The sequence below is a fragment of the Thamnophis elegans genome, chromosome 6, assembly GCF_009769535.1.
Source record: "Thamnophis elegans isolate rThaEle1 chromosome 6, rThaEle1.pri, whole genome shotgun sequence".
In the NCBI taxonomy this organism is placed as follows: Eukaryota; Metazoa; Chordata; class Lepidosauria; order Squamata; family Colubridae; genus Thamnophis; species Thamnophis elegans.
The window spans coordinates 60193625-60245024 of NC_045546.1; the positions used below are offsets into that span (position 1 = coordinate 60193625).

The window sequence follows — 51400 nt, forward strand, 5'->3', positions numbered from 1 at the left end:
AAATAATATCTATCTATCTATTAAGCATTTGGTGCCTTCCCCATCAAAGAAGCGCCTGTCAAGCGCTTTGTTAAGTTGCGGGACTATCAGGGGAACTATATTCCAGTAGTAGATAGTGGCCGGTTCCAAGTGGTCACTATGAGGTTTGAGGGCAGGCTTCCCCTCATCATCATCCAGGGCAACCTCCCAGTCTACTGGCCCTGGACTGGTTTGATGCCCTGGGCCTCAGTGTTGCTGGGGTGCATGCAACTACGGGTCTTGACGATTTTGAAGGCTTGACTAAGGAGTTTGTTGCCATTTTTAATGGGTCATTAGGTGATTATAAGGGGACCCCCTTTAGTTTTAATTTGGACCCTCAGATCACTCCCATCCATCTCAAGCCCAGGAGGGTTCCCCTGGCCCTACGTCCAAAGGTGGACGCTGAACTAGACAAGTTGATTGCCCAAGGGGTGTTAGAGCCCATGGATTACTCCAAATGGGAGACCCCCCATTGTGATTCCTTTGAAATCCAATGGCTCCATTAGATTGTGTGGGGATTTTAAATGTACAATAAACACGGGTCTCCAAACCAACCCCTACCCTGTTCCTGTAGTATAAGAACTGCTTCATACATTGGGACGTGGCTCCATTTTCGCCAAACTGGACCTCGCTCAGGCATATCAGCAGCTTCCTGTGGATGCTGCTGCTGCAGAAGCACAGACTATCATCACCAACAGGGGAGCTTTTAAATGCTGGCAGCTCCAGTTTGGTGTCAGTGTAGCCCTGGGCATATTCCAGAGCCTCATGGAGAGATTGCTCCACGGAATCTCAGGAGTTGTCCTGTACTTTGACGGTGTGCTTATTTCTGTCAGAAACAGCACTGAACTCATGGTAAAGTTGTGTGCCGTTTTGTCGAAGTTCCAGGAGGGGGGGTTAAAGCTTAAGCCTTCTACGTGTTAGATAGGGGTAACTGAAGTGGAATTTTTGAGGTATCTGATTGATGCCAAAGGCATCCATCCTACCACCTCAAAGATAGCAGCCATTAAGCAGGCTCCTGTACCAACCAATAAGGCCCAATTGCAAGCTTTTCTTGGGCTCCTAAATTTCTACTCCGTGTTTTTGCCCCATAAAGCCTCTGTAGCGGAGCCTTTGCATCGGCTCCTCGATAGCGGGGCCACTTGGAGGTGGGGTCATAGGGAGGCGGCCGCTTTTGTGGCTGTAAAGGAGGTTTTAACATCCAATGCTGTCCTTGTCCAGTATTGCGACCACCTTCTTCTGACGCTCACATGTGACACAACACCATTTGGGGTGGGTGCCGTCCTGAGCCAGGAGCTTCCAAATGGGTCTGAGACACCTCTGGCGTACTTTTCAAGAACTTTGTCCCCTCCGGAATGAAATTATAGTTAATTAGACAAGGAGGCATTGGCAGCGGTAGCTGGAATTAAACAATTCCACAAATACCTTTATGGACGTTTTGTTGAGTTAGTGACAGACCATAAGCCTTTATTGGGTTTATTGGCAGGCAATAGACAAACTCCTTCTATCTTATCATCCCGCATGTCTCGTTGGGCCGTATTCCTCGCTGCTTACAATTATAAGCTGATCTATAGGCCCAGGAAACCGGCAGATGCCCTAAGCCGTTGCCCCCTCCCAGTCACCGAGGCTGACCCAGATCCTGAACCTATGGTTTTACTGATAGAGGACCTCCCAGTTCCATTAACAGCCACAGATGTTGCCACCCATTCAGCTAGGGATGCTACTCTAGCTCAGGTTTTAGATTAGGTAAGGAGGGGTTGGCTGCAGACACAGTTTACCTCGCAGTTCCTGCCATTCAAGCACAGGCAGCATGAACTGTTGGTACAAGGAGGATGCCTATTGTGGGGCCATAGAGTGGTCGTTCCTCCTCAACTTCGGGAACCTATCCTCCACTGTCTGCATGAGGGGCACCCTGGAATAGTCAGGATGAAGGCTCTGGGCTGGAGCTATGTTTGGTGGCCTGGCCTGGATCAGGATATTGCGCATTAGGTGGCTAGGTGTCAGGACTGTCAACAGTCCAGGCCAACTCCCCCTGCGGCACACCTTAGGAAGTGGGAGGACCCCAAGACTCCCTGGGCTAGGATCCATTTGGATTTTGCAGAGCCTTTCCACGAACAGATGTTCCTGGTAGTGGTTGATGCATATTCAAAGTGGGTGGAAGTCGTCCTAATGCCATCAACCACTACCGGGGCTCTGATTAGGGCGTTGTGAAAGATGTTTGCAATTCATGGGTGCCTGGACGTATTGGTATCTGATAACGAGGCCCAGATGACATCTGCATCTTTCCAGATGTTCTTAGTGGGACACGGCATCCACCACGTTTTGGTGGCCCCTTACCATCCCTCGAGCAATGCCATGGCAGAGCGAACAGTGCAATCTGTTAAGCAGTCTCTAGCTAGGCTTGGACCAAGGGACTGGCAGGCCCGAATTGACAGATACCTGTTAGTCCAGCACACAGTTCCATGTCCCCTAACTAACCGCAGCCCTGCAGAGTTGTTAATGGCCGCCTCCTCCTGAGCAACCTTGATCGACTTCATCCCAGGTACTTCAATGACAAACCTATTAACAACAATGACCACGCCAGGGGTTTTGAAATGGGGGACCTGGTTTTTGCACAGAACTATGGGGGTGAGCAAAGGTGGTTACCAGGGTGCATTCTGCAATTAACGGGTCCCTGCTCTTACAGGATTGGCTTAGGTGATGGGTGCATTTGGCACTGCCACATTTATCAGCTGCAATCGCAGATGGCCTTGACGCAGATGCCAGCTGATCTCTTCCCAGTTGGTCCTATAGACCCCCTGTTTGTTCTGGACACCTCCACGGAAATGCCGCATTGCCCAACCAGGCAGTCCACCATTCCGGTACCAGACTTACCTGGGCCATCAGGGTTGCATCCAAAGTTTCCGGGTGGAGAGTTAGCGCAGTCGCGGGCAGTTCCCCTGGAGAAATCTCCTCCTCCTTCTCCTGCATCAGTTCCAGCCTAGCCAAGAAGATCGGACCGCACATGCAGGTGGCCTGCATATTTGCAGGATTACACATGCGCCAGACTGGTGGGGAGGGGTTTTATGTCTTAGCCTCAGAGACATGACTCCGTCTCCTAGTCTCGCCATTGGCCGAGGCGTGCAAGTGGCAAGAGTGGGAAAGTTACTGTGCAGTGATTGGCTACCCATGGGACAGCCTGTATATAAATTGCTATCAAGCGGGAACTGTTCAAGCTTGTTGGTTCTGGAGTTGCTGTTCTGTTAGCTGTTGTAATAAAGCCTTGTTATCTGAGTCACTGCCTTGCCTCAGTCATTGCCACCCCTTCAAATATAATATTCCCCATTCCAGGGGATGGTTACTGCAAAATCCCCATTTCCTCCTGATCAGCTGGGCCTTGGAAGCAGAGACTAGATGGAGGCAGGGCCAGTCAGAGGTGGTATTTACCAGTTCTTCGAACTACTCAAAACTTCTGTTACCAGTTTTTCAGAACTGGTCAGAACCTGCCGAATACCACCTCTGATTTAAACCATGGCAAAAGGACATTTCTAAGTAAATATGTCAAAGAATATTAAATATAAACTTTTGTAATATGCTGAAGAAAGAGAAGGTTTGCCTTTACCAAGTTTGAAATTGTACTTTGATGCCTGCTGTTTGGTTTGGATAAATGAGTGTGTGACTCTCTAAAATAAGAGATTACTTGAATTAGAGGGCCACAAACTAAGATTTGAATGATACACCTATTTATTGTATAGGTTAAAATAAATGTTTAATTTAAGTATCACTTAGTTAGATGTGCCATTCTAAGGGTTTGGAACAAATATAAAAAAGGTCTCCTTGTACTTTGTACTGTATGTTACCTCAGGAAATATTTTATGGAAAAGAAATGATGGCTAGACCAGACTGGTGGACCTATGGTCAAATAGTATTTTTTTAATCTACTCCTCCCCCCCCCCCCCAACCTCACTCCCTTTTAGCACTGATGATGTTACCTAGTTTGGTAATGAAATGTCTGTAATCAATATGCTGATGATACTCAACTTTTCTCTACCCCAAACCACCCAAATGATGCCCTCGACGTGATGTCCCGATACCTGGAGGCTGTGCGGATCTGGATGGGGAGGAACAGACTCAAGCTCAATCCCTCCAAGACGGAGTGGCTGTGGTTTCCGTCATCCTGATTTGTGCATCTTGTTCCATCTTTGATGATAGGAGGAGAAATTTTAGCCCCCTCAGAGAGGGCCCGCAATCTGGGCGTCCTCCTGGATACGCGGCTTAGTTTAGAAGAATACCTGACGGCCATGACCAGGGGGGCCTTTTACCAGGTTCACCTGGTACGTCAGTTGTGCCCCTTTCTGGATCGGGATGCTCTGTGCACAGTCACTCATGCCCTCATCCTTTCTCACCTGGAGTACTGTAATGCTCTCTACATGGGGATGCCCTTGAAGAGCACCCGGAAGCTTCAACTGGTCCAGAATGCGGCTGCGTGGGTTGTCATGGGGGCACCCAGATACTCCCATGTTACACCCCTTTTAGGCGGCCTGCACTGGTTACCGGTTGTCTTCCAGGTGTAATTCAAGGTACTAATTATGACCTTTAAAGCGCTCCATGGCTTAGGCCCAGGGTACCTGCGAGACCACCTACTGCCACCGGTAGCCTCCCATCGTCCAGTGTGATTCCACAGAGTTGGCCTCCTCAGGGTGCCGTCGGCCAGACAGTGTCAGGTAGTGACCCCCAGGGGGAGAGCCTTCTCTGGAATGAGGGCCTTCCCTCTGGAATGAGCTGCCCCCGGAGCTTCGTATAATCCCCGACCTCCGGTCCTTCCGATGCGCCCTAAAAAGTTGGCTTTTCCAGCAAGCCAGCCTGGCCTGAACAAAACAAATCAAATTATTGATTACTGTTAATTTTAATTTGAATTCTTTAAAAAAATGTGTCATTGTCAATTTTAATTGGGTTTGGGATATCCTATTTATTTTCTTTTTAACTTTTGTATTATGTGTTTCTTTTAATGTTGTACGCCGCCCTGAGTCCTTGGGAGAAGGGCGGCATATAAATCGAATAAACCTAAACCTAAACCTGTAAGAAAACCACCAAGCTCAGAAAGCAGCAAGGATCCCACTATTCTCCACCTCCTCTTTCTCCTTCTCTTTCTCCTTTTTGTCCTTCTATCTTTCTCCTCCTTCCCCCCCAACCCCACTCCTTTCTAGCACTGATGATGTTACCTAGTTTGGTAATGAAATGTCTGTGTCAGCACTCCTCCATTGAATAATTAGGAAAGAAAACCACGAGACTCCATTGATAGAAATCAAGTGTACTTTTACTAATTATAAATGATTAGAAGCACAGCAAAGCGAAAGACTGATTATTTAGGCGCGAAACCAAATAATATATAGAATAACCCATTCCCCTCCCCTTGGCATCCCAGTTACAGTCCAATCATAATTCTCCCAAGTGTCAGGTGTGAGATAACTTCGAAAGGCATCACCCAGATGGAATGTCGGTGCCGTTGGCCTTGGCGGGAAACCTCCTCCGCATGCGCAGCAAACTCCAGGATCTTCCTCCAGCACAATTAGTAGTCCCCTCCCAAATACCATGCCCCCCTCCCCGTTTCAATGGCAGCCAAAGCAGCAGCAAAGCAGAGGGTGACAGTCTGTAAGAAAACCACCAAATTCAGAAAGCAGCAAGGATCCCGCTATCTTCCACCTCCTCTTTCTCCTTCTCTTTCTCCTTTTTCTCCTTCTATCTTTCTCCTCCTTCCCCCCCAACCCCACTCCTTTCTAGCACTGATGATGTTACCTAGTTTGGTAATGAAATGTCTGTAAGAAAACCACCAAGCTCAGAGAGCACCCAGGACCCCTCATTACAACCTCATTACAAACTACCATCTATCTCCCCATGCTCAGAAAAGGAAGCTCGTGCAAGTCCTTTGCTAGCAGGCAGGTTCTAGGATGCCTGCTGCCACCAAAGGAGCTTCCCAGAGTTGCTTTTCTGAGCACAGGGAGACGGACGGTAGTTTGCGTGGTGCTAACACCTAGGAGGTCCTAGGAGACCGGCCACACCGCGTAAGCTCCTGCCTGCATCCCCACCCCCACGCCCATGCTTTCTGGTGGCCAGGCATCTTAGGCAACTCTGGGGACCTTGCAAAGGCCTTGCAAGGTCCCCAAACTTTTCAAAGATGCTGGCCGTGCCGCATAAGCTCCCACCGTTGTCCCCACCCCCACACCTGTGCTTTCTGGCTGCCAGGCATCTTAGGCAAGTCCGGGGACCTTGCAAAGGCCTTGTGAGGTTCCCGAACTTGTCAGAGATGCTGGCCATGCTGCATAAGCTCCCGCTGCCATCCCCACCTCCGTGCCCGTGCTTTCTGGTGGTCAGGCATCTTAGGCAAGTCCAGGGACCTTGCAAAGGCCTTGCGAGGTCCCCAAACTTTTCAAAGATGCCGGCTGCACTGCGTAAGCTCCCACCGCCGTCCCCACCTCCACCCCTGTGCTTTCTGGTGGCCATGTGGCCCTGCGCTATAAGGGATCCTGGGATCCTTGCAAGGCCACAAAAGGTCACCGGACTCGCTTATAGTGCAGGGCCGTGGCAGGCTGCTCCAGATGGCTTGCCACTGCCCCCTCCCCACCCCACACTTAGTTGCAGCTTACTTACCTCCTCGGAGTTGGCAGGCAGCAATAGAGAGCCAAGCAGGAAAAAAGTTGTGGTTTTAAATAGGGTTTTTAGAGGTGGGTGGGGCGATTGGTGAGCCAGCCAATCAGTGAACAGTGGGCGGGGCTAGGATAGTGCAGAGGGGTGGGGGGAGCGAGCGATGGAGTGGCTTCCTGCAGGCGGGGGTGAGCGAGCGAGTGACAGGGCTGGGGCAGGCGTTCCGGAACTTACTTCCAGGTCCACCAGTGGGACCACTTCTAACCAGTTTGGTAGATTTGGCAAACCAGTTCTACTGAACCGGTATGAACCAGTAGGAACCCACCTCTGGTTTGGGCAAGCACTATTGCCGATTTACTCGTGTGTGGTGTGCGCGCACGTGCAGTGCAATTAAAATTGAAAAACAAGATGGCGCCACCACTGGTGCCACCTGGGGAACCAGTTCAGGGGTGTGGGTCACTGCCATTTTCAGAGACACAGGCCGCCAAACCACTATCGGTTCAGCCGAACCTGTCCAAACCAGTAGGAACCCAGTAGGAAGTTAATGCTTTTATTTTTTTTTTCCACTTTACCCTACATTTCTTTCTTTCTCTTTTCCCCTCCCCCATTTTCCACTATTTTGATTTTCATTTGTATTTTATACTTTGATAAGTGTAATAAAATTATTCTAAAAATGAAAAGATTTCTAAAAGTAATTCTCACTGCATATTTTTCAGGGTTGTAAATACTTCCCATATATTATAATTTTCCTTCATATAAAAATAATTAAAAACAAAAGAAAATTAGTCAGCAGTGATGGCCTAGAAACCGAGAGAAAATACCGTATTTTTCAGACTATAAGACACACCAGACTATAAGACGCACCTAGATTTCTACAAGAAAAAAATAGTTTTTGGCCTCCGTGCATTACGTTTTTGTCCTCCCTGGTCCCCAGGAGCACTCTGCAGGCCTCCCAAACCCTCTGTGCAACCCATTTTTACTCTCCCCAGCTACCAAGAGCACTCTGCAGACCTCCCAAACCCTTCACGCACCCCATTTTCACCAAAAATTGGGGAAAAACAGGACATTCAGGAGATTTTGGGAGGCCAAAAACAGGGCCATATTCGGTCTATAAGACACACAGACATTTTGCACCCACTTTTTTGAGGGGGAAAAGTGCATCTTATAGTTAGAAACATACAGTAAGTTCTAGTTCTCCCTTCCCATGGAAACCAGCTGGGTGATTGTGGTAAGTCATTCTCCCTTAGCCCAATCTACCTCCACATATTGTGGGGAAGGTAAAAAGACAAAGGAGCATGTTCACCGCCTTGAGTTATTTATAAAAATAATAAAGGCGGGACATAAATAAATAAAATATGTCCACAGCATGTATGGTGCAGTGACCAGATAAAACTATCAAGTCCAATGGATTGTTACTCTTTTGCAAAATGCAGTATTTGATAAAAGTAATTGCTATGATCTAAGTTAGGTATTGTGGAGAAGTATATTATATGTATACTTCTACTTTGATTTTAAAAAATAATTAGATAAATTCATACATTTTAAACATTGAGTACTTTATAACAGTCATCCTGTCCCTGCCCCAAGAAAATCCAATCATAGAATAGAATAGAATTAGTGTCAGCATTCCAAATATCATGCAGAATTAAATCAGAGTCAAAGGCAAATCTATGCTTAAAGTTCCAATTTAATAAGGCCGGCATGTTGGCATAGTGCTGTGGGATTCCAACTCTGGAAGTTACATCAGAATCCCACCCAGTTAAAAGTTCATGATCTTGTCCCCACACCCACAGTCCATCACATGGTCCAATCTTCTTCCACGCTAGCACCTATGCCCAACTGCTTCCAATCAGGTGCAAAGGTTTGGGAGACAAAAGATGACCTTGAGCTTCTAGGAAGGTATTTTTTATTTTGAAAACAACACATTCTACCCCTTGCTAAATCCCCCCCGCACTTAATAAGAGTATGGCAGGCCAAAGATTCTTAAAGGAACCGCTGCATGCCTGACAGGCGGCCTCTCTTCAAAAGAGAAACATTTTCTGGAAAAGAAAATTAAAGAAAGGTTACTCTCTCTCTCTCTCCCTCTCTCTCCCTCTCTCTCTCTCTCCCTCTCTCTCCCTCTCTCTCCCTCTCTCTCTCTCTCTCTCTCTCTCTCTCTCTCTCTCTCTCTCTCTCTGTGTGTGTATATACCACCCCTTCCTCCCCCAGGGGGACCCTTTGGCTTATCAGGGAACTTCTCATGGAATTGTTTCACTAATTCATCTGCTTTTAAATCCCAACTTTTCACCCATGTAGCTTCAGAGAAAGGGTACCCCTTCCAATGCACCAAATATTGTAAGCAACCTCTATACATCCAGGAATCCAAGATTTTTTTCACTTCATAATGTGTTTCCCCTTCTACCACTACAGGAGGAGGGGGAGCTTGGGTAGATGGCCTTATACTAGATCCCCTTACAGGTTTTAACAAGCTACAATGGAATCTTGGGTAAATTTTCCCTAAGATTCTGTGTAGGCTGAGTCTAACTGTAACTGGGTTAATTATCTTTTCTATTGGGAAAGGTCCTAGGAATTTTGGACCCAATTTCTTGCTAGGCATCCTCAATCTTATGTATTTCATAGATAAAAAAAACTTTGTCCCCCACCCTAAAGGGGGGTTGGAGGGAACGGTTTATCAACTTGCTTTTTGTAGGCTTCTGCCGCATCGGTTAGAGCCTTCTTCGTATTTTCCCATCCCTTCTTTAGTGTGTCCATCCATTCATTCAGAGACATGGAGGAGGAAGGTTCTTTTAGCAGCTCAGGCATGGGAACGAACTCCATGCCACTGGTACTGCATGAAGACTGCGGGTGCTCCTTGTAGTCCAAAAGGCATGACTTTGTACTGGAAGCTTCCCAGGGAGTGTTAAATGCAGTTTTCCACTCATCCTCCTTTCAGATTCGTATGCGGTAATATGCCTCTCTCAAGTCCAGCTTGGTGAAGATTTTGCCTTTAGCCAAGTGGTTCAACATATACTTCATGAGGGGGAGGGGATAGGTGTTCTTCTCGCATACTGCATTCAAGGCTCTACACAGAAGCGACGTCCGCCATTTTTCTTTTCTCTAAAGAGCACTGGAGCTGCTACTTTAGACTTTGCTGGTTCAATAAAACCCCTTTTTAAATTGGTGTCGATGTACTTCCTCAATTCAGTCATCTCCTTGGGAGTCATAGAGTACATTTTTGGTTTTGGTAAGGCTACCCCTGGTTTGAAGTCTATCACACAGTCTGTGGGGCGGTGAGGTGGAAGGTAGTCTCCATCTTCCTCACTGAACACCCCCACCAAGTCCCAGTAGACCTTTGGCACTCGTTGGATCCCCAGAGGTTTGGTGTCTGCTCCTGGGGCTGCAGGTTCTGGATGGTTTGGGCTGTTGGTTCTAATTGTTCCTGGGTGGCCTTTAGGCTCTACGGTTGGTAACGGCCCAAAATCAATTATCAATTTTCTAACACCATCCTCCCACTTGATGGTAGGTGCGCACTTGTCCAACCATGCAAGTCCCAAGATAATTGACTCCTGCATTTTGGGGGCTACAATGAATCTGATGAACTCACAGTGGCGGCCTATCTTCAACTTTACTAATTCAGTGATCTTTGTGGCCGGGGCGCCCCCAATTAGGGTTCCATCTATTTGCTCGAACCAAATAGGGTGGTTTAGGGGTCTTGTGCATATACCTAGCTGCTCCACTATTGACATGCTGATTAAGCATCTGGTGCAGCTGGTGTCTATGATCATCCCAACTTCCCCTTCTACCCCCGTTCTGGGGACTTGGAGTTGGGATTTTATGGTAAAGGAGGGAATAGGTGCACTCACCATTGAGCCGTCTTCAGCATTTTCATCCTCCTCCTCCTCCGAGGCCCCAGGGGCTTCTTCAAAAGCAGGGCTCTCTACCTCCATTGGCTGCTGTAGTAAATGGCTCTTTTCGGGTGGCTTTTTGAGTTTTTTCTTCATTGCGCTGGCATGTGGTTGGCGTTCTGGAAACCAGGCTTTTGATAGGTATTAATCTCGTGGTCTAGTATGATTGCAGTGGTATACCAATCTTGGAGACATTCCGAGATCCCCCTTACGGCACAAGTTTCTTTCAGTTTGGGATCTAAGGCTTTTTTGAATGTGTAGACCAAGAGTCTTTCTGGCCAATAGCGTAGTCTCCCAGCTACTCTCCGGAACTCCCAAACTAAGTCCTTCATGGGACGACCAGCCTGTCACAATTCGTGGATCTGGGCATGTTGGCATCGTGCTGTGGGATTCCAATTCTGGAAGTTACATCAGAATCCCACCCAGTTAAAAGTTCATGATCTTATCCCCACACCCACAGTCCATCACATGGTCCAATCTTCTTCTTCCACGCTAGCACCTACGCCCAACTGCTTCCGATCAGGTGCAAAGGTTTGGGAGACAAAAGATGACCTTGAGCTTCTAGGAAGGAATTTTTTATTTTGAAAACAACACATCCTACCCCTTGCTAAATCCCCCCCCCTTAATAAGAGTGTGGCAGGCCAAAGATTCTTAAAGGAACCACTGCAGGCCTGACAATTAGCTGAAAGGGATCTTGGAGGTCTTCTAGTCCAGTGCCCTGTTCAAGCAGGAGAACCTATACTATTTCAGATAAGTGACTGTCTAGACTCTTCTTAAAAACATCCAGTGATGGAGCACCCACAATGTCTAGAGGCAAGCTGTTCTACTGGTTAATTGTCCTCATTTTTAGGAAGTTTCTCTTTAATTCCATGTTGCTTCTCTCTTTGATTAGTTTCCAACCATTGTTTCTTGTCCTCCTGTCCAATGCTTTGGAGAATAATTTGACCCAGTGTGGGATTCAAATAATTTAGAAACCTGCCCTAATGACCAACTGGGTAGCCATGGCTGGGTGGTCATGTGTCTGAGTGGATGTGGCCAACTTGATTGGTCTCAATCTTAGGAAATTTCTTCTTAGTCCAACTCACAATAAAATAGCACAATAAAATAGCACTGTTCCAATTAATGGAAGAATAGAATAGAATAGAATAGAATAGAATAGAAGAGTTGGAAGGGACCTTGGAGGTCTTCTAGTCCAACCCCCTCCTTAGTCAGGAAACCCTACACCACTTGAGACAAATGATAATCCAGTCTCTTTAAAACTTCTAGTGATGGAGCATTTACAACTTCTGGAAACAAGTTGTCCACTGATTAATTGTTCTAACTGTCAGGAAATTTGAGGGGCTCCTACAAAAATGTGGGGGTCAATCTAGTTTCCAAAGCACCAAAAGAAAACAAGATAAAACAAGAAACAATGGATGGAACCTAACCAAAGAGAGAACCAACCTAGGACTAAGGAGAAATCTCCTAAGGGTGAGACCAATTAACCACTGCAATAGCTTGCCTTCAGAAGTTGTGGGTGCTCCATCACATACAAGCAACATAGTTACCAGATAACTTGAAATCTGTACAGTTTAATACTGTGAGCTAACTCTTAAATGCTGAAAATGCAGGATCAAAATGCATAAACATAGAAACAGCATTGTAACCATATTCCAAATTAATAAAATCAATTCTGCTAATTAGAAGGTGTATTTAAAAAGACATAAGAATTCTGACAAGAAACTCCTGCTCTGTGTTAACATTTTTAAAACTTCTTCCCTGAAGTTTATTCAAGGCTGTGCTGGCTGCATTCCTACGGTTTTGTTATCACAACTAAATAGCCTGTTAAAAGGTTTTTGGCTGTCTGCCCAGAGCTATTAACTGAAGGGAGGGGGTGGGGGAAACTCTCTTGCACTTTAAGCCTGAGTTTTAAAGGAGCTAGAATTTTTCTGCTGAGAAATTGACTATGTGGTTATTTCTTCTTTTTCTTTCCCTTCCTTTGGTTAATTACAAATGAGCAGGAAGGTCTGAAGTGTGTAGGAGATACTGGAATCATTAGGCAGGCAAGCAGGCAGGTAGGCAGGCAGGCAGGCAGGCAGGCAGGCAGGCAGGCAGGCAGGCAGGCAGCCTTGACTATTCAGCCAATTCACAGAACTCCACAAAGAGTTAACAAATGGCAGCCCCTCAAGTACTGGAATACTGCTATCATGTCACCCCCTAATTTTTCTTTTCTTTAGACTAGGCAAACCCAAATCCTGCAGCAGTTCTTCACATGTTTTAGTCCCCAGGCCATTGATAATCTTAGTTGCTCTTCTCTGAACTTTTTCCAAAGTCTCAACATCTTTTTTGTAGTATGGTGACCAAAATTGGTTGCAGTATTCCAGGTGTAGTCTAACTAGGGTTTTATAAAACAGTACCAAGTTTCCCCGAAAATAAGACACAGTCTTATTTTCTTTTGACCCCTGAAATATGGCCTTGGCCTTATTATTGGGGGAGGGGCCTATTATTTTGGAGCCAGGCTCTTTGGCAGCCTGTTTGCAAGAGGGCAGCCGCCTGGCAAACCCCTCTCCTGCTGGGCACAGCACCACTCACTGACCTAGCAGTATTCCAAAGGCACCAAGCCATATGAGTGGGGGGAAGGGGGGACCAGCACTTGCGCAGCTTGGCACCTTCGGGATACTGCTGAGTCAGTGAGTGGCACTCTGCCCAGATGGAGGGGGGTTGTGTGAGCGCCTGTTCCCCCCCGCTCACGCTCCTCCCAGTCCTCCCCATGACCTGGGCCAGCTCTCCCTGCAGGGCCAAGGCCAGGGCTGTCACCACCACTGCCGCTGCTGCCGCCGCTGCCACCATCCCAACACTGAGGATGGCTTCTTCTGAGAGGCCGGTCAAGCCAGCTATCTGCTGCCAAGTCTTCCAGGAACCAGGGCAGATTCTTCTGGCAGTGGCCATTCTGGGAGTGCACTTCCTGTTCTATAGTTGAGGCCTGGCTCCTGGAAGACTCGGCAGAAGGCGGCTGGCCTGACTGGCCTCTCAGAAGAAGACATCGTCAATGTTGGGATGGCAGTGGTGGCAGTGGTGGCAGTGGTGGCAGTGGTGGCAGTGGTGGCAGTGGTGGCAGTGGTGGCAGTGGTGGCAGTGGTGGCAGTGGTGGCAGTGATGGCGGCGGCAGCAACGATGGCAGTGGCAATGGCAGCCCTGGCCCTGGTCCTGCAGGGAGACCTGGCCCAGGTTATGGTGAGGACTGGAAGGCTTGCAAGTGGGAGGGAACAGGTGCTCATGTAAGCCCCCCTCCGGCTGGGCAGAGCGCTACTCACTGATGCAGCGGTATCCTGAAGATGCTAAGCCATGCAAGTGCTTTCAGTGCAATGGGTCTATAGTCATTTGGGGTGTTTTTGGCTGCTTTCTTTGGAACTGGGATAATTGTGGCTGCTTTAAAGCATGATGGGTCTCTAGCCTATGGCCATGATGGTGAAGCTATGGCACACATGGCAGAGGTGGCACGCAGAGTCCCCTCTGCAGGCATGCGAGCCGTCATCCCAGCTGAGCTCCACCACGCATGTGTGTGCACCTCCCACCAGCCACCTGATTTTCAGTTCTCTGCCATGCATGCATTCATTCATTTCATTCATTTATTATATTTGTATGCCGCCCTATCCCGAGGGACTCAGGGCGGCTAACAAGCAGGGGGGAGAAGGGGAATACAAACAAGAGACAAACAAGCAAGTTAAAAACAACGCAACAGTCACATCAGATTAAGTGGGGCCGGGAACTCATCAGTCCCAGGCCTGCCGGAACAGCCAGGTCTTAGTGGCTTTGCGGAAAGCTGGAAGAGTAGTGAGGGTCCGGATCTCCATGGGGAGATTGTTCCAGAGGGCCGGAGCAGCCACAGAGAAGGCCCTCCCCCGAGGCGTCGACAATCAACATTGGCTAGCAGATGGAATTTGGAGGAGGCCTAATCTGTGGGATCTAATTGGTCGTAGGGAGGTGATCGGCAGGAGGCGGTCTCTCAAGTACCCAGGTCCAATGCCATGTAGGGCTTTAAAAGTAACGACTAGCACCTTGAAGCGAGTCCGGAGACCAACAGGCAGCCAGTGCAGCTCGCGGAGGATAGGTGTGACGTGGGTGTACCGAGGTGCACCCACAATCGCTTGCGTGGCTGCATTCTGGACAAGCTGAAGTCTCCAAATGCTCTTCAAGGGCAGCCCCATGTAGAGCATGTTACAGTAATCCAGTCTTGAGGTCACAAGGGCGTGAGTGACTGTTCTAAGAGCCTCCCGGTTCAGGTAGGGTCGCAATTGGTGCACCAGGCGAACCTGGGCAAATGCCCCCCTGGTCACAGCCGACAAGTGGTATTCTAAAGTCAGCTGTGGGTCCAGGAGGACTCCCAAATTGCGAACCCTGTTTGAGGGGGTAAAGTTTGACCCCCAGGCCTGGGAGATGGAATACAAGGCCAATCTTTGGGAGGGAACAGCAACAGCCATTCGGTCTTGTCGGGATTGAGTGCAAGCTTGTTCAACCCCATCCAGATCCTGACAGCCTCCAGGCACTGACACATCACTTCAACCGCTTCACTGAGTTGGCACGGGGTGGACAGATACAACTCTGTATCGTCCGCATATTGATGGTATTTTATCCCATGCCGGCGAATGATCTCACCCAGCGGCTTCATGTAGATTTTAAACAGGAGGGGTGACAGGACCGAACCCTGTGGCACCCCGTAGTTAAGGGGCCTTGGGGTCGATCTCTGCCCTCCGACCAACACCGATTGCGACCTGTCCGAGAGGTAGGAGGAGAACCACCGAAGAACGGTGCCTCCCACTCCCACCTCCCGTAACCGCCACAGAAGGATACCATGGTCGATGGTATTGAAGGCTGCTGAAAGGTCAAGGAGCACTAGGATGGAAGCATGGCCCCCATCCCTGGCTCTCCAGAGATCATCGATCAGCGCGACCAAAGCAGTTCCCGTGCTGTAGCCAGGCCTGAAATCGGACTGAAAGGAATCCAGATAATCAGTTTCATCCAAGGACCCCCGGAGCTGAAAGGCCACCACACATGGGGGGCAGGGTGCATGCGGGAGACACATGGTGGGAAGGGGGTTGAGTGTGCATGTATGAGGGTGGGGGGAGAGTGGGAGGGCCCTGCATCCCCCTGTGGCCCATTTTTGGTCCTAGAATATAGAAGGTTTCAGGGCAGAGGTGGGTTCCTACCGGTTCAGTCCGGTTCGCCAGAATAGATAGTAAAAAACTGGCATATCTTTCCGAACTGGTAGTAATAGCAGCCTGGCCATGCCCCCAAACCAGTTCCCTGGTCACCGCTCTCTTTCCCCCGCCTGCCCAGTCTTTGTTCTGCAGCTTGCCTGCCTGAAGCACTGCACTCTGAACTGGCTGCCAGGTAAGCCTGTGAGTTGCAGCTTAGCTAGCTGCCCCTGCCCCCTTCCCCACAGCCCTACCATGTTTTCCTGCCTTCCATGCCTATGGCCAGCTTGTGAAGGCAAGCAGAAGACTGTGTGGAAAGCAGGGAAGCATGGAAGGACTTTGGGGAAGGGAACAAGCAGCCTACTCCCTTCCCTGCAGCCTTGCCATGCTTCCCTGTCTTCCACGTGGCCTTACTGGTGGTCCCCCATGCCTGCTTGCCTTCTGTGGTCAGCGTCCAGCCTGGCCTGGCTAGTGGGTGGGCAGGCGACCTTTGGTGAAAACGCAGAAACTGTGCTGGGGCTGAGAGGGGTGGCGGTGGTGAAACTGCAGGAGGGCAAGTGGACATCCCAGGGCTGCTGCACATTCAACTGCACTGTTTGTGCAAAGGCAGAGCCCGCCCTCCTGGCTGCAGGGTGATCCAAAGAGGACAGTAGGATGTTGCAGAAAAGGCTGCCTTCCACTGGGGCCCACATGCCTCTCATGCAGGCTCCGCGGGGCTTCGGGCTGGAAAGTTTCCCACTGGCTTCCCAACCAGCCACCTGCCTGCTCCTTGGCCGCATCGCCACTTACCATGACGTCACTTTGGGACATGTTAGCCTGGCTAGCAGCCTACTACTCCCTTCTCCATTGTCCTGCCATGTTTGCCATCCACGTGGTTTCCCTGGCAGTTCCCCATGCCTGCTTGCCTTTGAGGTCAGGTAACACATCCAGCCTGTGAAGGGAGATGCACTGCTTCTGGGTCGGCCCAGCCAGTGAGTGGGCGGGCAGCCCTTTAGGAAGATGCAGCCACTGCGCTAGGGCCTAGAGTGGCAGCACCAGTGTTCTAGGAGGATGGCAGATGCATAATAAAGTATACTGTCTTCAAAGCTTGGATCTACTCAAAGAGAAATGGATGAAAATCCTTGTTTTATCTTGCTTAAAGAAGCACTGATTGAAGTGTATCTTGGTAGTTCATGGACCCAGAATCAGGGATCTTTTACTTTTCAAAGTATGGAAGGTACAAGAGGGACAGTGATGGCACTCCAGGAGAGTGGGCGGGTGTCACAGGGCTGCACCGGAGCAAAGCAGCAGCCTAAGCTCCAGCTCGGCATCTCCCCTTTCGTGTCTGTGCCAGTCAGCTGTTGAGAGCCCACCCTGCAGGTCCGAAGGAGAAGGAGAAGAAGACAGCCATTCAGTGTGTTCCCGTTTCTCCCTCCCCCAGGTGATGGCAAAAATTTAAGCATTGCCTCCTTGTGATAATTGTTAATTTTTAAATGATAATTTGGTAAAGTTTGCAGAGCTTTTTACATGTGACTCCAAACAATTTGGGAGGGAGGGACAAAGGAAGGAAGGGAGTTGGGAATGAGATGGAAAGATGGATGGAAGGAAAGAGATGGGAATAAGGGGGAGGGGAGGAAGGAAGGAGATGGGAATGAGAGGGAGAGAGAGGAAGGGAGGGAGGGAGGAAGGAAGGAAGGAGAGGGTAAGGAAAAGGGAGGGGAGGAAGAAATGAAGATGAGAAAGAGGGGAGGGGAGGAAGGAAGGAAGAAGATGAGAGAGGGGGAGGGGAGGAAGGAAGGGGGGAGGGAGGGAGGGAGCTGGGAATGAGATGGAAGTATGGATCGAAGGAAGGAGATGGGAATGAGAGGGGAGGGGAGGAAGGAAGGAAGGAGAGGGGAATGAGAAGGGAAGGGAGGAAGGAAAGAAGGAGAGGGGAGGGAGAGGGGAGGGGAGGGAGGAAAGAAGAAGATGAGAAAGAGGGCGGGGAGGGAGGGAGGGAGGGAGGGGGAGGGAGCTGGGAATGAGATGGAAGTAATTTATGGAAGGAAGGAGATGGCAATGAGAGGCGAATAGTGGGAGGAAGGAAGGACCTGGGAATGAGATGGAATGATGGATAGAAGGAGATGGGAATGAGAGAGGGAAGAATGGAGGGAGCTGGGAATGAGTTGGAAGGATACATGGAAGGGAAGAGTTGGGAATGAGAGGGAAGGATGGATGAAAGGAAGGAGATGGAAAGGAGGGGAAAGAGGGAGAATTGCATATGGCTCCAAATAATTCCCATGGCTGGGAATGAGATGGAAGTATGGATGGAAAAAAAGAGATGGGAATGAGAGGAGAGGAAGGGAGGGAGCTGGGAATGAGATGGAAAAATTGATGGAAGGAAGGAGATGGAATGAGAGGGGAGGGGAGGGAGGGAGGAAGGAAGGAGAGGGGAATGAGAAGGGAAGGGAGGAAGGAAAGAAGGAGAGGGGAGGGAGAGGGGAGGGGAGGGAGGAAGGAAGAAGATGAGAAAGAGGGCGGGGAGGGAGGGAGGGGGAGGGAGCTGGGAATGAGATGGAAGTAATTTATGGAAGGAAGGAGATGGCAATGAGAGGCGAATAGTGGGAGGAAGGAAGGACCTGGGAATGAGATGGATTGATGGATAGAAGGAGATGGGAATGAGAGAGGGAAGAATGGAGGGAGCTGGGAATGAGTTGGAAGGATACATGGAAGGGAAGAGATGGGAATGAGAGGGAAGGATGGATGAAAGGAAGGAGATGAAAAGGAGGGGAAAGAGGGAGAATTGCATATGGCTCCAAATAATTTTTAGAAAAGGAGGGAGGGAGAAATGAAATATTCTAATACATCATTACTACGGTAGTATGTTTATTAAGAAAATAAAGTCAAATATTTAAAACTGAACACCTTTCTTTCTTTCTTTTTCTTTCTCTCTCTCTCTCTTTTTCTCTACTATATTGTTTTGTTCATTTCCACATTCTTTAAAAAAAAAACTTAAATTCTCTAAATGAGATCATTTATAGTCAATTTAACAAATCTGAGCTAAAGCTTTCGTCATGGAGTACAATCAGTTTTGAACAAGACTTCTAGAGGTCCTTTAGATGTGATTCCTAAAACGTTTATGTGTGTGTGTGAGAGAGAGAGGAGGGGAGAGGGAGAGGGAGGGATGGAGAAAAAGAGAGAGAAAGGGAAGGAAGGACCACAAACTCTGGCACTAGATGTGGCTTCAGAAGACGGTTTGAAACAGCAGAGCAATCTAGAGCTGGAAGGGATCTCAGAGGTCATCTAGTCCAGTGGTCCCCAACCTTTTTATCGCCGCGGACCAGTCAGCCTTTGATAATTTTACCGTGGCCCGCTGAGCGCGCGCAGGGGTGGGGGGGGGGCGAAAATGGGGGAATACAAACATACTTTTTAAATCCACCTTCCCAATTCAACACCTGAATCATATCCCACCTTCCATTTTGTATGTAGATTTTAAGGAATAAACAGCTGAATTAATCAAGGTCAAAGATAAAAAGAGCAAGGGCAAAATTAAATAAGCCAGAGGATAGCAATGTAAAAAGAATACAGTATTAAGCTCATTCACTCTATCTAAGCCCCCCCACCTCACAAGGTTGTCGTGGGGGAAATAGGGGGTGGGAGTATTAGGTATCTTCACTACCATATATAAAAGGAGATACTATCTTAAATAACAAAGTGGGCCCCCACCTCCAAAATATACTAAAAGAAAAAAGATTCCATGTGCTCAACTAATTTTTTTTTAAATCATCACTATATTATGGACTACAGACATATATATATATACATACATATATATATATATATACACATACATACATACATACATGCATATATACATACCGTACGTATGTACGTACGTATATATATAATGTCCAAATAACAGGAAAAGCGCTTCAAGGACCAAAGTATATTCCTTTTTTGCAGCCTTAAGAGAACTCTCGTTTTTTGAGGCTCAGAACCAAGCATTCTCGTGGGCTGCAAAAAGGAAATGCGACCCGGGAGCGCAGCCTCCAAGAGTCCATATCGCCAATAACTACGCGTGGGGGGAAAGGAAATGTGTTTTGTGAGGAAGAGAAAGAGCGCGCTTCACCGATGCCCGTTGGCGAAATTTTGGAAGAGAGGCAAGAGACTTCAGGCACCGAGCCCCCACCCCTGGCTGCGTCAACTGGAGCGGGCGGGAGGCAGGGAAGGGGTGGGCAAGACCACCGCTTTTCCACCGTGCGCTGCAATAGCGGCAGCGGCGGCCTGAATCTGGCGCCAAAATCGCGCACCCCCCATCTCCCCTCAAAAGACCCCCCCCGCCCTCGGCTGCCCGACGTTCTCTCTCTCTCTCTCTCTCTACCTCTCCCGCCGTTCCTTCTCACAAGCTAAGGCTGGGCGGGAAAAAGAAGAGAGCGGCCTCCAAGGGCTCCGCTTCCAGCGCATGGTCCGCCCCCTCCTCGCCTCGCTTCCAGGCGAGCCGACTGAGGCGAGAAAGGAGAAAGAGGTGGAGGCGTTCACTGAGGGGATGGCTGACTCGGGGAGGGGGAGGGGGTGGTGTAGTAGCGGGGGATTCTTCCTCCTCGCCTCACTTGCTCCTGTGCTTCCGCGCAGCTCCCCCCCTCCGGCGACGGCACTGCATGAGTGAAGAGTCGGCCGTTGCATGGCCCCCGGCCGCTGCGCGGCCCGGTGCCAGGTACTCCACGGCCCGGCACCGGTCCGCGGACCGGGGGTTGGGGACCACTGATCTAGTCCAACCCCTGCCTTAGCAGCAAACCTTATATCATCTGGATTATTTCGGTGTCTCGAACAGAGAGTAAAATTGTCAGAAAGGAGAAGGAGTTGAGTAGGACAAGGCTGCCATGCAGAGGAAGGCAGAGATAGTTCTTGACTTATGACCACAATTGAGCCCAAAATTTTGGTTGCTAAGCAAGAGCGTTGTTAAGTGAGTTTCATCACATTTTCACCACATAACAGTCATGTGCAAGCTAGGGAATAACATCTGAAGGCGTGTGTAATGTTCTAATATACAGAAATTATAGTTAAATGTGTGGCAGAAAGTGAACTCTGGATGTGCTTTTTCAAATGCAGTATAGTGTGTCACCGGTGCATTGCATTATGGGTGCGAGCATGTGCATGAGCACTGTCACGTGTGTGCACATGTTTTTGGCACATGACAAAAAGGTTAGCCATCAGTGTACTATGTACAGTGTACTAAACCAAGCTTCGGAGGGCTGGGCATGGCTTTCCCGGGCTCTGTTTTCAGCTGTGACAGCCTCCTGCAGACCTCTGCCAGCAAAACCCAAGCTTGTTTTTGCTGGCAGAGGCATTGTGGGCCAGTCCTTTGTGGTTTCCTCGGCAGCCCCGCAGACCTGATCTAAGCACCCCTTGAGTTTGACACCTCTATCCTAGATCATTTAACAGAAAAAAAATATTCCACCATTCTTTAATTTGGACCAAACTGATTTTGGGAGTTCTTTAATATGAATTAGTTCTTTTTTTTTCATGTATATATATTTTTATTTTTCATTTTCATACAGTATTAAACAATAATTGCATCATTCCTCTTGTCGACAATGCCCCAGAAAATAAAAGCCCAATATACCTCTTCCATTCTCCATACACCTCTTTCTTCCACCACCCTCCAACTTTCTATCATCCCTCCATCATCCCCCTCTACCCTACTTCCCCTCCCCCTCTACCACTCCTCTCTCCAGATCCGCTCCCCCCCTTCCTTTTCACCTTCCCCCCCACCCTCTCTCCCATCCCTCTCTACCCATCCTTCTTCTTTCCTACTCCTCCTCCCCTTGGTGTATTTCCAGTATATGTTAACATACTTGGCTTATCCTATTTTTAAAGAAAAATTAAAGAAAAACAGTATACATGTGAAGTCACATTGCATTGAGATCTAACACATCGTGTCTAGCCTAATATATCCCTCCCTCCCCCCCTCCCCCCTCCCCCCACCTCCTCCCCCCCCCAACTTCCCAGAACCCGTACACGGTATAGATTTTTAACAAACACAGTCTAAAATCTATTGAGAAAAAAGAAATAAAAAAATTAATAACATCTCTACATTGATCTTAGCTTCTTCTTGCTAAGCTAACTTTAAACAATTTCAATCATTCCTGATCTTAAGCATAGGCTAACTGGAATTTCTTAGTCCTATATTTATTTTGTATATAGTCAATCCATTTTTTCCAGTCTCGTTTATAACTCTCATTTGAGTGATCTTTAAGATATGCCGATATCTTAGCCATCTCGGCTAAATTTGTAACTTTCAATGTCCATTCTTGAGTTGTAGGCAGGTCTTCCTTCTTCTAGTATTGCGCCACCAACAGTCTTGCTGCCGTTATTAAGTGCAGGATCAAGTTAGTCTCTACCGCTGTAAAGTCAGTACTTATACCTAGCAAAAATAACTGAGGAGTAAACTTTATCCTTCTTTTAAAGATATTTTGCATAATCCACCATATTTTTATCCAAAATGCCTTAATCTTTTGGCAAGTCCACCATATATGGAAATAGGTAGCATCGAGAGAACCACATCTCCAACATTTGGGTTGTAAATTCGGATACATAGAAGCCAGCTTTTTAGGATCTAAATGCCATCTATAGAACATCTTGTAAAAATTTTCTCTCAGGTTTTGAGCTTGTGTAAATTTCACATTTCTTACCCAAATTTTTTCCCATGTATCCAACATTATTGGTTCTTCAATATTTTGAGCCCACTTTATCATACAATCTTTAACTAACTCTGTTTCCGAATCTATCTGTATTAATACATTATATATCCTCTTTATATGCATTAAACTTTGATTTCTTATTTGTTTAAATAAGTTGTCCTCAATTTGGACAAAACCAATTTTTTGATCTATTTTCCACCTGGCCTGTAGTTGCCCATACTGGAACCAAGTTTGAATTGCCCTCTCCTCTTTTAATACCTCTAAGGATTTTAATTGTAGTGCCCCTCCTTCCAAAATAAGAAGCTGTCTTTAAGTAATTCTATCCTGTTTTTGTGCTATATTTATATTTTCAATTGCATGCCTAGGAATTGCCCACATAGGTATCTTATCATTTAATTTATGTTGATATTTTTTCCAAACCCGCAGTAAAGCATTTCTTAAAATATGACTTTTAAAGTTTTTGTCCAGTTTTTTGTTAAATAACAAGTAAGCATGCCAACCATATACCAGATCATATCCCTCAAGATTCAGAATCCTATCATTAGTTAAATTGATCCAATCACTAATTACGGACAACACCACTGCATCATAATATAGCATTAAATTGGGTACTTTCAAGCCTCCCCTCTTGCATATATCTTGCATTATTTTCAGCTTTACTCTCGGCTTCTTTCCTGCCCATACAAATTTATTGATACCCTTCTGCCATTCTAAAAGATTCGCATCTTTTTTAAGTATAGGTAACTGTCAGCACTTCTCCATTGAATAATTAGGAAAGAAAACCACGAGACTCCATTGATAGAAATCAAGTGTACTTTTACTAATTATAAATGATTAGAAGCGTAGCAAAGTGAAGACTGATTATTTAGGCGCGAAAGCAAATGATATATAGAATAACCCATTCCCCACCCCTTGGCCATCCCAGTTACAGTCCAATTATAATTCTTCCAAGTGTCAGGTGCGAGATAACTTCGAAAGGCATCACCAAGATGGAATGTCAGTGCCGTTGGCCTTGGTGGGAACCTCCTCCGCATGCGCAGTAAGACAGGCAGCAGAAACTCCAGAATCTTCCTCCAGCACAATTAGTAATCCCCCCCCCAAATACCATGCCCCCCCTCCCCGTTTCAATGGCAGCCGAAGCAGCAGCAAAGCAGAGGCTGACATCTGGCCCTCCTCCGGAAAAAGGCAGTCAGGCCTGGAAAACGACAAAACACAAACAAACAGACGAACAACAAAAAACAGAAAAAGAAAAATAGCGGGGGGAGAGAAAGTCAGGAAGGAGAGTCGACTAGGGCTTGTCAGGATAAGCAGAATAGAACTGGCGGAGCAGTTGGGGGGGCCCAGAGATGGGACTTGTCCACCCACTTGGCATGAGTTGGAGGAAAATGCTTCCAAGCCACCAGGTACTGAAGGCGATTCCGCTGTCTTCGAGAGTCCAATATTTCCCGAACCTCAAAATGCTGTTCACCATCAATCAATAGGGGGGCAGGTGGCAGATCCACTGGCGGACGTAAAGATGAAAAACAAACAGGTTTAATGAGATTAATGTGGAACACAGGATACACACGGTTGAGGTGCTTGGGTAGCTGTAAGTGAACTGAAACAGGATTGATGACCTTGATTATGGGAAACGGCCCACATACTTAGGTCCCAACTTCTTTGATTTCTGCATAGTTTGAAGGAACTTTGTGGATAGATAAACTTGGTCACCCACCTTGTACTGATAAGGTTGAGCACATTTCTTATCAGCCTGTTTCTTATGCGCGCGATGCGCAGCATCCAAAGTATGAAGTGCCAAAGGCCAAATATGCCGCAACCGCTCACTCCACTCGGAGATGGATGAAACCTGTGGCTGCTCAAGAGGAACTTCGGGAATAGGAGTAAAGTCCTGGCCAAACACAAGTCGAAAAGGGGTGAACCCAGTGCTGCTATGTACAGAATTATTATAAACCACTTCCGTGTGCGGCAACAAGTCCACCCAGTCATCTTGCTGGTAATTGATGAAACAACGTAAATATTGTTCCAGAACAGAATTAATCCTCTCGCAAGCCCCATTAGTCTGAGGGTGGTGGGCGGAGCTTAGACCCTGGGCGGAGCCAATAGCAATAGCAATAGCAGTAGACTTATATACCGCTTCATAGGGCTTTCAGCCCTCTCTAAGCGGTTTACAGAGAGTCAGCATATTGCCCCCAACAATCTGGGTCCTCATTTTACCCACCTCGGAAGGATGGAAGGCTGAGTCAACCCTGAGCCGGTGAGATTTGAACCGCTGAACTGCTGATCTAGCAGTAGCCTGCAGTGCTGCATTTAACCACTGCGCCACCTCGGCTCTAGCGCATTAAGCCAATGCGCTTAAGAAATTATTTCCAGAAGACGGAAGTGAATTGTATGCCTCTGTCAGAAATGATGCGATCAGGCACGCCATGCAAACGGTAAACGTGAGAAATGAAAAGTTTAGCGAGTGCCTTCGCAGAAGGAATCTTAGGGCAAGGTATAAAGTGAACTTGCTTGGAAAACAAGTCAGTAACCACCCATATGACAGTGTGCCCCTGGCTCTCAGGAAGTTCGACAATGAAGTCCATAGAAATCTCCTTCCAGGGGGCGACAGGGCAAGCTACAGTCTGGAGCAAACCCTGTTTCCCCGGCGGGCGTTTAGCGGCCGCACAAACAGGGCAGCTGGCAGCTGGCAACATAAAGTTCAAAGAGGGCCACCAAAACTGCCGTTTCACCAGATGCAGTGTCTTTGCAAATCCAAAGTGCCCCGCCAACTTGGAATCATGAGCCCGTTGGAGAACAATGAGACGAAGAGAGGCAGGGACGTAAAGTTTCGCTCCAATCCATGGCAAATCGTCCCTCATTGTGCATTCAGCTTGATGCTGCTGGAACAAATCATCCTGAGGAAGGGCCTTCTTGAGATCGGAAAGAAAATCTTGAGACACGTCTACCTTAGAGCATGTCTGTTGCCTAGTAACAACAGGAGCAGCAAGGCTGGACGTGGGAACCACGGGCTGGACGACGCTGAGCTTAGAGCAGTTGTATTGAGGGAGTCTAGACAAAGCATCATCCATGAAATTCTTCCCTCCCGGGATGTACTTAAGTGTGAAATTAAAACGATTGAAATGCTGAGCCCAGCGCATCTGCTTAGGGGAGAGCCGCCTGGGAGTTCTCAAAGCCTCCAAGTTCTTATGGTCAGTCCACACCTCAAATGGGTGCTTAGTGCCCTCCAGGAAGTGGCGCCATGTGGCCAAAGCCCAACGTACAGCAAATGCTTCTTTCTCCCAGATTGCCCAACGTCTCTCCGTGTCTGTGAGTTTACGGGAGGTGTAGGCACACGGTTGTAAATTACCTTGGTCGTTAGTCTGAAGCAAGACGGCCCCCACCGCCACGTCGCTGGCATCAGCCTGAACGACAAAGGGCTTGTCCATCTCCGGATGCTTCAGAACTGGCTCCTCGGCAAAAAGTCGTTTCAACTTTTCAAAAGCAGCTTGACACTCCATGGTCCAATTCAACGGCTTGCTAGGTTTAGGTTTCGGCCCACCTTTGGACTTCAACAGATTAGTGATGGGAAGTGCAATTTTGGCAAAAGAAGGGATTGATGATAGAAATTGGCAAAACCTAAAAATTTCTGTAATTGTCTACGTGTACGGGGTGCCTCCCATTCAGTGACCGCCTTGACCTTAGCGGGGTCCATCTCCACACCTGCAGGGGAGATACGATACCCAAGGTAGTCTATCTTCTCCTGGTGAAATTCACATTTGGATAACTTGGCATAAAGTTCCGCGGCTCAGAGTTTCTTCAGGACAGTGCGGACCAACTTGACGTGTTCTTTTTTTTTCTTCCAAATTCTTGTCTAGCCTAATGTATACCCCTCCCTCCCTCCACCCTCCCCCCCAACCCCCCTCCTCCTTCCCCCCCGACTTCCCAGAACCCGTACACGGTATGGATTTTTAACAAACACAGTCTAAAATCTATTGAGACAACAGAAATAAAGAAATTAATGACATCTCTACATTGATCTTAGCTTGACGTGTTCTTCATATGTTTGTGTGTAAATAAGGATATCATCTAAATATATGATAACGCCTTTGTAAAGGTGGTCATGCAAAATCTCATTAATTAATTGCATGAAAACTGCAGGTGCCCCCTGCACGCCAAAGGGCATTACCCGGAACTGGAAGCAACCCAGGGGGCAATTGAAAGCAGTCTTCCACTCATCCCCCTCCTTTATTCGGACCCTATAGTATGCCTCCCTTAAGTCCAGTTTAGTAAAAATGCGGCCTTTTCCCAGTTGGGCCAGCATGTCCTTCATCAGAGGCAAAGGGTAGAGATTATGAGAAGAGATTGAATTAAGGTTCTTAAAGTTCACACACAAATGAAGAGAGCCATCTTTTTTCTCCCTGAATAGTACAGGGACTGCTACCTTGGGTCTGGCTGGTTCAATGAAACCCCTTTGCAAGTTTTTGTCAATAAACTTCCTCATTTCCTCCATCTCTCTGGGCGACATAGAATATATTTGGGGTTTTGGAAGCGGCACTCCAGGCAAAATTTCGATGGAGCAATCAGTGGGTCTGTGGGGTGGAAGTTTATCTGAAGATTTTTCACTAAAAAACCCCTTTAGGTCCCAATACTCTTTCGGAATCTTTTCTTCCCCCTCAATTTTCTCCTGGCCCCTGGCGGCCAATGCAGGGCTGGAGCCAGCAGGCTCAGGGGCGTCGGCATCCCCGTCTGGGGCTGTGCTGGTCCGAATACGCAGCCACCCCTCCCTCCAGTTAATGCGAGGGTTCCATTTACGAAGCCAGGGGAGTCCAAAAATAAGGGGTCTGTCCATCCCAGGTGCCACAATAAAAGAGATCAATTCTACATGGGTGCCCATTTTCATCTCTAGAGGTTCAGTGTAGAAATGGGCTGCCCCCCCTGCAATGGATCCATCGATTGGGCAAAAAACAATAGGGGTTTTCAAAGTCCTCAATTTCAAGCCCAGTTTCTCAATCATTGCAGGATTAATCATACATCTAGAACAGCCCGAATCAAGGAGGGCGGAAAGCCACTCTGTTTCTCCAGCAGGTGGCACCCTTAACTCAATTGGGATCAACATGGGGCCTTTATTTGGACTCACCCAATGTGGTGAGGCGTCGTCATTGGAGTCATCAGAGGAGCTGGTGATCACGTCCGCTTCCTCCTCCGCCTCCTGCCGGAAACGCTGGGGGGTATTTTCAGCAGCGAAGGCAGCCTCCTTCTTTCTCCCCGGGGCCTTGCTAGTCTTCCCTTCCCTCTTGGTAGGGGGTGGGGCGGTTGGAGGAAGTTTAACGCGGCAATCCATGGCTCAATGGCCTCCTTTCCCACAACGGAAGCACGTGAAAGGCTTGGCCTTGCCGGCGGAGCTTCCCTTCCCTTCACCCCTGATGCGGAATGGGGCCCTTTCAGCTGGGGGGGGGGCGATCTCTCTGGTTTTTCCTCTTTCGCACGTTGAAGTCTAATCAAGTCTAGCTCAACATCTGCTGCATTTTCATACCAAGCAACAACTCGCTTGGGAAGGTGTCTGTTAATGCATTGTTGCCATTCTGCGTCTTCTGGGGGGGGGGCTACTCTGGCAGCAGCCCTGGCTGGGGGGGGGAGGCTGTTTCTGGGTTTGTTTGCTCCCATCCCCCCTCGGCCTCTTCACCCTCCCTAAATTTATGCATGGAGTACCTTTGTTCAAATTCTTCCGTTTGCTCTCTTTCCATCGCTCTCTCTCGGGACCTCCGCTCGGTCATGGCTTCTTCCCAGTCCGCTGGTTTTTTCTTTTGTCTCCTTCTGGTAACTCCTGCATCCAAATTCTCCGAATCCTCTTTTTGCCCCACTCCCAAAGTCCAACCGGGCCGAACCGCAGGCTCTTCTACCCTTAGGCCAGCTAGCCTTTCAGGTAAAGATGGTTCTGCAGTTTCTCTTCCAGTCTCCTCATCATCGCTCGCTTGCAATGACATTTTCTTCATTCCTTCTTGTGAGTACACCCCCCACGGTAGGTTGAAAACTCCTGGTGGGGTGTGAGTGAGTCTTCGCTGAGTCTTCAGCACTCCTCCATTGAATAATTAGGAAAGAAAACCACGAGACTCCATTGATAGAAATCAAGTGTACTTTTACTAATTATAAATGATTAGAAGCATAGCAAAGCAAAGACTGATTATTTAGGCGCAAAAGCAAATGATATATAGAATAACCCATTCCCCACCCCTTGGCATCCCAGTTACAGTCCAATCATAATTCTTCCAAGTGTCAGGTGTGAGATAACTTCGAAAGGCATCACCAAGATGGAATGTCGGTGCCGTTGGCCTTGGCGGGAACCTCCTCCGCATGCGCAGTAAGACAGGCAGCAGAAACTCCAGAATCTTCCTCCAGCACAATTAGTAATCCCCCCCCCAAAATACCATGCCCCCCTCCCCGTTTCAATGGCAGCTGAAGCAACAGCAAAGCAGAGGCTGACAGTAACATTTTGAAAAGAAATAAAAATTTTGGTAAGATATTCATTTTCACTGCCGCAATTCTTCCCAGCAAAGATAAGTGTAACTTCTCCCATTTTTTCATCTCTATCTGTATACTATGCCAGAGTGGTTCATAATTATACTTGTATAGTTTCCCATTTGAGATTGAAATATTAACTCCAAGATATTTAACATTTTTGAATATGTAAATGTATTTTATTTTCCATTTTCATTTTCGTACAGTCACACATATACTGTACAGAACCGGGGCCATATAACATTAAACAATAAACACAGCCATTCCTCTTGTCAATAATACCCCCCAAAATAGAAACCCAATGTACCTCTTCGACCCTCCATACACCCTTTCTTTCGCCCCCTCCAACTTTCCGTCTTCCCACCATCATTCCCCTCTACCCTACTTCCCCTCCCCCTCTACCACACCTCTCTCCCAATACACTCCCTCCCTTCCTTCTCACCCTCCCTCCAATCCTCTCTCCCACCCTCTCTACCCCTCTTTCTTCTATCCCTCTACTCCTCCCTTTGGTGTATTTCTACTATCTATTAATATATTCAGCTTGTCCTATTTTTACACTGGAATTAAAGAGCAACAGTATACAAGTGCAATTGCGTTACTTTAAAATCTAACACATACTATATATCCCCCCTCCCCTCCCTCCCTCCTAAGACCCCACCTCCCTTCCCCCCCCCCCGACTTCCCAGAGCCCGTACACGGTGTAGATTTTTAACAAACACAGTCTAAAATATATTAAGACAAAGGAAATAAAAAAAAGAAAGTCAATAACATCTCTGCGTTGAACTCAGCTTCTTCCTGTTGCACAAACTTTGAGCAGTTTAGATTATTCCTAATCTTAAGCATAGGCTATCTGGAATTTCTTAGTCCCGTATTTGTTTTGTGTATAGTCAATCCATTTTTTCCAGTCTCGTTTATATCTCTCATTTGAGTGGTCTTTAAGATATGCCGATATTTTAGCCATCTCGGCTAAGTTTGTAACTTTCAATGTCCATTCTTGAGTTGTAGGCAAGTCTTCCTTCTTCCAGTATTGCGCCACCAACAGTCTTGCTGCCGTTATTAGGTGCAGAACCAAGTTGATCTCTACTGCTGTAAAATCAGTACATATACCTAGTAAAAATAACTGAGGAGTAAACTTTATCCTTCTTTTAAAGATATTTTGCATGATCCACCACATTTTTATCCAAAATGCCTTAACCTTTTGACAAGTCCACCATATATGAAAATATGTAGCATCGAGAGAACCACATCTCCAACATTTAGGCTGTACATTCGGATACATAGAAGCCAGCTTTTTAGGATCTAAATGCCATCTATAAAACATCTTATAAAAATTTTCTCTCAGGTTTTGTGGTTGTGTAAATTTCACATTTCTTACCCATATTCTTTCCCACGTGTCCAACATTATTGGTTCTTCAATATTCTGAACCCACTTTATCATACAATCTTTAACCAATTCTGTTTCCGAATCCATCTGTATTAGTACATTATATATCCTCTTTATATGCATTAAGCTTTGATCTCAACTTGGATAAAACCAGTTTTTTGGTCTATTTTCCACCTGGCCTGTAATTGGCCATACTGGAACCATGTTTGAACTACCTTCTCCTCTTTCAATACCTCTAAAGATTTTAGTTGTAGAACCCCCCTTTCCAAAGTTAGAAGTTGTCTGTAAGTGGTTCTATTGTGTTTTTGTTCTATATTCATATTTTCAATTGCATGTCTAGGAATTGCCCACATGGGTAACTTATCATTTAGTTTATATTGATATTTTTTCCAGACCCGCAATAAAGCATTTCTTAAGATATGACTTTTAAAGTTCTTATCCAATTTTTTGTTGAATAACAAGTAAGCATGCCAACCATATACCAGATCGTGTCCCTCGATATTCAGTATTCTATCATTGGTTAAATGGGTCCAATCACTAATTGTGGATAGCGCCACTGCATCATAATATAATTTTAGGTTAGGTAATTTCAAGCCTCCTCTCTTGCGTACATCTTGCATTATTTTCATCTTTACCCTCGGCTTCTTTCCAGCCCATACAAATTTGTTGATACCCTTCTGCCATTCTAAAAGATTCGCATCTTTTTTAAGTATAGGTAGCATTTGAAAAAGAAATAAAAATTTTGGTAAAATGTTCATTTTCACTGCCGCTATCCTACCCAGCAAAGATAAGTGCAATTTCTCCCATTTTTTCATCTCTATCTGTATACTCCGCCAAAGTGGTTCATAATTATGCTTATATAGTTTGAGGCTAAAATATTGACCCCAAGATATTTGACTTTTTTAACTACCTCACATCCTAGCATCCCTCCTAGTTCTTCCTTTTGTTTAGTATTCATATTTATAGCTAATATTTTGGTTTTTCCTAAATTTATTTTAAAACCAGACACTTGACCATATTGATTAATCATGTTCATTAAAACCATACTAGATTCCTGCGATTGTTCCAATATTATGACCAAATCATCCGCAAAAGCGCGGACTCTGTATTCTTGCTGCCTAATCTTGATCCCTTTTAGACCATCCAAGCCCCGTATTTTATTCAACAATACTTCCAAAGTTATAATGAACAATAGTGGGGACAAAGGACAGCCCTGTCTTGTACCTTTTCCGATTTGAAAAGAGTCTGTTAAACTTCCGTTGACTATGATTTGAGCTGTTTGCTGTTGGTATATTGCTTTAATTGACCGTAAAAATCTCCTATCTGCATTTTTTGCAATATCTTCAACAGAAATTGCCAATTAACTCGATCGAAGGCCTTCTCAGCATCCAGAAATATGAACGCAGCAGGGATTTGGTTGTTCTTTTCCAAATATTCTAATGCATTAATGATTAGTCTAACATTACTCTTCATCTGTCTCCCCTGTCTAAAACCTGTTTGGTCAGTATGTATCAATTGTTGAATAACCACCATTAACCTATTTGCTAGTATTTTAGTAAAAAATTTATAATCTACATTAAGTAATGAGATAGGTCTATAATTTTTTGGTTGGGTAATATCTTGATCTTCTTTGGGTATCAAAGATATAAACGCTGTCTTCCAAGATGGGGGCACTTTACCTTCCGTTTGAATTTTATTAAATAGTTCTCTAAGAGGTTCTACCATTTCTAACTGTAAGTTTTTATAGTAAACCGCTGTCAAGCCATCTGTGCCTGGCGCTTTCCCTAACTTTAGTTGTTTGATTACCTGCAAGATTTCCCCTGAGGTTATTAGTTGGTTCAACTTTTGCCTGTACTCTTCTCTAACTAGGGGTATTTTCTCTTTATCTAAGTATTTGTCTATATCTAAACCCTTAATTTTGTCCCCTTTATACAATTCTGTAAAAAATTCCCGAAATGCCTTTTGAATCTCCTCCTGTTGAAACACCTCCTTCCCTCTATAACTCAATTTGGTTACATTTCGAATTTTCCTTTTTTTCCTAATCTGATAAGCTAACCATCTGCCCGGTTTATTTACATTACAAAAAGTGTTGTGTTTTGCATATAATAAACTAGTGGCTACCTGATCAGAGATCAACATATCAAATTGGGATTTTAATATGGTGATTGCTTCCTTAACCTTTGTATCACCTGGATTCAATGTTAACTCCAGCTCTTTCCTCTTAATTTCCTCTTCCAATTCTGTTCGTTTTAGCCCTTGTTTATGTCTATGTGTTTTATTTATATTCATCAGCACTCCTCTCATATACGCTTTGCTTGCATCCCATACAAATTCCATAGGTTTACCCTTATTCATATTCAAAACAAAGTATTCAGATAACAATTTTTTACAATCATTAATGTACTTTTCATATCTGAATAAGTTTTCATTCAGCCTCCAAGACCTTCTTGCCTGCACTACCCTTCCCAATTCCATCCAAACTGGGTTATGATCCGAAAGGACCCTCGCCGCAATCTTTGTCTTCTTCACCCTAGAAAGTAAATCATTAGTAATTAGTATAAAATCAATCCTTGAAAGGGATTGATGTCTATCAGAAAAAAAGGTGAAGTCATATTCCTCTGCGTTTCTTTCTCGCCAAACATCTCTCAATTCGAAGTTGTCCATCATGTCAAAAATAGGTTTGGGTAACTTAGCTTGGATTTTAGTATTTGGGTGAGAGGTCTTCTTATCTCTTTTTGTGTCAATCACGCCGTTCCAGTCACCCAATAGTATACAAGACTTAAAGTCCCACTGTACTAATTTAGCATGAAGATTTCTATAGAATCCGTCTTCCTGTTGATTAGGAGCATAAATTCCCAAAAGTAATGTCTTTTTCCCTTCTAAGATTAAGTCTAGCGCGATATATCTTCCAAAGGGATCTGCTTCAATTAGTTCAGCCTTAATGTCTTTTATTAAGTATACAACTATACCATTTTTCTTTTCCATAGCAGAGGTCACAAAATGTTGACCAAGTTTGAGGTTAAACAAATATTTTTGATCAGTTGATTTGATATGAGTTTCTTGCAGACAAATTATATCATTCTTGAACTGTTTGAGATAGTGAAATATTTTCTTTCTCTTCTGTGGAGAGTTCAGTCCATTGACATGTCAAAATCTTAGTTGTCATTTTTGGTTGCCTGAAGCTTTTTTAGAGCCTCCTGCATGGCCTGTTTAACCTTTGGCCTAGCTCCTCCCACGGCTTCTGAGCTTGTTGCTGTAACTCCTTGATCAATGGCCGGTGATTGTTGAGGTTGTTGCATTGTAGCTTGTTTTTCCATTCGTCTGGTAGTCATACGGCTAGGTCTTTGTTCCATGACACCTTGCCCTTCCGGGAGGAGGAAATGGTGCATTTTGTCTGGTAGTTGTGTGGTTTGCTGTCTATCTTGTCCTTCTCGTGGTCTTTCTCCAGATCCAGATGATTCAGGGTGTCCCACCATCAGAATATTGTGATAGAAATCTCGAGCTTTCCATACAGAGTTGAGACGATATCTTTGCTTGTTCGTCTTTTTATCCCCTGCCTGTACCCCCTTCCCTGACTGAATTGTGAGCCGCCCTGAGTCCCCTTCGGGGAAAAGGGCGACATATAAATGTAATAAATCCAATCCAATCCAAATGTAATTATAATACCAAATGGCACATCCCATCTATACTGTATCTGACGGTTTCTGAGTTCTTCCACTAGAAAGGCATAGTCTCTCCTGCCTCTTAGCATTTGAGGTGGTATTTCTTTCAAGACAATCAAATCCTGACCGCCAATTTGAAGCCTGGTGTTATAGGACTCTTGTAATATCATGTTTCTGAGCTCTCTTGTGGTGAAGTATATGATTACAAACTGGTGGCTACCTGATCAGAGATCAACATATCAAATTGGGATTTTAATATGGTGATTGCTTCCTTAACCTTTGTATCACCTGGATTCATTGTTAACTCCAGCTCTTTCCTCTTAATTTCCTCCTCCAACTCTGTTCGTTTTACCCCTTGTTTATGTCTACGTGATTTATTTATATTTATCAATACTCGTCTCATATACGCTTTGCTTGCATCCCATACAAATTCCATAGGTGTATCCTTATTCATGTTAAAAACAAAGTATTCAGCAATTTTTTACAATCATTGATATACTTTTCATATCTAAATAAGTTTTCATTCAATCTCCAAGACCTTCTTGCCTGTACCACCCCTCCCAATTCCATCCAGGCTGGGTTATGATCCGAAAGGACCCTAGCCACAATCTTTGTCTTCTTCACCCTAGAAAGCAAATCATTAGTAGTTAATATGAAATCAATCCTGGAGAAGGATTGATGCCTATCAGAAAAAAAGGTAAAGTTCAAAGTCGTCTATCATATCAAAAAAGGATTTGGGTAGCTTTGCTCGCATCTTGATGTTTGGACGAGAAATCTTCTTGTCTCTCTTGGTATCTATAGCACCATTCCAGTCACCCAGTAGTATACAAGACCTATAATCCCACTGTACTAATTTAGCATGAAGTTTTCTATAGAATCCATCTTGCTGTTGATTAGGAGCATAAATTCATACGGCTAGGTCTTTGTTCCATGACATCTTGCACTTCTAGGGGGGAGATATGGTCCATCTTATCTGGTAGTTGTATGGTTTGCTGTCTGTCTTGTCCTTCTTGTGGTCTTTCTCCAGGTCCAGATGGTGCATGTTGTCCAGCCTTCAAAATATTGTAATAAAAATCTCGTGCTTTCCATACGGAGTTGAGACGATATTTTTGCCTGTCAAATGTAAGTATAATACCAAATGGTGCATCCCATCTGTACTGTATCTGACGGTTTCTGAGTTCTTCCACTAAAAAGCATAGTCTCTCCTGGCTCTTAGCATTTGAGGTGGTATTTCTTTCAAAATAGTCTCTCTTGTAGTGAAATATATAACTATATCTCGAGGAAGCTGCTTCTGCTTTGCCACCCAAGAGTTAACGCGATAAACTTTATCGATTTGCCAAGTCAAACTTAGACCCCGGTCTTCCCACCAGACAATCAAAAGCTTCTGAAAGAATCTGTTTCAGGTTCTCCTGTTTATCCTCACGCAGCCCCCTTACTCTTAATGCCAGCTCCATTTGTCTGTACTGTACCATAATAATTTCTTTTTCAGCATTTTCAACTTTTTGTTCCACCACCTCTGTTTTCAATGTCAAGTTGGTATTAGCTTCATTAAGATCCTCTAGACTATCTTCAATTCCAGAAACATGTTCTGTCAGCACAGTTACAAGCCCCAGCATATCATCTTTAATTTTAGCAAACCTGGCATCAGTTTTATCATACAAGTCCTGCTTAAGTTCTTTTATCTCCTCTTTTATCTCCTCTTTAAAATCTTTAAGTTTATCTTCGACTTTGATAGTCAAGCTGTTAAAAGTTTCCAAGAAGAATTCTTTCATTAGAAAGTCTCCAGTAGGGGGCATAGAGGGTGGAGGCTGCGACTTTGTACCAGGTATTGGCAATGTGCTTCTGGGGGTTGGAGGGGGTTTCAGATTAGGATTTAGTTTTGAGGCCATTCCAAGTTTTATCTTCAAGCAATTAATCAAACTCCACTGGCCCGCTATGCAGCTATGGAAAGAGGTATTAAATCACCCCTTTATTAACTCCGTAGGACTTTGCAAAAGGTTTCAGAAAAAAAGCATTGTAACAAAACAGCTCAGCATATTCATCGCCATTTTAAGCGTCTCTGTATTAGAAATATATATTAGCAAGATTGATAAAAGAGAGTCTTGTAAAAGTGAAACTAATTAGTAAAAATCTGCTGGCCGGCTATGAGGCAAAGTGAGTCACTCCCTTCCTTTGAGGTTTTATAGCTGTTCTTTACAAGAAGATTAAGAAGGTAAACATTGTTACGGAGAATTCATCGTCGCCATTTTAAAACCTTTTTTAAATAGCCAAATTAATGAAGGAAGATCTTGTAAAAATGAAGCTAGGATTTAAATAAACAAATGAACTTCTCGCATACGAGCTCTGCTTGTATTAAAATCAAATAATTCAAATGTTGTTCTAAGTGGGAGGATTCTTACTTCGTGCTGCAAAATGCAGCTGGAGATTCTGGCACGGAGACGGTTCTGCCTTTGGCTGGCCCCCCTCTCTTCGCAGACATAAAAGCTGCAAAGATCAAAAGGGCACTTTGCCCAGCTGGACCTCTCTCCTTCCCTTCTTGCCTGAAGGATAAGGTACCTGTCAGATGTCTGATAGATGATCATCTAAACAGATAACGCAACCAGGAACTCGGGAGCAGCTATGTTAAGCTGCTTCCATCAGAAAGTCCCGCCCAGGAAGTCCAATATGAATTAGTTCTTATTAGTCTGTTTATGTTTCCTAATCTTGCTATGTTGTTTACTTCCAAAGTTTTACTGATTGAGGTTATTTACCAAAATTGTAAATAAACAGACACACACTCACCACTCATGTTATTGGAGATCAGGATATTTATACATAAAATTATGTGAGTTATGTAGCAAATCTACTTAAATTATCCATCAGGCATAACATTCTCACTAAGAGTAGTATTTTAGACAGGGGAGGGCTGCTGGGGGTTCGCAGGTGTTCAGGAGAATGTCTAGCTAAGATTCTCTGCATTTGGAGAATCCCCAAATCCCACTTCTGGCTGACCTCACCCACCCCGGCCCTCCCAGGAGTCCCCACATGGCCCGTTTTGGATACAGGTAATTGCAGGGAACGCAGGGAAGTTCAGAAGTCTGTTTCTGGCCAGAGCCTCCAGAGCCTGTGGAGGCTGTTTTTGCTGTCCTGGAGGCTCGAGAAAAGCCTCTGGAGACCAGGGTAGGCAAAAACACACACCCCCACCGTGGTGCAGGAGGCCGACTAGGCCACTGCCACCACACCCACCCCATCCAGCAACCGAGCAGAGAACCCCTTGCTAATATTTTTGAAGTCCACCCCTCATTTTAGAATGTTATAAAGCATTTGCGTCCTTGAGTGGGATAAGATCACTGTATAATTTAAACATAGGATTAATGCCATAAAGAAAAGAATTATATTGGAATAGTAATATATCTGCATTATGATATAAAAAGCAACAGTAATGTTTATGTACTTTGTTCAGTAATGATGGGAAACTGGACAAATTTTATAAATGGTGGTAAAATAATAGAATTTCAAATTAGCTCAAGAATTCAGCATGGTCCTATGGCAAGTATACCACATACAAAGCATGCATTCTTGTATAGGGATCTATAGTAGTAAGTAAGGTGTCCAATCGTCCTCATTTAGGGAGGACAGTCCTTCTTTTGTAAGTTCTGTCCTTCCTCGAAAAGTGTCCTCCTACATGTCCTCCTTTTCGATATTTGAAGACGAATCTGTTGCGCGTTATGTGACATATTTGTATTTGACATGACGAATATTCAATTATACAGAGGTAAGTACAATTCATGTTTCATTAATTCATTATCTATTTAATAATTTCCAAATATGTATAATTTTATTTACAAGTTTATACAACCCTGTTGTTAACAGGTGTAAAATAATTTAAATTTAAATTTTAATGAAGTTTATTTATTTATTTATTTAATTTATAGGTCACCCAATCCCGAAGGACTCCAGAAGTTTATTCGCTTATGTTATTAAAGTTTCAATTGTAATAATTTTATTACATCATAATGTGCTTGCATCGTTCGTGTAGCTTTATATTTTATTTTTACTTTTAAATTTCATTTAAGGGATGGAAAAATCAAAAAAGAGGAAATGCCATTTCAACAATCAATTGAAAAAGGGATTTCCATTCCTCATATCAAAGAAAGATGCCATTGTTTTCTGCAATATTTGCCGAGGAGAATTTTGTATTTCATTTGGAATTGGGGGCAGAGCAGCTATAACGAAACACTTGTCCACCAACAAACATAAGCAATCATTAGATGCATCAGCTTCCAGTCGTAAAGTAACAGGTTTTTTTAAAACTTCAAATTATTCTGAAGATGAAAAACAGTTAGCTGCAATGGAGGGAACATTTGCATTTCATACCATAATTCACAATCAAAGATTTCATAGTATGGATTGTGCAACTAAATTATTGAAAAGGTTTCACAATGCTAAATTTTCATGCGCCAGGACAAAATGCGGGGCTATTATTAAATCAGTATTTAAAAATTACTGTGATAAAATACTTACAGCAGACTTGAAAATTGCAGGATTTGTAACGGTTTTATCTGATGCATCAAATCATAATGAAACCAAATTGTATCCAATACTAGTAAGATATTTTAACTATTCAAAAGATTGAAGGTGAACACATTTCAGCTACAGAAGTTAGTTTTATTTTGAATGACTTTTTCCTTCAATATAAATCTCGATTTGAAGATAAATTTCTTCCTTTAATTATAAAAAGAAAATTGTCAGACTTAGAGGAATCAAATCCGGGCATAACGGAAAAGTTTATCAAAGAAGTGCAGAATTTTTACCAAACATGTTTTCAATATATCGAAGAATGGTCTGAAACAAACATCACGGGAAATAACAGTTTTCAATGGTGTTGTTGTTTTTTTACTTCATTGCAAGTATATTGGACAGATATTGAATCTTGTGTTGAGTTTTTATCTAAAGAAATGCCAGACATTAAAACAGACATCTCTTTGAAGAAATTAGAAGACTGAATGTATATTTAAATTCTGAAAAATTAATATAATGGGAAAACAACACATTGAAATTGATAAAAGATGGGTGGATATTTTCAGCCATTTCAAAAATGAACATATTCCATGTGAAAATTTATTTATACTTGTTCAATTTATGTTGTGCTGCCCTGGAACTAATGCAGCAGTTGAAAGAGTTTTTTCAATTGCCAATGATTTTTGGACAAGTGAGAAATCGAGATTGAATATTGATACTCTAGCTGCAGCACTTGCCGTAAAATTCAGTATGAAGGATATTTCTTGTTCAGATATTTCCAATATATTGTTAGATGATGATATATTGACAAAATTAATTGAATTAATATTAATTCAATGGAAAAGTACTCATTTAAATAATAATTAACAGACATGTAAGCATAACTACAATATAAAATGTTACAAATGTTTTTATTATGCATATATCATATTATAGTGTATTATTGTTGCAATGAATAAAATATTTCTATTATTTACATTTTCCCCCCCAATTTATTTGTCCTCCTTTTCATTGTAAAAAAGTTGATCACTTTAATCTATAGGCACTGCTTTGGAAAGAGAGATTTTAATGAAGGGACAATTGTCCAAATCAATGAAGCAATAATTGTTTTTATGCTCTCTTTCAGGACAAAAATCTTCCCAACACAAATTAATTCAGAACTAAAGGCCTAAAAAAAGAGTTTAAACAAGTCATCTAACTTTTAACATAATGTGTAGATGAAATTGATAGTTGCAAACATAGATCAGCACAGAGGTGGGTTGCTGCCGGATCGGCCCAGATCGGCCAAAACCAGTACTAGCATCAGCGGGAGGGTCCACCCATCTGCATGGACGCTTCTGCACATGCAAGAGCACACCCAAACCGGTAGTAAAGATTAGCAACCTAACTCTGGATAAGCACCTTTATTCAATTTGGAATTGCCGAAGTTTTATTACCTAATGAATATTATTTGTATTCTCTGAATCTTTTACAGCCACCTTGCTTTGAAACATTTAATAGCCATTAAGGACCTTGACTGTATCTCTGACATGACATGGCATTTAAGACCAAAAACCAACTATTTCATCTGTCTTCTCCCGAAATATTGAAATGGATGTACCCAAGAAGTCATTGAAAAGTGATGAAAGAAATGTCCTTCTGGGTTTGGCTCCAAGTGGGGATAAAGACACTGGAGACATGGAGGCTGCTTGGAAAAATGGTTTGTTGTTGGACAGGGCCACATAGCTTGAGCCCTGAACAGAAAAGGTGATCACATGCTTCAATGTTGGTGGAGAAGAAGAGAAGGGCTGAGGAAGGGGCTTGCTAAGCTTTTTATAACCTCTTCAGTCCCACCTCTCTGTTTCCTGTTCCTGTGTAAGAAATGTATTCTGATTGGTTGTCAGACTCCCATGGGGCCATGCAGGGGCAACTCTCTGGGCTGTGTTCTGAATCCAGATTTGGTTATCAGATGCCATGTGGTCAGTTGGGGCCAATATTATCATGCTTTCCTGTAGCTGAAGTGGAGAAGACTTTATTATGTAAAGTGGGCTAGCTTGGCTTTTTTAATGGCCCATTAACAAAGTGGGGATGGGCAGGAAGCTACAGGCAGCTATTCTGTCTTTTAAAACATGTTTCTTTCTTTTCACATCCAGAGAAATATTCTGCCTTTTCAATATTTCCTAGGATATTTCATTTTTCTGGGAGAGGGCTGGATCATAACTTCCTACAAAAGGTCACAACAAATTTGATTTCATTTTATTAATTGTAAAACTAGTCAAATTATAGTATATAATTATACTATAATCATGTATTCAAGAGTGTTCTTTCTGCGACATTGATGATTATAATTATCTATATGATTTGTTGAGCACTCGTGATGGGACTCAAGGCTTGCAGAGGGGGCTGTATGTAATTCTGAGGCCTCAGTTGATTAGGATGGAGGATCGAGCCCCTTTGTTTTTGGCCTCGAGGCTTCAATCTCCGGGCAGCTGTCTTTTTTCTTGATGTAATTTCTTTTCTTTTAATTTTTATATGTAAATCGCCCAGAGAACTTGAGGAATCTGACGGCTTCGAAACTGAATGAGCAAACAAACAAATACATAAAGAACGGAAGTAATGCAACGGGAAATAAAGAACGAATTCAGATTCCCGGGTACCAGAACTACATTACCCAGCAAGCATGAGAATGCTTGGCTTGGCGCTTTCCGTCGTGGCCGGAAAGAGTTTGCAGTGCTGTCATTGCCCCAGCTTTCTTTTTCCTGGGCCAGACTCCGGCAGAGGTAAGAATGTCTCCGATATAGGGAAGCGTTCCAATCATATCCGTCTCCATCGGGTCTCCGTGACCCCACCCTGGCCTTCTCTGTGTATTATTGAGCTGCTTGCCACCTTGTCGAAGCTTTCTGAGATGAGGTCGAGCATTTTCGGGCTCTCTAGCTAGTTTCCGTGGCAAGCGAGCGCCGTTCCTCTTTGGCCACGAGCAACATTGGAGAAATATGGCGAAAAGCTTTTCTGTTTCTGATATGTTTAAAAGTTTGTCTTCTCGACTTTTTAAAATTCTCGTTCCGAGCTGTTTTTGAAGCCCTTCATTTACAACGTGTCAGCTTTTCAACTTTCAGTTATTACACGATAATTCACAATTGATCCACTGCTCATTAAATCGTTTTTACCTTTTGTCCAACATTCCATTTTCATACTGCCACTGCATTCGAAGAACTTCAAGTTAACATAGAAAAAGAACATTTGTCCACAGAATAAGTTGGAACTCTCAAAAATTAGCCTTATGTTTAAAAAAACCAATGACCGTTTTAACTCCTTGAATATTTTTAAATGGAGGCTTAAGGAATGCATTAATGATAAATGGATCAGATTAAAAAGGATCATAGTTGTTTCAGGTTTGATTTAATCACTAAACGAAGATATAGAAAGATAAAACGATTATATGTTGAAATTTGTTTTAAAAAATGGAATGTTAGATAGAGGGAACGTTTAATAACTGCAGCTAATATTGGTACATTGTTACTGTAAGATCAGAATTTGGCTGATCTCAAGAAAACTAGTATTAGAACCAATTAGTATTTAGAAAGGGGGACTACAGGAAAGCCCAGGCAGTATAATAGAACTTGATTGGAAAGTCAAAAATAGCTCTGAAGAAAGAATTAGTTTTAACAACTTTAAAATTAATTTGTTTACCCAGTGTATATTTTGCTTTTCCAAAGGACTCAAGGTTTCTTACATTATTGCAAATTAAATCTTCAATTTTATCCCAACAACCTTAAAAGGACTGAAAGAGCTGGATTAAAGTTATGCATTCCTGTTTCCAGAGTACAAGTGGATTTATTTATGATCTTGTCAGGAGCTTAACAGTTTTTATTTTAATGATACGTAACATTACAGTATGTATTAAATAATGGGCTTGTTCTTAAAGAAAAAATCCTAAATAATTGATTCCAATTGTTTTTCAGTGCACAATGGGCCGTGTAATACGAGGTCAAAGAAAAGGTGCAGGTTCTGTTTTCAGGGCCCATGTGAAACACAGAAAGGGTGCAGCAAAGCTGAGGGCTATTGATTTTGCTGAAAGACATGGCTATATCAAGGGCATTGTAAAGGCAAGTATCAAGTTGTGGAGTTCCTTTGAAACAGTACATTATTTTAAAGTTTAAAATTTTACTAGTAAAGACAATACCAAGAGAACAGACTTACAAATAGCTTATTTAAAATCAAAATGAACAGAAGCTTCGGACTTGTTAAAGTGATGGTTGGATAGAAAGGTTTTTTGAGTGTCATACAAGAATTAAAATATGAATTTAAAGTTCTTATTTAAATATAGCAAACATCTGGGTGAGGAATTTAAAATGCATCTAAACTTTTCACATGCATACATACCCATCTTTTCTAATATAATTGCAGTATGGATATTAAATACATGGCACTTGAAGTAATTAGTTTCTTTGGCAATATTATTTTGTTGGTATAAAAACGTCATTTTGAGCTGCAGGAGCACAAGTAAATATTTCTTTAAGTAAAATTGTAATAGTGTTAATTGTATTTTTGAAGCCATGCCCTTCTCAAACTTCTCAAGTTTTAATTGTGTATTTCTAGGATATCATTCATGATCCTGGTCGAGGAGCCCCTCTTGCCAAAGTTGTTTTTCGCGATCCATATAGGTTTAAAAAACGAACAGAACTGTTCATTGCAGCGGAGGGCATTCATACAGGACAGTTTGTTTATTGTGGCAAGAAAGGTAAGTAAAGGCAATCGGTAGCCATTTAGGATTTCTTGTAACATCTGCATCCTTTGAAAAGTTGATATTGGAGAAAAACACCATGAAATAGAAAAGAGACACAAAGTCTGGCAGACCTTCAAGGCCAAGCATCTTTGTAAGGGATCAGGTATCAAGAGCATCTGCTGCTCTCAAAAGGTACACCCTTAGCCTTGAAGATGCTACCAAACTTGCCAACTATTTTATTACTGTAGAACCACATGATTCTTCCTTCTGTGTAACCCAGAGGTCACTATTATAATGAGCATTTTCATTCATGCAAATCCATCCCTTTCAGCTCAGCTCAACATTGGCAATGTCCTGCCTGTTGGTACAATGCCAGAAGGCACCATTATCTGCTGTCTTGAAGAGAAACCTGGAGATCGTGGAAAACTAGCTCGGGCTTCTGGAAATTATGCCACCGTTATTTCCCACAATCCTGAAACAAAGAAGACCAGGGTGAAGCTGCCTTCTGGATCTAAGAAGGTGATCTCTTCTGCAAATCGAGCAGTTGTTGGTAAATATTACCCCTAACATTTCTGAACCTAAATATATGTTTGCAATCTGTAATATCTGAAGTTTACATAGGGCAACATGGCATGGCACTGGAAGTATAAAGGTTGTGAAAATGTAATGGTCATTTCCTATTTCAGAAAAAAATTAGTTATATGTATATACTACTACTATATTTTTCAGAGCATAAGACGTACCTTTTTTCTTCAAAAAAGAGGCTGAAAATCTGGGTGTGACTTATACATCAAATACAGCATTTTTTTTTTGCCTCCTGAAGCCCCGCCCCTTCACAAAAATGGCAGGTTTTTTTGCCCCAGCCCCCAACAGCACTCTATAAGCCTCCATAAGGCTATGCATGCAAATTTTTTGATGAAAAACGGGCCATTGTTTGCTCGTTCCCCCCCCCCTCCAGAACACTCTGCAAGCCCCCCCCCCCCAAGGCTATTCGTGCCTTTTATTTGAAAAAAATGGGGCCGTTTTTGCAAGGTTTGCAGAGTGCAAAAACTCCCCCCTTCCCCCCCCCCCCCGCTTTTCGGAAAGCTCTTTAATTAGAATGATTGGTGAGAATGACATTGATCAAGTGCTGTGCCAGCAGAAATAAGTCTTAGGTGCTGCAGGTTGTCAGCAATTTCCTTCTCCAGCACATGGATAAATACACCTGGAAACATCTACCTACCCAATCTCTCTCTCCCTACCTACCTACTGTATTTCTATCCCTCTACCTACCGACTCTCCCTACCTACTGTATCTCTCTGTCCCTCTACCTCCCTACTTTTTTTTTTAATTTGCATCTTCAAAACCTTGGTGTGTCTTATACTCCAAAAAATACGGTAATATATAACTAATAACTAACATGCAATATGACAAATTAAGAATGTTTTGAATTTAGTAAATGTTTGCAAAAAATGTCATTAGAGATTATCTTTTGTGATGATTGTACTCCTATTATTCTTGTAGGTATTGTTGCTGGTGGTGGTCGTATTGATAAACCCATCTTGAAGGCTGGGCGGGCCTACCATAAATACAAAGCAAAAAGAAATTGCTGGCCACGAGTTCGTGGTGTGGCTATGAATGTACGTAGTTTTTATATTTATCATGTTAAATTCTTTTATTTCCATTTACTACTTTAATACATTGCCTAAAAAGACAAGATGTTTTGGAGGTGACACAGGTCTGTACACTACTTGTCAACATCTCCTTAATAAAACTTCTACTTTTCTTGGGTTTGCATGTTAACAAGCGTAGGAAGATTGCATATACTACAGAAATAATTCAGTCTTTCGTTGCATAATTTTGTGTTGGTCCTAAAGGAAGAATGTGTTTTTATTTTCAATTAAAATTAGTGATATCTTTGCAGCTTAGTCTCCAGCACAAAATTTGATCTACATATGCTGCTGCTTTTTAGATCAATCCTGCCCCAAATCTCTTTTATCATCAATTACCCGGGGTGGGGGGGAGCAATGAACTTTGGACAGAACGTTACTAAAATACCTGTCTGCATACTGTCAGGATCTCATCATAAATGCATATTTTCTTGGGATTTTTCCACTACAATTTAGCCAACAAAAGAGACTGCTTTTTAAAAAAGGTGCCAACTTTTATGCACATCCGTGGTTCTAAATTAGGTTATTTGGTAAAGAGGATAAAAAGAAAATTGAATGAGAAAAGAGGAAAATAGAGAAGTCTTTTTATAATATAGTTCTATGAAAGATAGCTTTTGACTTACCCATATTTCCCGGAAAATAAGACCCAGTCTTATTTTCTTTTGTTCTCTGAAATAAACACTAAATATTGTTTTCAGCGATGTCTCTCTCCCCCACCCCCTGTGTATGGGTGCCCCTCTTTTGCTTGTAGCTGGCAGGAGGCCATGTAGTGTTCCAGTTGCGGTGAGGTGGGGAGTGGAGCGATCTCACAAGCCCCACACTGGCTTACCTCAGGGCCCCGGCAGCCAGACCGCCCACATCATGACACTTGCCTCACCTCGTGCCAGCGGCAGGACCTCAAGCTTGCTCACAACTGCAGGAGGCCAAGTGACGCACCAGTGCTGTAGCCACAAGGCAGTTGTTAGGGCGTGGATGGCCTGCCTGTGGGGTTCCTGAGATAAACTGAGGTTCCACCCTTGCCTCATCTCATGGCCACAGCACTTAGCTTGCTTTCTTGTGGCCGCGAGCAAGCAGAAGAAGTGAGCCAGCAGCCATATGGGCTCTTGCTGCAAATGGTTGTTAGTGCTGCCATCATGAAGCAGTTGTCAGGGCATGGGTAGCCTGGCTATGGGGACCCTGAGGTAAGCCGGTGCATGGGCCAGTTCCACCCCACCCCCCCTCACTTCATCTCGTGTTGGCACTGCGAGCAACCAGATGGAATGGGCGGGCAGCTGTGCAGGCGCACATGTAAAGAGTGTTAGGTCTTATCTTCGGGATAGGTCTAATTTTGGGGGGAACTAGTTATGTGTCTCCTCCCTCAAACCTAGTGGTAATGTTGATGAATTCCATGCTTGCACTTACACCTGCTATATTGTTTGCAAAATTTTAGTCCCAAATGCTAATATAATACAACAAAATGTATAATATAAAATGGTAATACAACATTTAGATGAAAGTTAATATATGGCTATCAATTTAACATTTTAAAAGCAGAGAGCAAGAGATACCATATTTTTCGGAGTATAAGACGTACCTTTTTTCCTCAAAAAAGAGGCTGAAAATCTGGGTGCGTCTTATATACCGAATACAGCATTTTTTGCCTCCCGAAGCCCTGTCCCCTTCACAAAAATGGCCATGCATACCCTTATGGAGGCTTTCAGAGAGCTCCTGGGGACTGGGGAGGGGAGAAATGAGCAAAAAATGGGCCATTTTTTGCCCGCCCAGACCCCAGCAGCACTCTATAAGCCTCCATAAGGCTATGCATACTTTTTTTTTTTTTGACAAAAACAGGCCCGTTTTCGTGAAAAATTGCCTGTTTTTTGCTCATTTTTGCCCCTCCCCCAGGAGCACTCTGCAAGTCCCCCAAGGCTATTCATGCTTTAAAAAAAAAAAAAACAGGCCCGTTTTTCACATTTTTGGAAGGTTTACAGAGTGCAAAAACTTCCCCCCCTTTCAGAAAGCTCTTTAGTTAGAGTGATTGATGAGAATTACATTGATCAAGTGCTGTGCCAGCAGAAACAAGACTTAGGTGCTGCAGATTGTCAGCGATTTCCTTCTCCAGCACATGGATAAATACACTTGGAAACATCTACCTACCTACTCTCTCTCTACCTACCTACCTACTGTATTTCTCTGTCTATCTGTCTCTCTCTCACCCTCTACCTCCCTACCTACTCACTCTCTCTCCCTATCTACTGTATTTCTCTCTTATCTCTTTCTATTTCTCTCTATCCCTCTACCTATGTACTTACACACACACACTCTCTCCCTATCTACCTACTGTATTTCTTTATTTCTCTCTCTATTTCTCTCTCTCTCTATTCCTTTATCTACCTATCTACCTAACTACTCTCTCTCCCTACCTACGTCCTGTATTTCTCTCTCTTTCTCTCCCTCTTTATCCCTCTATCTACCTACTTTTTTTTAATTTGCCTCTTCAAAACCTTGGTGCGTCTTAAACTCCGAAAAATACAGTAGTACATACCATGTTTCCCCGCAAATGCAACCTGTCCTGAAACTAAAGCCTTGCCACATTTTTCGCGTGGGCAAAAATATAAGCCAACCCCCGAAAATAAACCCCCTGGACAATCCCACCTCCGGCCAGGCAGAGCACCACTCACCGACATAGTGGTATCCTGAAGGCGCCAAGCCGCGGGAAGTGGGAGAAAGGCGCTCACATTGCTTGCCGCCTTCAGGATACCACTAGGTTGGGGAGTGGCGTTCTGCCTGGCCGGAGGGGGAGTTGCCCAGCTTTCCCAGCAGCTGCTGCCGCGCTCTGAGCATAACATCTTCTCTGGTTCCAAACTCAGCTGCTGAGTCTTCCAGCAGCGGCCGCTCTAGGAGTGCGCTCTATGGTTGTGGACTGGCTGCTGGAAGACTTCCAGCAGCCAGTCCACAACCATAGAGCGCACTCCTAGAGCGGCCGCTGCTGGAAGACTCGGCAGCTGAGTTTGGAACCAGAGAAGACGTTATGCTCAGAGCGCGGCGACGGCTGCTGCAGGGAGAACTGAGCCCATACATGTTGAGGCTAGGAGGCATGCCTGTTGGGGGCGGAACAGGCGCTCATGCAACCCCCTTCTCCAACCTGGCAGATCTCCATGCACTGACCTAGGGGGTATCCCTAATGTGCCAAGCCGCGGGTGCTGGGGAGTGGGCAGAGCACCATGTGGCTTGGCGCCTTAGGGATACCTCCTAGGTCAGTGAATGGCACTCTGCCCAGCTGGAGAGGGAGTTTGCCGGGCTGTTGCTTGTGAGTTTGGTCACCTCATGGCTGCTTGGCCCCTGAGGCTGTGCCCGGAGCCAGTTCGCAAGGGAGCAGCCGCCCGGCAACCCCAAAACAATAAGCCCTCCTCTATAATAAGCCCAAGGCCATATTTTGTAAGTAAAAAGAAAATAAGACCTTGTCATATTTTTGGGGAAACACGGTACTCTTCCGGCAGATTGCACCACTTCCTAAAAATAGTTAATGCTGGTTCTTTCTTGCAATGGATAAGATGCTATCAGAATTTTTGTTTTCAGTTTGGTAACATTAATAATAATGTCATTTGCCTAATGAGATTTTTAATTAAGTTCCTTTAATATTTGAAATACCTTTCTGTTCTGCCCTTGATTTTGATTGCTTCTCTTTCCCAGCCTGTGGAACATCCCTTCGGTGGTGGTAACCATCAGCACATTGGGAAGCCTTCGACTATTAGGAGGGATGCTCCTGCTGGTCGCAAAGTTGGTCTTATTGCAGCCCGACGTACTGGTAGACTGCGTGGGACAAAGACTGTGCAAGAGAAGGAGAATTAAATTCTTCATTTTACTATATCCAGAAATAAATGCCGTCTGATTAAAAAATTGAGTGTGAGAATTATTTTAGAAATATCTACCAAGCAATTTTATATTTAAAAGGTAGACTTTATTTATATATGATCAAAGATCAAAACAAAAAATGTATATTTTGTCTCCCTACCTTGGAAAATGGAGCTTTGCTGATTCACCCAGATAAATATCTCTTCCAATCCCCAATAATTACAGAAGAATAAAGGGAGGAACAATTTTGTAACTACACTAGGTTCCGTATAGCACAACTGCTTTGATTTGGGTACACATGCAGAGAGGGAATAATATAAGAGTTTCATTTCATTTTTAATAAAATAGATAAAATTTAACTGTCCAAGGATGGGAGCTAAGCAATACTGAATTGAAGTTCTCTGCTAACCAAGTAGGAATACGCCCTGTGGCCTTCCTCATTTCTCTCTTGGGCTTGCATTATGTGAAGTAGTATATCCTAGTCTACATTATGCGTGGCTCAGGTTTCTTGCAGTGAAATCTCTGAAATGTGAAGTTTAGTTGCATGTTGAAAAAAGGATGACTTATTACAGATATCCCGCTAGTGACATTCCAGGTAATTTGGGAAAGAGTCCAAACTATAAACTAGTCAGGAAGACAGCCTAGTTTGCGTTTCAATATGGGAATTTTATGATCCAGCAGCCTGCCAGTTGGTGAGTTAAGATAACTTATGGATTCAATGGGTATTGTCAGTAAAAACTGCTTTATTCCCTGCCATTTGGGAGTGATTTGATTGTACTAATACTGATCCTGGGCAGTAATTTTTTTAAAAAAATAATATGCATCAAAATGGATCTATGGAAAATACAACAGATTTTGAAATTGGATGAGAAGGAGCTTGATATTTATAGGTTGGAGCATAAGACCACAAATGCTGTAGGGGAGCCTAGGTCTAGATTATATACAAGAAGCATCTGTTAAAGAAAATAGGCAAGATATTGTTGAGACAAACTCTGCTATCAGATTAGAGTCTTGATATAAAACAATTTTTAAATTTTATTTTTTGGTAAAAGGAAAAGTTGGTAGTAAAAATAGCTCTCTATTGTAAACAACCAAGTTTGTCAGTATAGCTTTATAGTATACAATAAGTAATGTATATATTTTGTGAATTCCAGTTGCTTATTGTATCAGCATTTTGCATTCATTCCTAATTTACAGTGATCTTTTGGCACGTAAGAATGTCTAAATTACCTTAGGGGCATCAAGGGGTGTCTTTTAAGGTACTTTGTGGCATCAAGTGATCAGTCTAGACAACTACTAAAGACTTGAAATTTATTCTAGTATAATAGCTATCCCTATTCTGTAGTTGGTTATTTTCTCCTGAAAATAAGAACTCTTAAGATGGGAGACTAATTAAGCAGCAACTCTTTAAATACAAACAGTGGAAGATTGTGAATATTTCTGTAAATTTCAAGTTGAGTAAGAGGGAACCTGGGTAGAAATCCATATTTGTCCAACACATCTATTGGCACATCAGCATGTTCCACCAGCTTATTCTTAATCTAAGGAAACAACCAAAGAACAGAAGATCCAAGAGATGTTACACAGAATGGAATAATTCCGGGTGTAGATATTACAAATTCACAGCTACATAAACACGGAGCTGATAAAGAACACAATTTCTTCCTGTTAGAGAAAATCTAACCTATAGTATATGAACCCCAAACACTTCGCACCTTAATTAACATAATTTCTCCTTACTTCCCAGTTATATTGTATAAATCCCATTTTTCTCCCATAAATAAGCCACATGCTTTCTAGCTTCTGTTTTATCCCTTAGGAATAGAACTATTATTTAGCAATGTGTTTCAAAACTGAAATTGAGTCCACAGTAAGTAAATTCAAATAACTAATTGTTATTTTAATCTAATACTGGATCAATGAACCTTTTTTCCTCGGGTGCCAAAAGCATGAGTGCGTTTGCTATTGTGCAAGTTCATGTGCCCACCCCATGCCGTGCCCCCTGCACATGTGTGGAGTCGTTCCCCCCCCCCCCCCGAGGCCCTCTGGAGATTGGAGACAGCCTGTTTTCCGACTTCCAGTGGGCCCAGTCAGTCTGTTTTTCCCCCTCCCCGGGCTCCAGAGGCTTTTTAGGAGCCTGGAGAGGGGGAAAAACAGCCCAGCACGCAAACCGGAAATTCGGAAATGGACTTCTGGGTTGCCCATTGGGCCGTTTTTCTCCCTCCTGAGGCTTCAGGAGACTTCCCTAAAGCCTCCGGAGGGCAAAAAGCAGCCCAACGTGCAAACCAGAAGTTCGTTTCCGAACTTTTGGGAAAGGGCCAAAAATCAAGGTCGAAAATCAGCTGACAGGGCAACGCTTCCTGTGCCCTCAGAAATGGCTCTGCGTGCCACCTGTGGCACACGTGCCTAGCTTCGTCATCATGGTACTATTTATCTAGTATTTCAGCTGAGGACATTTGAGTTCAGAATATTTGTAGTTTTGAAATCAACATCTCAAATTTTAAATCTTTTGTATAATTAAATTTAAAGTTAGCAAAGTGATCCTGATTTTCTTACCCTAGACAAAAAAAAGTAATATAGATTTTACAAAAAGAAACTGCAATAATTAATTACATGAACTTAACCCCTTGTATCAAATAATTTTCTGGGCAAATGTGCATATACATTTCACCATTGCCTTTTCTAGAAAATTTTTTAAAAAGTTTCCAAGTCCAAGCTATAAGTCTGAGATTTCCAAAACCCGTCTAGGTCCAACAGTTTCTCTTTTAAGGACTAGGCAGGGTTGATTAAGTGGGTGCTATTGGTTATCCTGGCAGAA

General features: G+C 43.9%; 1 protein-coding gene across 1 annotated transcript; it reads left to right on the top strand.

Annotated features, from left to right (window-relative positions):
• Positions 1–41052: 41052 nt before the first annotated feature.
• RPL8 (ribosomal protein L8) lies at positions 41053–48631 on the top strand. Its single transcript, XM_032220245.1, has 6 exons — positions 41053–41153; positions 42336–42479; positions 42973–43114; positions 43431–43649; positions 44603–44718; positions 48421–48631. The coding sequence occupies exons 2-6, from the start codon at positions 42342–42344 to the stop codon at positions 48577–48579; spliced, it is 774 nt and encodes a 257-aa protein (XP_032076136.1). The 5' UTR covers positions 41053–41153; positions 42336–42341; the 3' UTR covers positions 48580–48631.
• The last annotated feature ends 2769 nt before the right edge of the window (positions 48632–51400 follow it).

What these genes read in the sequence shown, in the direction of transcription:
- RPL8 (XM_032220245.1), top strand. Translation starts at nt 42,342, where the DNA reads ATGGGCCGTGTAATACGAGGTCAAAGAAAAGGTGCAGGTTCTGTTTTC. An exon ending in ATATCAAGGGCATTGTAAAG is followed by an intron (nt 42,480 to 42,972) that starts GCAAGTATCAAG and finishes GTGTATTTCTAG; the next exon opens with GATATCATTCATGATCCTGG. An exon ending in TGCAAATCGAGCAGTTGTTG is followed by an intron (nt 43,650 to 44,602) that starts GTAAATATTACC and finishes TTATTCTTGTAG; the next exon opens with GTATTGTTGCTGGTGGTGGT.